Genomic DNA, 72,089 nt, shown 5'->3' on the forward strand with positions numbered 1-72,089 from the left:
AAGGCACTGCAACTCAGTGCAAGAGGTGTCACTACAGTCCTTAGTTCAAATCCAGGCTGTATCACATCTGGACGTGATTGGGAGTCCCATAGCATGGAGCACAATCGGCCCAGCATCATCTGGGGTAGGCCGTCATTCTAAATAAGAGTTTGTTCTTAACTGACTTGACTGGTTAAATATATATATTTTTTAAATAGCGGTCAAACAGGGAAATGGTTCCAATAGTTTTTTCACCATTCATTTTTCTCAGGAGATTTTAGAAACATTTAAAATAAGGGCTGTGTTTCATGTAGGATCACCCTGGTGTGACGTTTTGATAAACATTTAAATCTCTCTCGGACAAGGTGACTTTCATCAGTATATTCAGCTCTATTTACAGTACTCTCAGATTCAAAGTAGACATCATGTAAAACTTTCAATCCCTGCAAGCTCCTGCATGTCATCTCTAGCCGACACCTTTGCTAACAGGTATTGTATCAATTTAAAACTTGCACAGGAAAGTTAACAGAATTGTCCATTCAAATAAATGTAGCCAATTTATTAATTACTACATGTAACTAAAATTAGATAGCTATTCCAGAGATTCTTACTTTCTCGTCCAGATCATCATGGCATTTGTAGTTTTTAGCATTAGCAGTTAATTAGCATTTCATTTTTGAGGGGTAAATACAGCCAACTGACTATATGAATAAAAGTCACCTTGTCCTAGAGAGGTTTACACGGTTATCAAAACGTCACATCAGGGTAAGAGCAGGTGTCCTTAATATTTAGTACACTCAGTGCATATTTAAATATATTACAAAATGGACAATTGTCATATATTTCTACAGACTGTGTATGTTTATATATTTATTCATGCACTCCGTAACAAAGCTATATATACAAAAGTATGTGGACACCCCTTCAAATTAGTGGATTTGGCTATTTCAGCCACACCCGTTGCTGACAGGTGTATAAAATCGAGCACACCGCCATGCAATCTCCATAGACAAACATTGTCAGTAGAATGGCCCATACTGAAGAGTTCAGTGACTTTTAATGTAGGATGGCACCTTTGCAACAAGACAGTTTCTCAAATTTCGTCCTTGCTAGAGCTGCCCGGTCAACTGTACTTGCTGTTATTGTGAAGTGGCCACACAAGCTCACAGAATGGGACAGCCAAGTGCTGAAGCGTGTAGCAGGTAAAAATCGCCTGTCCTCGGTTGCAACACTCACTACCGAATTCCAAACTGCCTCTGGAAGCAACGTCAGCATAATAACTGTTCTTCGGGAGCTTCATGAAATTGGTTTCAATGGCGGGGCAGCAGCACACAAGCCTAAGATCACCATTCACAATGCCAAGCTTCCGCTGGAGTGGTGTTAAGCTCGCTGCCATTTGACTCTGGAGAATTGAAAACTCATTCTCTGGAGTGATGAATCACACTTCAGCATCTGTCAATCCGATGGACAAATCTGGGTTTGGCTGATGCCAGGAGAACCCTACCTGCCCGAATGCATAGTGCCAACTGTAAAGTTTAGTGGATGAGAAATAATGGTCTGGGGCTGTTTTTCATGGTTCATCAGTTCCAGTGAAGGGAAATCTTAACGCTACAGCTTACAATGATATTCTCAAAAATTCTGTGCTTCCAACTTTGTGGAAACAGTTTGGGTAAGGCCCTTTCATGTTTCAGCATGACAATGCCCCTGTGCACAAAGCGAGGTCCATACTGAAATGGTTTGTCGAGATCGGTGTGGAAGATCTTGACTGGCCTGCTCAGAGTCCTGACCTCAACCCCTTAGAATACCTTTGGGATGAGCTGCGAACCAGGCTTAATGGCCAAAAATCTGTGCCCGACCTCACTAACGCTCTTGTGGCCCTCTACTCTTTTCTATTTTTACCAATGACTTGCTACTGTCATTAAATAAAGCTTGTGTCCATGTATGCTGATGATTCAACCATGTACGCATCAGCTAAAGAAGTCACTGAAACCCTTAACAAGGAGTTGCAGTCAGTTTGGAATGTGTGGCCTCCCGTGTGGCACTGTGGTCTTAGGCACCACATTGCAGTGCTAGCTGTGCCATTAGAGGTCCTGGTTCGAGTCCAGGCTCTGTCGCAGCCGGCTGCGACCAGGAGACCCATGGGGCAGCGCACAATTGGCCCAGTGTCATCTGGGTTAGGTGAGGGTTTGGCCAGCAGGGATATTCTTGTCCCATCGTGACTTCTGTGGTGGGCTGGGCGCAATGCATGCTGACACAGTCGACAGGTGTACAGTATTTCCTCTGACACATTGGTGTGGCTGGCTTCCGAGTTAAACAGGCATTGTGTCAAGAAGCAGTGCGGCTTCTCGACCCTCTCCTGAATCCGTACGGGAGTTGCAGCGATGAGACAAGACTGTAACTACCAATTGGATATGATGAAAAAGGGGTAAAAAAATGTGTGGCTAGTAATAAACTGGTCCTGAACATCTCTAAAACTAAGAGCATTGTATTTAGTATAAATTCCCGAAGTTCTAGACCTCAGCTGAATCTGGTAATGAATGGTGTGGTTGTTGAACAAGTTGGGGAGACTAAATGACTTGGTCTTACCTTAGATTGTAAACTGTCATGGTCAAAACATATAGATTCAATGGTGGTTAAGATGGGGAGAGGTCTGTCCGTAATAAAGAGATAATCTGCTTTCTTGACACCACATTCCACAAAGCAACTCCTGCAGACTCTAGTTTTATCTTATCTTGAATATTGTCCAGTCATATGGTCAAGTGCTGTAAAGAAAGACCTAGTTAAGGTGCAGCGGTCCCAGAACAGAGCTGCACAACTATTCAGACCATTTGCTAAGAGACTCGAAATTGAGCTTAGGTGCATCCTGATTCCATTGTTCATCCTTGAGATGTTTCTACAACTTGATTGAAGTCTACTTGTGATAAATTCAATTGATTGGACATGATTTGGAAAGACACACACTTGTCTATGTATGGTTCCACAGTTGACAGTGCATGTCAGAGCAAAAACCAAGCCATGAGGTTGAAGGAATTGTCCTTAGAGCTCCGAGACAGGATTGGGGAAGGGTGCCAAAACATTTCTGCAGCATTGAAGGCCCCAAACAGCACAGTGGCCTCCATCATTCTAAAATGGAAGAAATTTGGAACCACCAAGACTCTTCCTAGAGCTGGCCACCTGGCCAAACTGAGCAATCAGGGGAGAAGGACCTTGGTCATGGAGGTGACCAAGATCCTGATGGTCACTCTGACAGATCTCTAGAGTTCCTCTGTGGAGATGGGAGAACCTTCCAGAAGGACAACCATCTATGCAGCATTCCACCAATCAGGCCTTTATGGTAGAGTGGCCAGACGGAAGCCACTCCACAGTAAAGGGCACACGAGAGCCCACTTGGAGTTTGCCAAAAGGCACCTGTAGCACTCTCAGACCATGACAAACAAGATTCTTGGGTCTGATGAAACCAAGATTGAACTCTTTGACCTGAATGCAAAGCGTCACGTCTGGAGGAAACCTGCCACCATCCCTACGGTGAAGCATTGTGGTGGCAGCATCATGCTGTGGGAATGTTTTTTCAGCAGCAGGGACTGGGAGACTAGTCAGGATTGACGGAAAGATGAACAGAGCAAAGTAATGAGAGATCCTTGATAAACCTGCTCCAGAGCACTCGGGACCTCAGACTGGGGTGAAGGTTCACCTTTTAACAGGACACTGACCCTAAGCACACAGCCAAGACAATGCAGGAGTGGCTTCAGGACAAGTCTCTGAATGTCCTTGAGTGGCCCAGCTAGATACTGGACTTGAACCAGATCGAACATCTCTGGAGAGACCTGCAAATAGCTGTGCAGTGACAATCCCCATCCAACCTGACAGAGCTTGAGAGGATCTGCAGAGAAGAATGGGAGAAACTCCAAATACAGGTGTGCCAAGCTTGTAGCGTCATACCCAAGAACAGCAAAACAGCAAAAAAAAATAGGCTGTAATCGCAAAGGTGCACAAAGGTGCTTCAACAAAGTACTGAGTAAAGGGTCTGAATAGTTATGTAAATGTGATATTTCCAGGGTTTCTTTTCATTATGGGGTATTGTGTGTAGATAGATGAGAAAAATATTTAATTTAATCAATTTTAGAATAAGGCTGTAACGTAACAATGTGGAAAAGGTCAAGGGGTCTGAATACTTTCCAAATAACTTATATGTAAGTATTTTGTCTGTAATGTCTTTTCGTTATGTGTGGGACCCCATTAAGGCTAGCTGTCACCATGGGGGTCCTGATAAATCAAAAATCTAATGTGAAATCATGTGAAAATAAGTGTGTTTGGAATACTTCACGTGTAACATTTCAAATTTTTTACTTGTTTTTTGAACACTTCAAATGTGACATTTTGCATGTGAAATCAGATGAAAATGTGTTTTTGGAACACTTCATGTGACATTTCATATGCGACATTTCACATGTGGAAACGTGTTTTTGGAACACTTCACATGTGATTTTTTTACTTTTTTTTATTTTATTTTTTACTTCATGTGATCACAAACTACAGAAGGACATAAACAGCAATAACATACAAAAAAAACACAAAGAAAAGCAAAGAAAAAGCATGACATCAGGCCCATCTCTATTGACGTGTTATTTGGTCCCACTTATCAATCTTTCTAGTGTATAATAGTGTTTAACAGTTATTTTGAAATAATCCAATACTAACATATTTGTTTTCTGAGTTTTAAAAATGAAAGCCTTCCCCAGCAGAATAAAGAGATTATATATAGTTTTGAATTTGTCCCTTAAGTCTCCCAAAATAACTGTTTGTGTAGTGATTACAAAGTCTTTCTTTGCTGCACCTGACCATATTACAGGACAGTAATCAAGATGGGACAAGATCAGAGCCTGAACAACTGGTACAGTTGATCGTTTATTATTTTTTACTTAACCTTTATTTAACTAGGCAAGTTAGTTAAGAACAAATTCTTATTTACAATCACGGTCTACACCGGCCAAACCCGGATGACGCTGGGCCAATTGTGCGCTGACCTATGGGACTCCCAAACACGGCCGGTGATTGGGAGCCTGGATTCAAACTAGGGTGTCTGTAGTGACACCACTAGCACTGAGATGCAGTGCCTTAGACTGCTGCTCCACCCAGAAGCTCAAGATCCAGATTCAGAGTCTGTGATTCAGTCTGTCCCACGGTTGGGTTAACAAGCCACTTCATAGTCAACAAAGCACGTAGGAGTCGTGAGGCAAATAGCATAAAGCTCATTGTGTGAAATACGCAGAACATCCTATGACAGACATACCTCTCCCCATCTTTGTCAATATGACTTGGCCATGATAACTGACCATCCAATATTCTGCCTAGGAGTTCATCTTCTTCATCTTGTTCAATGGTCACCCTTTATGCACAACTCCAGTGGAGATTTAGGTCTAAGAGAATACTTTTATTATTAATTACCCACTCTGACACTGACTGTAACTCCTTGCTAAGAGTCTCAGTGAGCTCACAGGCTGTAGGTGCTGATGTGTAGTGTGCAATCATCTGCATTCTTAGTAATTTTGGCTTCTTGTAAAACACGTGGCAAATCATTTGTAAAAATAGAGAAGAATAGCTAGCTAACACTGAACCTGGTTGGTGAGCTACCTGCAGATTCATGCAGGATAGTAACGTTATGAGTTGGGATTATGGTTCATTGTTTAGCTAGCTAGCTACATTGCTAAACAAAAGACTACACTATGCAAGTAACCATTTCACTAAACCTTCTGTATACTCTGCATGTGACAGATAAACTTTGATTTTATTTGATATAGTATGTGTTTACCAGAGACGGCAATGTGAAGAACATGACCTGCACCAAAGTCAAATTAGGATATAATGTCACACTCATTCCACAAATGCACTTTTAACAAGGCACAACTGTTCATTGAAATGCATTCCAGGTGACTACCTCATGAAGCTGGTTGACAGAAGGCCGAGTGTGCAAAGCTGTCCTCAAGGCAAAGGGTGGCTACTTTGAAGAATCTCAAATATAAAATATATTTGGATTTGTTTAACACTTTTTTGGTTTCTACATGATTCCATGTGTGTTATTTCATAGTGTTGATGTATTCACTGTTATTACACACTGTAGAAAATAGTAAAATTAAAGAAAAACCCCCGAATGAGTAGGTGTGTGCATTTGACTGGTACTGTGTGTGTATTTTTACCAGATAAAAACAATCTGATTCTACTGCTTGCATCAGTTACCTGATGTGGAATAGAGTTCCATGTAGTCATGGCTATATGTAGTACTGTGCAACCTCCCATATTTTGTTCTGGACTGGTGGCATGTCTTGTGGGATATGCATGGGTGTCTGAGCTGTGTACTAGTTAGTTTAAACAGACAGCTCGACACATTCAGCTTGTCAACACTTCTTACAAAAACAAGTAGTGATGAAGTTAATCTCTCTTCCACTTGGAGCCATGAAAGATTGACATGTATATCATTAATGTTAGCTCCCCATATACTTTTAAGGGCCAGCCGTGCTGCCCTGTTCTGAGCCAATTGTAATTTTCCTAAGTCCGTCTTTGTGGCACCTGACCACACTACTGAACAATATTCCAGGTGTGACAAAACCAGGGTCTCTAGGACCTGCCTTGTTAATAGTGTGGTATAGAAGGCAGAGCAGGGATTTATTATGGATAGACTTCTCCCCATCTTAGCTACTGTTGTATCAATATGCTTTGACCATGACAGTTTGCAATCCAGGGTTACTCCAAGCAGTTTAGTCACCTCAACTTGCTAGATTTCCATATTTTCATTACAAGATTTAGTGAATGATTTGTCCCAAATACAATGTTTTTAGTTTTTGAAATATTTAGGACGAACATATATCTTGCTACTTATTCTGAAACTAACTGCAGCTCTTTGTTAGGTGCTGCAGTCATTTCAGTTGATGTAGTAGTTGACGTGTACACTGTTGAGTCATCCGCATACATAGACACATTGACTTTACTCAAAGCCAGTGACATGTAATTAGTAAAGATTGAAAAAAGTCATGGGCCTAAACCGCTACCCTGGGGAATTCCTGAATCTACCTGGATTAAGTTGGAGAGGCTTTCATTAAATAATACCCTCTGTGTTCTGTTAGACAGGTAACTCTTTATCCACAAAATAGCAGGGGGTGTAAAGCCATAACACATGATATTTTCCAGCAGTAGACTATGATCGATAATGTCTAAAGCCACACTGAAGTCTAACAAAACAACCCCCACAATCTTCTTTATCATCAATCATCAAGGCCAATCATTAGTCATTTGTGTAAGTGCTGTGCTTGTTGAATGTCCTTCCCTATAAGATTGGTCAAACACCATTTTTTCTAAAAGTTTACTAAGGGTTGGTAATAGGCTGATTGGTTGGCTATTTGAGCCAGTAAAGGGAGCTTGACTATTCTTGGGTAGCGGAATGACTTTTGCTTTCCTCCAGGCCTGAGGGCACACACTTTCTAGAAGGGTTAAATTGAAGATTTGGCAAATAGGAGTGGCAATATCGTCCGGTATTATCCTCAATAATTGTCCATCTAGGTTGTCAGACCATGGTGGCTTGTCATTGTTGAAAGACAAAATCCTTTTTTCACCTCTGCTACACTCAAAAATACAATGCTTGTCTTTCATAATTTCGTCAGGTAATCTTGGATGTGTAGTGTCAGTGTTTGTTGCTGGAATGTCATGCCTAAATTTGCTAATCTTGCCAATGAAAAAAATATTAAAATAGTTGCCAATATCAGTGGGTTTTGTGATGAATGAGCTCGCACACGCTTTTCCAGTTCTGCCCACAAATGTTCTATAGGATTGAGGTCAAGGCTTTGTGATGGCCACACCAATACCTTGACTTTGTTGTCCTTAAGCCATTTTGCCACAACTTTGGAAGTATGCTTGGGGTCATTGTCCATTTGGAAGAACCGTTTGCGACCAAGCTTTAACTTCCTGACTGATGTCTTGAGATGTTGCTTCAACATATCCACATAATTTCCCTTCCTCATGATACCATCTATTTTGTGAAGTGCACCAGTCCCTCCTGCAGCAAAGCACCCCCACAACGTAATGCTGCCACCCCCATGCATCATGGTTGGGATGGTGTTCTTCGGCTTGCAAGCCTCCCCCTTTTTCCTCCAAACATAAAGATGGTCATTATTGTAACGGCGTTCGTCTGTTGAAGGAGAGTCGGACCAAAATGCAGCGTGGTGGTTACTCATGTTCTTTAATGAAAAAATAGCGATACATGAAATAACTAAATCAATACAAAAACAACAAACGAAATGTGAAAACCTAATTACAGCCTATCTGGTGAACACTACACAGAGACAGGAACAATCACCCACGAAAACACAGTAAAACCCAGGCTACCTAAATATGGTTCCCAATCAGAGACAACGAGAATCACCTCACTCTGATTGAGAACCGCCTCAGGCAGCCAAGCCTATGCTAGACACACCCCTAATCAGCCACAATCCCAATGCCTACAAAAACCCCAATACGACAACACAATAAACCCATGTCACACCCTGGCCTGAACAAATAATTAAAGAAAACACAAAATACTAAGACCAAGGCGTGACAATTATGGCCAAACAGTTCTATTTTTGTTTCATCAGACCAGAGGACATTTCTCCAATGAGTACGATCTTTGTCCCCATGTGCAGTTGCAAACCTTTTGTACCTGTTTCCTCCAGCATCTTCACAAGGTCCTTTCCTGTTGTTCTGGGATTGATTTGCCCTTTTTGCACCAAAATACGTTCATCTCTAGGAGACAGAACGGGTCTCCTTCCTGAGCGGTATGACGACTGCGTGGTCCCATGGTGTTTATACTTTCATACTATTGTTTGTACAGATGAACGTGGTACCTTCGGGCATTTGGAAATTGCTCCCAAGGATGAACCAGACTTGTGGAGGTCTACAAAATTTTTTCTAAGGTCTTGGCTGATTTCTTTTGATTTTCCCCATGGTGTCAAGCAAAGAGCCACTGATTTTGGTCTCGAAATAAGTAGGTCTTGAAATACATCCTCAGGTACACCTCCAATTGACTCAAATGATGTCAATTAGCCTATCAGAAGCTTCTAAAGTCATGGCATAATTTTCTGGAATTTTCCAAGCTGATTGAAGCTTATTTCTTTCATATTTTGTGAACAAATATGTTTACATCCCTGTTAGTGAGCATTTATCCATTGCCAAGGTAATCCATCTGCCTGACAGGTGTGGCATATCAAAAATATCATTACATAGGTGCACTTTGTGCTGTGGACAATACAAGTCCACTCAGTTTTGTCACACAACACAATGCCACAGATGTCTGAAGTTGAGGGAGAGTGCAATTGGCATGCTGACGGCAGAAATGTCTACTAGAGCTGTTGCCAGAGAGTTCAATGTTAATTTCTCAACTGTCTTTTTAGAGAATTTGGCAGTACATCCAACCAGCCTCACAACCACAGACCACGTGTATGGCGTCGTGTGGGCGAGCGGTTTGCTGATGTCAGCGTTGTAAACAAAGTGTCCCATGGTGACGCTGGGGTTATGGTATGGGCAGTTATAAGCTACAGACACCGAACACAAATGTATTTTATGGATGGCAAATTGAATGCACAGAAATACCTTGATGAGATCCTGAGGCCCATTTTATTTAAGGTATCTGTGACCAACAGATGCATATCTACATTCCCAGTCATGTGAAATTCATAGATTAGGGCCTAATGAATTAATTTTCAATTGACTTATTTCCTTATATGAAATGTAACTCATTAAAATCTTTAAAATTGTTACATGTTGCATTTATATTTTTGTTCAGAAAACAAAAGATGCTGTAATTTCTACGTGTTTCACAAGATATGGATAAAAAATACCCTCAAATGAAAGCTGATAATCTGCACTTCATGGTGCAGATTTATGGTGCAGTCTCCTGTATCAACATTTCCAAGCAAACAAAAACAGGGGGAAGGGAGAATCTGTAGACATGCTGAGATAAATGAACATACTCTTTGCCAGAATTCAGCCAGCCTTCACAAGAGCATAACATATGCAAATATGTCCCCTTTTGTCTTTTACACCTCCAGCAGAGGAATGCCATTTCTGAGTGCATGATATTCAGTTTCACTGGAATAAAGTATGTTCTATGGATGGTCTTAAACTGCAGTAATTTATGTCTGAGATTACATGAACATGACTGGGCATTCAAACATATCCGTATCCATTCAGCATCAATACCAGGTCTTCCTCACATTTTTGTTTGACATGTTTTGTGTCATAGGGAAAAGCTATCAACCCTTGATACAGTTTGAAAATAATTACCTTTAGAATTAATAATTATAATAATAATAATTATTATAATAATAATTAACTGCCTTGAAATATTATAGTTTCAATCTTTGACGCTTCTGGCTTGTCCAGTGTTTACTGCACAGAGAGAATAAAGTGTTGCATCTGTGCATCATGCTTCTTTTATTTCACAATGTACACCATTTAAAACAGCCAAACTCCATTCACAACAGTATTCAGTTGGTAAGACACAGACATTCAGTCAATACTAGGAATTGATTGTCCACAATCTATGTGTTATCCCAGCAGAAAAGAGAAATAAGCAAAATAACATTTAGATTCAGAGTAATAAAGAAATGTAATAATTTATCTGAGCAAACCAGAAACCTTTCAATATACAAATGCAAACAATACTTTAGAACCATTTAAATATAATACATTGGAAGGCTGTGCAGGACTATAGTAGATGAAAGTATCATTCTATCTTTACAGACTGCTAAGAGTATTTATCTTGTCGATATGTCAGTGTATTATGTCTGTTGTTTGTAACAGCACCATGACAGTGAAGCCTGTAGAGTTGTTTATACCTTATACCGTGTCAGTGTGAAAAGTATGGAATTAGCTAGAAAAACTGACAGATCAATAACATTACATTGCTATACTAACTAATAGAAACTCCAATTGAGCTGTCAAAAAACATCAGAATATTGGTCTTCAATCGTTTGGCCGCTGGTTTCATTGTTTGATTCAGGTCTAGTGTGATCGAGGGAAAAATAATAGCTAACGTTAACCAACTGTTGGATAGCGCTAATGGTACATCAACTGGCGAAAATGAGCCAAGTTAATTTACTTCTGTTGAAACGAGACAAAACAAACGCTACAAAACATTTCAATACATACAACAGCTGTTAGATACTCCTACCTCAAATCAAATTTTATTTGTCACATACACATGGTTAGCAGATGTTAATGCGAGTGTAGCGAAATGCTGACAGATAGCTAGAGCTGAACTGGCTGTGGTAGAACTGGCCTCTGACAGAACTTCAGTCGAGAGGGGAGGAAACATTAGGTAACGTTACATGGCAGTTACTACTAGCTCTGCACTGGGAATAAATACATTTTTTCTGTTAAGTCAAACAGCAGTTACCTTGCCAGATACATCAGTCAAATAGCGTAGCCAATTTATGCTCTCCTTGCTTTTACAATTCTCAGAAAAGCAAAACACACAGAGACAACAGTTGCTTCTGTTCGCTGTTGTTGGCGCGGGCCACACAATGCCTCTTTTTATATCACAGTGCAATGATAAAACTGGGGGGGGACAAAAATGCAATTTCAGAATTTCCTCAGTGAATGTTGTGTCCCTGGGCTTGATGTAGTTTACACTTGAAGTTACCTGCTGCAGTATATCTCAGAGTTCTAAAAGGACACTTACATATGCTGTTCCTCGATGTCAAGTTTCAAGTTTTAATGTCACATGTACAAGTACAGTGAAATGCCTTTTTTTCTAACTCACCGGTAACGCTTGCCATGTGGAGGCAGAGATACTAGTCTATGGTCTGCGTGGTTGGAGTCTTTAACAATTTTATGGGACTTCCTTCAACACTGCAAGCCTCCCCCTTTTTCCTCCAAACATAACGATGGTCCTTATGGCCAAACAGTTCTATTTTTGTTTCATCAGACCAGAGGACATTTTTCCAAAAGGTACAATCTTTGTCCCCATATGCAGTTGCAAACTGAGGTCTGGCTTTTTTATGGCGGTTTTGGATTAGTGGCTTCTTCCTTGCTGAGCGGCCTTTCAGGTTATGTCGATATAGGACTCGTTTAACTGAAGATATAGATACTTTTGTACCCTCCAGCATCTTCACAAGGTCCTTTGCTGTTGTTCTGGGATTTTCCAAGTTTTTTAAAGGCACAGTCAATTTAGTGTATGTATACTTCTGACCCACTAGAATTGTGATAGATTACTTGTTTCATGCACAAAGTAGATGTCCTAAACGACTTGCCAAAACTATAGTTTGTTAACAAGAAATTTGTGGAGTGGTTGAAAAACGAGTTTTAATGACGTTAACCTAAGTGTATGTGAACTTCCGAATTCAACTGTACTTCCTGTTTGAGCTTCTGCTTGTAAACAGGAAGCAGGAGTACGGAGTCATAATCTGATTTGCCGAATGGCGGACGAGGGAGGGCCTTGTATGCTTGGTTGTGGGTAGAGTAACAGTGGTCTAGGACTTTATCACCCCTAGTGGCATTGGAGACGTGTTGATGGAAGTTGGGCATATTGTGTTTTAGTGACGCGGAATTAAAATCGCTGTCAACCAGAAAAGCTTGGTTGTAAGTTTTCTTGCTTGTTTATAGATTTGTACAGTTCATTAAGATGCATTAGTTTGTATCCATGAAGCTTCCCATGTTGGATCAAGAAGGAATAGTGCTATTTCAAGGAAGTCAGATTGTTTTTTTCTGTCTGATGTAGAGCTGTAGAGAACTCAGATTTCTCCAAAATGTAGGTAAACTAATGACAACACCATCTATATGGCTCAATAACACTAATATCTCCCAATCCCTCAAACTGAGGAGAAAATAAAAGGTGATCAACTCAAGCAAACCGGCCACAATGCCAACCTGTGCATGAGAAGAAGCCAAGCTTGCCATGTAACCTATGTTAACGTTTCAGCATAATAAAGGCTATTTCTCATAATAACGTGGAAACGGATTATTTTGTAATTGCGACATAACGTTGTAAAAAAAATTATTTAAAAATATATATAAATATAAGGATGAGATAATGAATTATTTTATTATAACGAGTTATTTATTTATTTTGTAATAACGTGATCTTATCTCATAATAGTGATATATTAAAAAATTAATTTGAATGGTAGCAACACACCAATGTCCAGGGTAACATAACCAAAGAATTGCATGCAAAAAGCAAAGCATTTCATCGCAATCGAGCTATCATTGAAAAGGTTGTACTGAAAACTATTTGTTTTTATCAATTTATAATTCATTTGTTCTTGCTTTTGAAAATGATTTCCTTCCTTATTATTTATTTTGTTTTCAATACTTTTGGTTTAATGTTTTGTGATGTGTGCAATACTGTGTGTGCAATACTAAGAACTTTGTTCTTAAATTCAAAATGTTTGCTTGATATTAAAGGCACAAAAGTAATTCCATACCATGTTAGCTAATGGTACTACTGGCAAGACCTTGATACAGCAGGCCAGTGGGAAAGCCTCAGCACCTTGATACGACACCTGTGCACTTGTCACTATGTTAGCTAACGGCGCCTTCGCCTATGGAGGATCAAACCTTCCATAATTAATAAATAAATAAATAAATACACACATAAATGGATAAATAAATAAATACACACATTATTAAATACATGAGCAAGGAAATAAAAAAACACTGACAAATGCATTCATTTTTTCTACATATCTGTATATATTCAATTATTAATTTCTGTATTTCTTCCGCCAATATGATAACGAGGGGGTGTCAATAAAACATCTGTGGGTGGTATCTAACGCAACATTGCTTGATCAATGTCAAGGTGCCCTGCTCGATTGCTTTTGCCTGCTTTTGCACCACCTATGTGAAGCTAGCCACAATAACGATTAGCCACAATAGTGGACTTTGTGGTTCGCCTTCAAAATAAAAGTCCTGCATTAGAACTGATGCAAACAGATACAAATAGTGGAATCATGCCCAAGTTGGAGTAGATAATGCTTAACAAGTTTGGAATGTTGCTATATAAATTCAACAAAAGACAATAATTAGTTAATTTGACACAATAAAAATCTGCTGAAATCGCACTGTGGATGTATTAGACTTCATGATTGCATTGGGGGCATACTGTATGCACTGTACAGTGGCGGTTCTAGCTTGTATGGCTCCCTGGGCGAACCCCCCCTTCAGCCCCCCTCCCCCTGCCAAAAAAAAAAAGCACCATTCTGCACTAACTGTAATTTTCATTCAGACATTTGGAACAACACAAATACATAATCATAACATTGAAAACTACATAAATATACAAATATATACAAAAATAAGACAGTAACATAGACAAATATAAACTAATTGTAATACATAAACACAAATAAAAAAGAGAATCAAATTATTACATTATTACCCTATTGCTAACAAAAAACACACAAAGAAAACTACATTTCACAAATCCTGTATCACATAAATACACAAATAGAATAACACACTTATAAAGAAGAGAACCTGATTATTACACTATTGTACTTCAAACAAAAAACACACAAACTAAATTGCACAACTGCCATCTAAACCCTGACGATTTCGCACAAACCAGAAATAAATGCAACAATGTCTGTGAAGCTATATACACTATTATGAATGAATTGTGGTTTATTTGGTATCATTTTGCAGTATGACTGATTGTACTAATTGCATTAGTACTGTACAAAGTTAGAGGTGCGCTATTTGATAGATTCCCCCGCTCCCACTACCTCGGGCTTCCGGTGGGGAGACCTGAGGTCAACCTACCCCCGCCCCCCTCCCCATCTCGTACTTCTGAGTGGGAGACCTTCCCAGGCAGTAGCCTGCCGAGCTCACAAACTAGAATCACTCCGACAAGGTTAATTAACCCACAGTCCCACACGGTGACATGATGTCTTTGACGTGACGTGCAAGTGAGCTATAGAAAACCGCACAAATGTCACCATTCCAATTTTTTTGGTGCGGGCGCCTGGTTCCGCCCCCGGCAAGATGCTGCCCTGGGCGTCTGCCCATGTCACCTATACCTAAATCCGCCACTGACTGTACATTCTTGCCTATGGATTTTGGGTCCAGGAAATGTTCACAACTGTGAAGAGTTTACATCAATTTTAACATTATTGCAGGACTTTAACTGTGGGAAATCACCTCACTACTATTCAGCCTATTGTGCATATTGAACATTCATATTGCAATGTACAGCCTTACATATGGATCTTGCGTCCATGAAATGTGGTGTCAGCCTACTCAGTGACACCCACAAAACACAACTGTGAAGAGTTTACACACATATTAGTGTTGTAGCTCTTAATGCAGGACTTTGACACCACTGTGAAATAAGCCACATTAGCTCACCGTTGACCTACTATGTGGAACGAACATTCATATTCGAATGTACAGCCTTACCTATGGATCTTGGTAGATTTTTTTTACGACTAGCTAAAATACTGACTGAAGAGCCCTTTTTGTCAAACCTGTATATTGATGTGATGGTGACTGAAAGTCAGCCCAAAAAACTTTCACTGCAAATAGGCTGTGTTTTCATAATTTGGCTGATTAGGCTTGCGCACATTTACATTAGTGTTTCATTAGCTACTGACTGACTAAGCTAATTCTTGTTAATGTTTTTGCTGTTGTTGCATTTCAGGTGGAGTGGCATTGCTGACAGGCCAGGGCCCATATTCACAAAGAACCTCAGAGTAGGAGTACTGATTGTAGGATCAGTTTTTTCTACACATTGAGTACATTTACACTGACAAGGGGGAGGTTATCCTAGATCACTATCCCTACTCTGAGACACTTTGTGAATATGGGCCCTGAAAGAAAGCTGTTGCCCAATAAGCTGTTACCCCTTGCACATAAGACGTTTCACCACAGTACCCTACAGCAGGGGTAGGCAATCCTGTTTCAGGAGTGCCGCAGGTAATGCAGGATTTTGTTCCAAATAGGAACCACACCAGACTTTGAGATATGTTTGCTCCGTTCGGTTGGTGTGCCGTAGTGTGGCTTGACGGGGTGTGGCTTGACGCAATGAGTGACGAATTTAAAGGGCAGCGGTGCATTTTGAACCCACAACCCAACCCCTCCCCGTTTTTTACTGGTCGTTCAGTACAGCACAGTTTCCATTCAATTGAACATTCTATTAAGTTTTTATGTACTGAACGCAGCCCTGACCAACCAAACTAATTGATCAGTTCAGTGATTGCCTGGTCTTCCAGGTCGGTTAAATCAAGGTCGGTTAAATCAAAAACATGATTGTGTTGCCAGGGTTGCCTACCACTGCCCTAGAGGTATTACAGTCAATGTTTATCAACTGAATAGTGTATGTGAATTTCCTTATCAATTACACTAAAAGGTTGAATTGTTCAGCAAAATGCAGTAAATGCTATCATGGCTTTTGTGATGAAAGGTACATAATGCATTGATTGTAATCTCCCTATCAGACCACTGCATGCTGTGACATGGGCCTGGATAGTGACATCTTCTTCAAGCTGCCTGTCTGAACACTGTGGCCTTCAGTGGTACCAGAAGAAGGGGCCTTACCTCGGACTAAAGCAAGTATCTCTGTCTCCCAGCTATTCTGGGAGACAGAGAGACTCACTCAAGATGGCACCGACAGACATGGCGGCTCTGCTTCAAGCTCCTGCTTCTAGCTCCTTCTAGCTCCTAAGCAACTTTGCAGTATTTTGTTTTTATTGTGTGTTATTTCTTATATTATTAGCCCAGAAAGAAGAGGTATTAGGGGTGGACCTCTAACCCGACCCAGGAGGCGTGCACACCATCCACCGCTTCTGAGTATATTACTCGCTAATGTTCAGTCTCTGGATAATTAAGTAGATGAGCTCAGGGTGAGGATCTCCTTCCAGAGAGACATCAGAGACTGTAACATACTCTGTTTCACAGAATCATGGCTCTCTCCGGATATACTGTCCCCGTCCATACATCCAGCTGGGTTCTCAGTAGATTGCACAGACATGAATAAAGAACTCACTGGGAAGAAGAAAGGCAGGGATGTATGTTTTATGATTAACAACTCATGGTGTGACTCAAGTCCTTTTGTTCACCCGACCTCACAATCAAATGTTGACTGTATTACCTCCCAAGAGAATTCTCTTGGGTTATAGTCACAGCTGTGTATATTGCCCCTCAAGCCGATACCATGACAGCCCTCAAGGAACTACACTTTGTGCAAACTGGAAACAACATATCCTGAGGCCGCATTTATTGCAACTGGGAACTTTAACAAAGCAAATTTGAGGAAAACGCTTCCGAAGTTCTATCAACACATTGACTGTAGTACTCGCGCTGCTAACACTCAACCACTGCTACTCCAACTTCCAGGATGCCTACAAGGCCCTCCCCCGCCCTCCCTTTGGCAAATCAGATCATGACTCCATTTTGGTCATCCCTTCCGACAGGCAGAAACTCAAACAGGAAGTACCCATGCTAAGGTCTATTCAACTCTGGTCTGACCAATCAGAATCCATGCTTCAAGATTGTTTTGATCACACGGACTGGGATATGTTCCGAGTAGCCTCCGAGAATAACATTGACGTATACACGGATACGGTGACTGAGCTCATCAGGAAGTGTATAGGAGATGTTGGACCCACTGTGACTGTTAAAACCTACCCAAACCAGAAACCGTGGATAGATGGCAGCATTCGTGCAAAACTGAAAGTGCGAACCATCGCATTTAACCATGGCAAGGTGACTGGGAATATGGCAAAATACAAACAGTGTAGTTACTCCCTCCGCAAGGCAATCAAACAGGCAAAACGTCAGTATACAGACGTTGCAATTCAACGGCTCAGACACGAGACATATGTGGCAGGGTCTACAGACAATCATGAACTACAAAGGGAAAACCAGCCAAGTCGCGGACACCGACGTCTTGCTCCCGGACAAGCTGAACACCTTCTTCCACGGCCTGCTTTGAGGATAACACCGTGCCACCAACGTGGCCCGCGATCAAGGACTGTGGGCTCTCATTCTCTGTGACCAACGTGAGTAAGACATTTAAGTGTGTTAACCCTCGCAAGTGTGCCGGGCCAGACGGCATCCCTAGCCGCATCCCCAGAGCATGTCGCAGACCAGCTGGCTGGAGTGGTTACGGATATATTAAATCTCTCCCTATCCCAGTTCAAGATGTCAAACATTGTTCCTGTACCCAAGAAAGCGAAGGTAACTGAACTAAATGACTATCGCCCCGTAGCACTGACTTCTGTCATCATGAAGTGCTTTGAGAGGCTAGTCAGGGATCATATCACCTCTACCTTATCTGACACACTAGACCCACTTCAATTTGCTTACCGCACCAATAGAGCGATGCAATCGCCATCGCACTGCACACTGCTCTATCCCATCTGGACAAGTGGAATACCTATGTAAGAATGGTGTTCATTGACTGTAGCTCAGCATTCAACACCATAGTACCCTCCAAGCTCATCATTAAACTCAGGGCCCTGTGTCTGAACCAGTGGTGGAAAGAGTACCCAACTGTAATACTTGAGTAAAAGTATAGATACCCTAATAGAAAGTTACTCAAGTAAAAGTGAAAGTCACCCAGTAAAATAGTACTGTAAAATAGTACTTGAGTAAAAGTCTAAAAGTATTTGGTTTTAAATATACTTGTAATTGCTAAAATATACTTAAGTATCAAAAGTGGAAGTAAAAGTATAAATAATTTCAAATTCCTTATATTAAGCAAAGCAGACAGCACCATTTTCTTGTTTTTCAGACATTATTTACAAAAGATGCATTTGTGTTTAGTGAGTCCACCAGACCATGGGCAGTAGGGATGACCACGTGTTCTCTTGATAAGTGTGTCAATTTCACAATTTCCCTGTCCTGCTAGGTATTCAAAATGTAACGAGTACTTTGGGTTGTCAGGGAAAATGTATGATGTAAAAAAAACTATATTTTCTTTAGGAATGTAGTGAAGTAAAAGTTGACAAAAATATAAAAAGTAAGTGCAGATACCCCAAAAAACTACTTAAGTAGTACTTTAAAGTATTTTTACTTAAATACTTTACACCACTGGTCTGAACCCCGCCCTATGCAACTGGGTACTGGACTTCCAGACGGGCCACCCCCAGGTGGTGAAGGCAGGAAACAACACCTCCACTTCGCTGATCCTCAACACAGGGGCCCCTCAAGGGTGCATGCTCAGCCCTCTCCTGTACTCCCTGTTCACCTATGACTGCGTGGCCACGCACGCCTCCAACTCAATCATCAAGTTTGCAGACGACAGTAAGCCTGACGATCAGTAGGCCTGATTACCAATAATGACGAGACAGCCTACAGGGAGGAGGTCAGGACCCTGGGAGAGTGGTGCCAGGAAAATAACCTCTCACTCAATGTCAACAAAAAAAGGGAGATGATCGTGGACTTCAGGAAACAACAGAGGGAGCACGCCCCTATCCACATCGGACTGTATCACCGCCTGGTACGGCAACTGCACCGCCCGCAACCGCAGGCCTCTCCAGAGGGTGGTGCGTTCTGCCCAACGCATAAACAGGGGAGACTACCTGTCCTCCAGCACACCTACAGCACCCGATGTCACAGGAAGGACAAAAAGATCATCAACCACCCGAGCCACAGCCAACCACCGAAGCCATGGCCTGTTCCCCCCCACTATAATCCAGAAGGTGAGGTCAGTACAGGTGCATCAAAGCTGGGACCGAGAGACTTAAAAACAGCTTCTATCTCAAGGCCATCAGACTGTTAAAAAGCCATCACTAGAGGCTGCTGCCCTATATATATAGACTTGGAATCACTGGCCACTTTAATAATGGAAGACTAGTCACTTTAATAATGTTTACATACTGCTTTACTCATCTCATATGTATATACTGTATTCTATTCTACTATATTTTAGTCAATGCTACTCCGACATTGCTCAATCTAATATTTATATACTTCTTAATTCCATTATTTTACTTTTAGATTTGTGTGTATTGTTGTGAATTGTTAGATTCTACTGCACTGTTGGAGCTAGGAACACAAGCATTTTGCTATACCCACAATAACATCTGCTAAATATGTGATTTGATCTATTTAAGTGTGCATTTGTTTATTTATTTATATGCGCCTTTATTTATTCATGTATTTATGTGTACATTTCTTTCTTTCTAATTATGGCAGGTTTATTAGTACACCATATTCACCGTCCCCCATACACTGTGTTCAACAGCTGCCCAGTGGAAAGCAGTTACCCATGATGACTCAGAAGCCAATTGAAAGAGAGGGCAGGCTTTCCCTGGGCAGTTCCTGCCTGGCCCAGGACACAGGTCGCAGAATGTTCATAACCAAGTGGGAAGGAGAAATGTACCACATCTGACTGGTAAGAAAACAGTTGAATGGCCCACCAACTGGTAATTAGGCCTACTAGTGGGAAACTCGTCTATCACTGAACTCCAATTTCTCCCACATGCTGAACTCTGACACCACCTAAGGAAATTACCTCTAACAGCAATTTCGGCAGTTAAATGTAACAAAACATTATTTATAAAAAACAATCTATTCATATGGAGTTTGAACACTATAACAAAGACACTACAGTATGAAGTTAGACAGAGACTGCTTCTCCAATAGAAATCCCAGATCAAGCTTGTAGGCGATGTCATGGCTGGCTAGCTAAACTCATGTGCAGATGTAACAGTTTAACTTCAGTTTGTTCCCTCGCCCCTTTCCGGGCTCGAACCAGGGACCCTCTGTACACATAGACGACTGACACCCACGAAGCATCGTTACCCATCGCTCCACAAAACCCGCGGATCTTGCAGAGCATGGGGAACCACTACTTCATGGTCTGAAACGCTATTAGCGCGCACCACCGCTAACTAGCTAGCCATTTCACATCGGTTACACAGAAACACTTCATCAGATCTAAAGGTCGTCTCGCGCCAAACTGCGCAAGCTGTCAAATCAAAAGCACTCCTTTTATATAAAGTTGTTTTTGATGAAAATTCAAATGCGTCAGTTTGTCACTTGCACGAGGTTGGAATAATAACATGTTCAACTACTTAAAAGACAGTGGCTCGAATCTAGGTTGTGCCTTTAGATTTGACAAAAATGAACAACTAAGGAAGAATTTGTCCCTTCTCTCAGACTTCTCAAATCTGAGCCTGTTTCTGCTTGGTCTGTTTCGCAAGAGTTCCCAGAAGTCTTGCTATGTTGCACCTCTGGGTTTAGAGACTCTGTGACTATAATTAGTTTACAAGCATGATAGCTGTACTTATGGTTTATGATTGACACAGTTTGTTTGCCATTAGTCAATCAACGTTTCAATGAGTCAAAAACACATGAATGCATCTAACTCGTATTTACGACTTTACAACTGGTCATTACCACCATCCCACTTGGTTATGAAAGCAGCATGAGACCCACTAGAGACAAGGTCAAGTTGTATGTTGGCGCAACACGCGGAGAATTGTCAGTGGCGCTTAGCTAAACTTCGAAAGGTGTAACGTTATGCCACCATGAGAACGATTTGGTTTGTAACGGATAAATACTAGACGATTGATTATTCTATTTCCTTTTTATTGTGCCATTTGCTCCATTGATTGCAATCCGCTACAAAACATCGCAAGTTGAGCTGCGAGTGATAGCTTTCACTTGGGGGGTGGGGTGGGATTGAATTGTCAGGAGCGGTCCGGATGAGTTCGGAACTGTGTCTGGCGCTACAGCAGAAGGAGGTCAAGTCGGGATCGGACGAACGTGTTCAAGGGGAGATAATATCGAAAGATCAAGGCGGAATGGTAAGTTTGGGCCTTGTGCTAACTTGTCCCCCCCCCCAAAAAATCTTTCAAGTTCCTCATTGATTACTGCATTGTTGATTTTTAGAGCTTGCAAGAAAGACATTTCACTGTACTTGTCGTGACATTAACTTGAAGCTAAGCATGTTGCGCTAACATTACTGCAATTCCATTAAACAGTCTGCGGTTGACTGACACTTGCGTTGGCAGGTTCTGCCGCGTGTTTCTTAGTTGCCAGTCTGGCGTGTAACCTCTAAGTACACTTTACGGTAACTAACGTTAGCTAACTGTTTTTTTTTGTCGACACGTTAGCAAGCCTAGTAGGTCGACTAGTTCAACTTTAACTAACGTGTTAGATCCAATGATGTATCTCGCTTAGCCGCGTTACTAGTACCTAGTTTTGTAGCTAACGTTAGTCGAGCTAGCAAACACCTGGCGGTATCGTTAGCCTTAGCTTAGTCGTTCCATGTACCTACATTTTATCCAATTAAACGCTACTGTAACGTCGTTGTGTAACCAAAGACCGAGTGTAACGTCTTTGGTTTAACCCATCTAACGTTTAATTTAGCTAGGTACAGTAGCTTGCTTAGTTGATTGTCGCTAGCTAACATGGCTAGCAAACGTTAGCTAATTCATGCTAGCTCGTTGGTGGTGTCTGGGTTGGATGCAGTAGGCAAGGTCTTCAAACTTGACAGTAGGTACAGCCAAAGACGATGGTACAACTAATTGAGTTCGGTAACGTTAGCTTGCGACTGTTGGTTTACGTTAATTTACAACATGTTTCATGCAAACAGTAACGTTAGTTACACATGCAACTGGTTGGTTTCTTCGAATTTGCATAATCGTTTCATGACGGTAGTATCTTGTTACTCTAACTAATGTACATTTTCGGTGGTGGTTGAAGGTCCAATGATACCCTCACCCATGGGGTGGGGGGGTGAAACTGATTCTTGATTGGTGTAATGTTTAGTTTACAAAACCTACTAGGCCTAAACCTACTAGAAAGTTGCCAGAAGAAGCTTTGGGAATGTTGGCGAGGAAGAAACCTTAAAAGGAACAAGCTCCTATGTATAAAATAATGTAAATTACAGTATATGTGTATATAGGCTGAGATGTTCTCCTACCCTGTAAAGCTTTATTGCCTATACTGTTTTGCATTTCACATCTATTCACCGAACCTCATTGAGGTAGATTGATAGTCATGCATTCAGTAGTCAGGCCCTAGGCTAATCGTCCACTTCCTAAGGCTAGACAGCTCTTTCTGACAGTACGCCTCTGGGCTGTTAAATAACTAAGTCCAAGTAATCATACTTACTCCAAAAAACCCAGTAGGTTGAAGTTTTTTCACTATGGCACTGGGATATTTCACTTCTCTGTAAAAATAATCAAATAATAATAAGGATGTTTGACAATATCATGGACCAGGAGTGAGAACAATTTCAGTACTTGTGTAAGGTATCACCAACCCAAAACAAAGGGGTTCAACAGGTGCCGATTACTTGGATTTTGATTAAGGCAGCCCCCCCCACCTCTCTGATTCAGAGGGGTTGGGTTAAATGCAGAAGACACATTTCAGTTTAATGCATTCAGTTGAACAACTGAGGTATCCCCCTTTTCAATGTCACCCATTGTCTGAATTGCTTGCAAAAATCTACTCATTGTATTTTGAATTTGTCTTAGGCAGGTCGTGTAATGGACGGGAAAAGTTTGGCGGAAATAACCTGGCAACCAGAGGGTTGTTGATATCAAATCCTAGATGTACTTACCTGCTGCTGTTCCCTTGAAAGGCACTTCACCCACCACACAACTCCACAGGTGCCCAGTGTGGCAGCATCCCACACATCTCCAAAACCTGTCTTTTGGAAGTACAATTTCATTTGGAACTATTTGTTTTCATATATTAAAATTGAAGTGATTTGGTGAACCTCACTCGTGGTGATTAACTTTGCCTGAGACCTAAAAGAGTTGTTGGCTCCCTGAGCTGAAAGTCTTGTGACATGCAGGAGACCCAGGTAAAAAAAAAAAAAAAGTGTCTCATTGGTACTGTGACTCTGCGAGAGGGTCATATGCGAGTGTGGTGATTGAGGTTGTTCAGTGAACCTCATTCCTGTGTTGAGTAACCTTGTCTAAGACCTGAAGACTTGTGTTGGCTCTCCGCAGGCTAAGAATTGTGGCTCACAGTCAGACGTTGGCCTACTTTCTCAGACCAGGATTCTGTTTAACCCAATGGCGTATAAATCATTGGTTCAACCCTTTCACTCAATCATGTTTTGATGCCCTCTGACATAACTGATGCTATTTATGTGGCATTTTTGCTTTCCTGACCACCTCTGTAGCCTGGTCTCAGAGCAAAACATTGTTACTAAAATCTGTTACACTTCATTTAGTATGTTACATTATTTGACCCGTTTAGTATTATATATTACGTTCAATAAGATGATAGGTTACTTAAGGAAAAAACTAAAGCTAGGTGGGTGAATAACGCTAACGTCTAGCAACCCCAAGGTTGCTTTCCTAGCCACCATGCTTCTACATCTGCATTGCTTGCTGTTTGGTGTCTGGGTTTCTGTATAGCACTTTGTGACATTGGCTGATTTTCAAAAGGGCTTTATAAATACATTTTGATAATTTGATCGAGTGTTATGGACAACTTCAGCATTTTAGCTAATTTGCAACTCCAACCAATTTATAACATTTTTGATGTGTTTTTCTAGATTTTTTTGTTATTCTGTCTCTCACTGTTAAAATAAACCTACCATTAAAATGATAGACAAATAATTTCTTTGTCAGTGGGAAAATGTACAAAATCAGCAGGGGGTCAAATACTTTTTTCCCCTCACTGTTTCATACTAAATGGAGTGGCATGGATCTTAGTATCATAAAATACATTTTTACTCAGACTAGATAGCCGTCAATGCTGTAAAATAAGTACTTATGTTATTCCTGGTTGCTCTACAGTGATTGCTATTTTATGTTCTTTGGAATTCAAATCTGCAGCGTATACTAGAGGTCGACCGATTTAATTATGGCCGATTTTTTTAAATTTTTTTCCAATTTTTCATAACGATTGCAGCAAGGAGCCAAGGTAAGTTGCTAGCTAGTATTAAACTCATCTAATTAAAAAAAAACAATCAATCTTCACATAACTTGTGATTAACTACACATGGTTGATATTACTAGGTTAACTAGCTTGTCCTGCGTTGCATATAATCAATGCAGTGCCTGTTAATTTATCATCGAATCTCAGCCTACTTCGCCAAACGGGGGATGATTTAACATTAATGTTATAGAGAGGAATAGTCGACGCGTCATAATTCCTATAACTACAACCTAAAACTTCTTAACTGGGAATATTGAAGAACTGGGAATATTGAACCACCAGCTTTCATATGTTCTGAGCAAGGAACTTAAACTTCAGCTTTTTTACATGGCACATATTGCACTTTTACTTTCTTCTCTATCACTGTTTTTGCATTCTTTAAACCAAATTGAGCATGTTTCATTATTTGAGACTAAATAGATTTTATTGATGTATTAAGTTAAAATAACTGTTCATTCAGTATTGTTATGTATAAAAAAAAAATTATATCGGTGTTGAAAAATAATAATCGGTCAACCTCCAGCATGTTGCTGGAACGGCATGTATGCCTGTCAACATGTGTTAATTCGTTGTTCTATCGGCAGAGGGTAGGTAGCGGAAGAGTTGAACGAGGGTTTTGATTTAAGCGACGCTCCAACCAATTGCGAGACTATCTTTGGTGGAGACGAATGTGTGAACAAGAGGTGATGCACAAAGTCAAAGATGGTGGCTAAATGAGTTCACTCACGCAGTTTACCATCGGTGGGGTGGTCGGTTTTAAGGGAGTGACTCGCCTAGACACCAATGCGATAGCAGCTGGGTCTGATCTGCTTAATTTATTGAACCAGGGGGAAAAAAACTGCGAGTTGGGGGTCTCCCTTGCTCTTCAGTCTCTGACAAAGTGTGTCGGTACTTGTGGAGAGGTTGGAGTCTAACAGTACCATAACCAAAGAAAAATCCATTGAGTACTCATGAAAGCTCCTTCACTGTAGCATGCGTTTGCAGTTTTGGTATTCGTCCTCATGTGACTTGAACTATGTTGTCGAGTTCCACCCATTGTACGTTTTTTTCTATTTAAGTGAGGACCATCTTGGATTAGCTGGCTACATTAAATTAAATCAGTTAGCTAGCGAGTCAGTACAACATTGGGAGGAAATGTTTGGTCTGTATAGGGTTCTAGTCTAAAGTTCGTCTGAAACTACATTTTATGGCGCTATAGGAAGCCGGCGTAGCATTCCTGTCAATACACTACCGTTAATCAATAGTTGCAATTGGGGAATACCGTTATGCTTTAGATCATTGGTGAGCGTGCAAAGTATCAAACTTGTTAAGAAATGGAGTTGTAGCTAGTAGGCTACATGTCGTAATTGATTTCAGAATCTTAAAAGACAAGAACTTGTGTAGTCCTCCTGCCTGGCAGGACATATAATGCCTCCTTTAAATTTAGTCCATTCATTAGCTGGGCAATTTATTTCATTTCCCCCCCCCATTTTTTTTTTCTCAATTCATTCCCCTTTTCTGATTAGTAAAATGATTACCTATAAACCTTGGAATGTGTTTTTATGTGGAACATTGAACATTTGAAAATTACGTATTCATAACGCATCACTCCAAATGGACTTGCATAGCCTATGGTTGATTTATGTTTGTTGATGGTATATGTGTTTGACAGACATCATTGGCTGTCTTGAAAATGATGCAACTTTGGAATCTGAATGTATGTGCTCTAAATGGATGTTTTGACTTTGCCAGACATCTACAGCAGCCTTAAGGAGTTTGTGCTTTTCATCACACAGGTAACCACAAAGGGAGCAGGTCTGAACCCCAATGCCAAAGTCTGGCAGGAGATCTCTGCGCCCCAGAGCCAAGTCCCAGATGAGGGCATAGAGGGCCCCTACTTGCTCCAGATGACCCCTAACTCTGCTGATGTCACTGAGGGTGTGGGCCAATTTAAATGCACCCTGGAGTTTTTATTTCACCACTACATGCATACACAGGCCTTCATAGATCTGTCACCAGACGAGCAATAGCTTGAACAGATTTCTCTCAAATTCTGTACACGTCGTGTTAAGCACGTGGTTTTAGGCTTTTGATTTGCAGAGTTCAGAGGGTACAATGGCCCTTTTTGGAAGGACTATTAATCAAGGCCTGAGATCATCCTAACCCTGCTCTGTGGAGGCACTGAAAACCAAGCTCTGTTATGAGACTGGATTACATAGCCTCCCTGGTTCAACCTTGACAGTCTCTGTCTCCATTCAGACTCTTATTGACCACATGACTCTCCCCTCTTCCTCCCAGGTTACTCAGAGATCCCTCCTACTGGGGCTAAGGGGTATGGCATGGGATACTCGTACCCCTCCTTGGACAGCAGTGCCCCTGCACCCACAGAGGGGATAGTGAACGGCATGGACTCCCCTGAGCTGGGATACCCTCTCTATGACCCTGTGACTGGTTCAGCAGGTCAGTAGCAGTCCTTTGGTCAGCTCCCTCTGGGTCAGATGCTTTTGAGATGCCATGCTCTGATCTGGCATTGAAGGGAATTGGATATATTACATTTCTCAGTTTTGCCTTTCACCAAGTATTGTCATTGAGTGTTACATCAATTAATTTCATAATGATTACCAATAGTAACGATCTGAGATGTAAGGCTTTGGCCAACTTTTCCTATGCACAAGGGCTGGTACTTGTAGCATTGCAGCCTAGAGTCAAACATGAATTTTGATCTGAAATTGTTTGTGCAGTGGAGGAAAAGCAGCCGCTCTTAGAGGTGAGCATCAGAGAGTGTCTGAAGAAACAGCTGGAGTTCTGCTTCTCCAGGTGAGTATGTAACTGCTTTTGAGAGCCTATTTCAGATGGTTGTTATAACTTAAATACAGTCAGAATTGAAATGTCTATCGTTGAACTAAGAAATTCTACATGGTGTTGTAGTGTATTGACTAGACCTTGGATTTGTACCCCCGGTGATCAGCATCGTGCTTGGAAGGACCCAGGAGCGCTTTGACTGGAGGGCTATCCTCTTCATATCTCTCAATCTATTCGCTCTAACTTTCCTACTCCTTCTACACCTCTTTCCCCCTAGCTCCGCCAGCACAGTGTGACTGACCTAATGACCGTGAGATTATGAGATCTGAGGGGAACAAGGAAAAGAAACATGGACATATGAGTGTGATTTTCATATCTTCGCGTAACAGACATGGCGTGTTGGTTTCTCATGCCGTGTTACTATCTCTTCAGAGAGAATCTGTCCAAGGACTTGTACCTGATGTCCCAGATGGACAGTGACCAGTTTGTCCCCATCTGGACCATTGCCAGCATGGAGGGCGTCAAGGTTCTCACCACTGACATGGACCTGATTCTGGAGGTGCTACGAGGTACAAACCCATGTCTTTAACCCATGTCTTTAACCCTGTGGGAGTGGGGAGAACTGAGGAAATAGCCTGTCTGGATAGGCTTATAGCTGTAGCCTGCTACAAGAATGGTCTGAAACCAGCTCAGATGGCTGGCTAAAAATCCTGCATAAGAACACTTAGCATACAAGTTGTAAAGGCTCTTACCAGATGTTGTTGATACACGGCTGGGAACGAGATTAGTGGTGGAAGTAACAATGCGATGGCTGTAACGCCACCAGGAGATGCATTTATAATTGTATAGAGGAATAATAATGCCAATTGTGGTAGTCATACATAAAACAAGGTACCAATACCGAGAATACCAATGTTTTTCATTGGCACTGGGAAACTGGTCAGAATTGAAGGAATGATGGATGGCGCTAAATACAGGGAAATTCTTGAGGGGAAACCTGTTTCAGTCTTCCAGAGATTTGAGATTGGGCCGGAGGTTCACCTTCCAGCAGGACAATGACCCTAAGCTTACTGCTAAAGCAACAATTGAGTGGTTTAAGGGGCAATATTTAAATGTCTTGGAATGGCCTAGTGAAAGCCCAGACCTCAATCCAATTGAGAATCTGTGGTATGACTTAATGGTTGCTGTACACCAGTAGAACCCATCCAACTTAAAGGAGCTGGACCATTTTTGCCTTGAATGGGCAACAATTCCAGTGGCTAGATGTGCCAAGCTTACAGAGACATACCCCAAGATACTTGCAGCTGTAATTGCTGCAAAAGGTGGCTCTACAAAGTATTGACTTTGGGGGGGAGAATAGTTATGCACCCTCAAGTCCCCCCCTTGTTAAATAAACATATTTTGCATCTTCAAAGTGGTAGGCATGTTGTGTAAATCAAATTATAGAACCCCCCCCCAAAAAAATAATCTATTTTAATTCCAGGTTGTAAGGCAACAAAATAGGAAAAATGCAGGTAGGTGAGGAAATTGCATTTGGAACTTCTTGATCTAGTTGAAAGTTAACCTTAAATGATGGATTTTCAAGCACTTTGGGTAGGTATGCCATGAACCTGGCTTTGGGAGCAAACTCACTCAAAGGCGAGAAAATAGTCCTCAGTGTCATTATTGGAAAAGGCTCTAGTAAATCCTAGTGGGTGATATTTCTGACACGTTCAGGGGTCGCATTAGCTTTCAGAAGTCTGCTGCCAAATTGTCTTAGAATGAAAAGCTTTTTTTTTGCAAAAAAAACAAATAAAACAAATTATGCATGGCTAGCTACATGCATGGCTAGCTACAGCCAGCTACATTTCCTAAATTCAAGCAAAACATTAATCTTGCATTTTAACTGGCTACCTAAGAAAAACTGTACCGGAGAAAAATAGCCTTCACATCAGTCAGAGTGCTGGTGATCCAATGGCGAGAGCAAAGATATTTCATCCAGGTGGAGACGTGCAACTGTATGAAGTGTGAAATTAGTCGCTTTACATTCATGATTTGGCGTGAACCATAACTATTTTATTTTTCTGCGTTTTGACTTTTTCCTTTCCGGCTAGAAAGAAATGCAAAATCCTGTGTTAATGAGACCCCCTGGTTGATGTGTGTGGTTTCAGCCTCGCCCATGGTGCAAGTTGATGAGAGTGGGAAAAAGGTTCGGCCCAACCACAAGCGCTGCATCATCATTCTGAGGGAGGTGCCCGAGACCACACCGGTTGAGGTAACCAAATGGGAGAATTCATGTTTTTACAATTTACCTTAACCATATTTGTCACATGTAATGAGCTATTTTGTTGAACTGTAAACCCTCATCTTCCCTCTATTTCCTTTTCCTTCAGGAAGTGGAGACCCTCTTTAAGAATGAAAACTGCCCTGAAGTGCTTAGTGTTGAATTTGCGGCCAATAACAACTGGTACATCACGTTCCGGTCAGACACTGATGCACAGCAGGTAGTTTCACATTCTTAACTAGCGATGGGGGAAAATCGATAGTTACACATCCCAGTATCGTTGTTGCTAGGTAGTGTTAGCTAGTGCTAGTGTCATGGGAATTCAGTACTGAGTGAGATTTGCTAATATCTTCAAACAATTATCTGTATTTAATCTAAGTTAATTACTGCAATAATGAGGCAGAACCTTTACACAAATGCAGAGTATTTATCTAGATATATCTATCGATCAGCAATAAAAGAAACGTCGCCTTTTTCAAGACCCTGTCTTTCAAAGATAATTTGTAAAAATCTAACTTCACAGCTCTTCATTGTAAAGGGTTTAAACATTGTTTCCCATGCTTGTTCTGTTCAATGAACCATAAACAATTAATGAACATGCACCTGTGGAATGGTCGTTAAGACACTAAGAGCTTACAGACGGTAGGCAATTAAGGTCACAGTTATGAAACCTTCAGACACTAAAGAGGCCTTTCTACTGACTCTGAAAAACACCAAAAGAAAGATGCCCAGGGTCCCTGCTCATCTGTGTGAATGTGCCTTAGGCATGCTGCAAGGAGGCATGAGGACTGCAGATGGGGCCAGGGCAATAAATTGCAATGTCCGTACTGTGAGATGCCTAAGACAGCGCTACAGGACAGACGGCTGATTGTCCTCGCAGTGGCAGACCATGTGTAACAACGCCTGCACAGGATCGGTACATCCGAACACACCTGCGGAACAGGTAGAGGATGGCAACAACTGCCTGAGTATCACCAGGAACGCACAATACCTCCATCAGTGCTCAGACTGTCCGCAATCGGCTGAGACGCTGGACTGGAGGTTTGTAGGCCTGTTAGGCAGGTACTCACCAGACATCACCGGCAACAATGTCGGCTATGGGCATAAACCCACCGTTGCTGGACCAGACAGGACTGGCAAAAAGTTCTCTTCACTGACGAGTCGCGGTTTTGTCTCACCAGGGGTGATGGTCGGATTTGCGTTTATCGTCAAAGGAATGAACGTTACACTGAGGCCTGTGCTCTGGAGCGGGATCGATTTTTGGAGGTGGAGGGTCTGTCATGGTCTGGGGCGGTGTGTCACAGCATCATCGGACTGAGCTTGTTGTCATTGCAGGCAATCTCAACGCTGTGCGTTACAGGGAAGACCTCCTCCCTCATGTGTTTCCTTTCCTGCAGGCTCATCCTGACATGACCCTCCAGCATGACAATGCACCAGCCATACTGCTCGTTCTGTGCGTGTTTTCCTGCAAGACAGGAATGTCGGTGTTCTGCCTTGGTCAGTGAAGAGCCCGGATCTCAATCCCAATTCCCCCCCCCCAGAAATGTCCGGCAACTTGCAGGTGCCTTGATGGAAGTGTGCAAAGAAGTGTCTCACAGCAAAGAACGGGCAAATCTGGTGCAGTCCATGAGGAGATGCACTGCAGTACTTACTGACTGTTACTTTTGACCCCCCTTTGTTCAGGGACACATTATTACATTTCTGTTTGTCACATGTCTGAATCTTGTGTTCATAAAAATATTTACAAATGTTAAGTTTGCTGAAAGTAAACGCAGTTGACAGTGAGAGGATGTTTTTTTTGCTGAATTTATATCTGACATATCAATGTTCAGTCATGGTTGGTTCACCCCCCCCCCCCTCATGCAGACCAGGGAGCATTATAAGCCACTCTGGGTTCATTCTGTTATCTGCACGTGGGTTGTTTTCTTAACCCCACCCTGGCTTAGTTTCCCAGATGCAAGAGTGATTTGGAGACCATGAGGAATTGCTCTAAACTCCTCCTGGCTATCTCTCGGTTACACCCACCACATCTTGTCTATGCAATGCAGTCTTCAACTCATTTGTCAGCTCAAGCCATCTCTAGTGACCATACATCTAGATTAGCTGCAGGGAACTAGAGTGGAAAAACAGACTAACAGGACAGAAATATCCTCCTATTTGGTAAGTATTAATTGCTAACTATTAATATAAAAAAAATCAGGTAAATGTGTAATTTTCTATCACACCTGTCAGCACTACCTGTGCTGAAACACTGGTGTTTTTCATCCTATAGCTTGTTCTTCTAGTTTTGAAATAGTGTGCCAACATGTTTTCAGCACTTTATTTCCATGAGTGATCAAAACAAATTTTCTCACGCTCTCGATTGTCTCCCTGCATCAGACCATAGTGAGAAATGATTGGAACATCATCGCAATATAGAATCACAGTGCATATAGAATTGATACATAGCGTATCGACACCCAGGTATCGTGATGTCCCTGGCCATTCCCAGCCATATTCAGAACTATCTGTAGTCAGTGAAAATGAATTGCAAATTCCAAGTCCTCATTCAATGTTCACATTGTTTTTTTGCGATTTGCGGGGAGAGAATGTATGCACTCATTAGTTAAGTCTCTCTAGATAAGAGCGTCTGCTAAATTACTCAAATGTAAATGTACTTTTATTTATTCTCGCTTCTCATTCCTCAGGCCCACAGATATCTAAGGGAAGAAGTGAAAACATTTCAGGGAAAACCCATCATGGTTAGTACATTTTACATTTCTTTTCTCACGTAAGACGTGCTTTTCTTTGATCAGATTTAATTTAGTCAAGGGGAGGCAATGCGTAACATAAGTCAACTGTACAGCTCTATCAGCTGATAGGAGTTGGGGAAATGCGGTGCTGTACCTCCCTCACTGTTCTGCAGTCAGCTTTTATGAGGTCAAGTCACTGAGTTTTAGAGGGGGTTGCTGTCTCATTGCCGGGAGCTTGTGGCTGAGCTGTGGCTACACGACGGCAAGGTCACCTTGAGTTTGTGCCTGCATAAGGATCTGATAAGGAAGGCGAGGCCAGCCAGGCTGCAAGCAATTTCTCTCTCCCTCTGTTATATTAGTCTGAATTCCATCTCCCACATTCAAGAAGATATGACATTGTCCACATTTCATTCAACCACTCTTTAGCAGTAGTTATTTTTGATCCTACTTAATTTAAGAGCGACTGACAATGTGAATTTCAAAGTCATTCATTGACCTTCGACAACTTCAATTTGATTTGGTGCGCTAGATCAAGTAGCTTAATGCATTAAACTCCGGCAAAAGCGAAGCCCGCCGTGTTGATCATTGTGCTTGCAAGGACCCAGGAGCACTGTGACTGTGGAGGACTCCTCTTCGGCTCTCTAAATCTCTCTCGTCTCCTCTCTGACCTTTCTCCCTTTTTTTTCATCCCCCCTCTACACCTCCCTCTGTCAGCACAGTGTGACTGACCTAATGACTGAGATTGAGTTCTGAGGGGAACAAGGAGCATAGCCTCCATTTCCTTCTCTTTGTAAATGGCAGAGTGGGGACACAATCATGTGAAGCATATTTTAATCTTGAATTTGTTTATTCAATGGACTGCATGTTGTACTGAGTATTAATGTGTGCTGTCATGTGTTCGTACTTCATTCCCACCCTCTTTGCATTCCTACACACACACACACACACACACACACACATCTCCCTGCCCCACCTGTCTGTCTTGCTCTCTTTTCCTCTGTCCAGGCTCGTATCAAGGCCATCAACACATTCTTTGCAAAGAATGGCTACCGTAGCGTACTGGACTCCAGTGTGTACAGCCAGCAGGGCCAGTCTCAGTCCCAGTACACCTCTACACACCACTACATGCAGCAGGTGTTCAGCCCCCAGCAGCAGTACCCTCTCTACCCCCTGGTGCCCCCCACCTGGAACCCATCGCCTGCCCCTTATTTCGAGACCCCACTGGTAAGGCCCAGATGAATGTGGTTGCCTGTTCAAATCAAATTTTATTTGTCCCATGTGCCGAATACAACAGATGTAGTAGACATTACAGTGAAATGCTTATGAGTTCTTAGCCAATAATGCATTTCAAGAAAGGGAGTTAAGAAAATGTTTTCCTAACACAAAAAATAAAAATGAACACGATAGAATTACATAAGAATAACGAGGCTATATACAGGGGGTACGGAGGTAATTTGTACATGGGGGTAAAGTGACAAACTCATATTGTATTACACTTGGTTATACGATCTGTTCATTCCTAGGCTGACCAGCCCATCCAGATCATGTAATGGAGAGTGTGGCGGTTGCTTATCATGGGAACAATGGTGTTGGTTTACCTGTGGCTACTCGGTTCTGAACAAAGAGATCAAATTGAGTCCAGTTTTCAGCAAATGGCTCCTTTCTAAAATAAAGACATGTGACCCAGTGATGACAGGTCAAAGTGCATAGAGCTGTTTCAGGCTGGAAGACAAGCCACTTGTCCTGTTCAGACTCGTATGAATATACCATGTGTCAGCTGTAACACACACCCTTAACCTTGCAATCGGAGGTGCGAGTGGTCATGACATTTAGTAATGTAGCACTGTCAGGATCAGCTGTTCCTGTAAGAGCTGTGTCGTAACTGAGGTGATTAACCTTTGTCATTGACTGGCTACACTGAGTGATTTTTTTTTTCTTCTCCTCTTTCATCCAGGCCCCGTTCCCCAACAGTGGCTTTGTGAATGGCTTCAGCACCCCTGGGAACTACAAGACTGGCACTTGTCCCCTGAGCCTCGGACGATTGCCCTTCAACAGCAACCGGTAGGTGTTTTCGCTCAGGTCAAGAACCCCCATCCGGCTTCAACTTGATCCTTTATCAAATGGCTTTGACCCAATGATGACACATTGATGCGCATAGAGGTGCTTCAAGCTGTGAGATGAAGGCTTTTGGGTTTCTTTCTCCTCCCTCCCTCCTACTTTTCTTATCAACTCTCTCTTGTGCCCCAAAGTCACTAGTCTCCACACTTGACCCGATGAGCGTTAAGATTATGAGATCTGAGGGTTCAAACAGGTGTTTGGCCATACAAAGTGGACCATTTTTGAATTCCGACACAGCCTTACAAAATGAGATGCATTCTAACATTTTGGTTAAATAAAATAAAACTGCTGGGTTGACTAGCACTAAGGTGGTTGTTGTAATTGAGCAGACAATGTGATTTAGTACATATATGATTCATTTTTATGTTCGGTAACAAAATAAGACAAATTATATTTGTTAGTTGTTTTTTTGGGGTCTGCTGTCATGAATAACTTGTTGCCTTTTACTTCCCCCTGTCCCACAGTGTCCCCCTCTATTCCAGAAAGAATGTAATCAATGCCTTCAGGTATAAACAGTTCTCAATCATGTTATCAGTTGATGCTCCCCCCACCTCCATTTCATCCATTCTCATTCTAAAACATGCACATTAGCAAGATAGATACTGCAACTTAACTATCAATTTTAATGCTACAGTGTAGTGTCCTTGAACTGTGGCAACCCTCAACTGATATTTGAGAAAGCTAGCGTAACTCACAAATGACGGTATATGAAACCGAGAGCTCAGGGATTAAATTCAAGTTTGCACTTTGACTACAAGATGCAGAAAGTTCATTTACCATCAGCGTGTGCTTAGCAAACAAAAACCCTTCCCTTAGTATTCTATACAGTAGCATAGTTACAATATTCACCATCTTAATGTTTAATGTCCTTATCCTCTCCATATCTGTATGAATCTTACAGGAACAGCTCTAGCTGTTTTGTGATCAAGTTATTGTATCTTTAGACTGAATGATGGCTAGCAGTTATGCCTGGTGAGAATGAGATCCAGTTATGACTGATTTCCTTCCTCAGGAACCATGTGAAGAGCCAGCCCCAGCCATGTGATGAAACCCTACCTTCATCTGTGACCCCCGTACCCCCCCTGGTGGATGGCCTGTCTGGCCCCTCCAGCCCTCAGCCACCCCGCATGACTGGGGCTCCCCTGGTTAGCACCCATGAACCTGGCCCTGCTCTCACCTCTTACTGCCTCAGGGACACCCTCCCACTGGCTTCAGAGGGGATATCTAACGGAGACCTGGGAATTGCTGGCAGAAGCAGGTCAGTCTCCACAGACAACAAACAGACACACCCACAACCTGCTCATACATGAAATGCCATCATCACATTTGGCCTTTACCAGATGGCTTTGACCCTATGATGACAACTCAATGCGCATAGAGGTGCTTCCAAGTTGTAGGATGAAGACTTTTGGGTTTTACTCTCCTCTCTTTCTTTCTTTCGCTCAAACTCTCTTCTATCCCCCCCAATGTCACTAGTCTATACACTTGACCCGATGAGCTGTAAGATTATGAGATCTGAGGGTTCAAACATGTATTTTTTGGCCATACAAATCCTTCTCAGAACTGCAACCATGCCTTTTACTCTTGGGCTTCTTATGCTCATCTTGGTGATAATGTAGGAGAGGCAGCTACCGAGGGATGCGCAGAAGGAGAGAGGATGAGCGGCTCATGGTCAGTTACGTTTTTCATAATTTCCACTTCTGTCACTTGTATTCTACACCCTATCTGACCCCAAGCGCAGTTGGATTGAAGCTAAAAACATGTTTCTTGTGTGTGGGTTTACAGAGGCCCATCCCTCTGAGCGAGGTTAAGGTTCCACAGCCCAAGTTTGACTTGGCAACCTCCAACTTCCCTCCGTTGCCTGGGTGTACGGTCAACATGCAGGGAGAAGAGCCCGTGCTGGAGACGCGCATGTCTGACGTGGTGCGGGGTGTTAAGGTGGTGACCAGTGACAAAGTAAGGAGAAACTCTTAACGCTATTGCACTTTTTTTTTTTTTTCTTGACACAAACAAATAGGCTTACTAACTGGTTATAATTGTTTTTCCTGGTCAGGCCACTTAACCCCAACTCTTACATCTGGCAGGTAGCCTAGTGGTTAAGAGCGTTGGGTCAGTAATGGAAGGTTGCTGGTTTTAATCTTGAGCCGACTAGATGAAACTGCCTATGCTCTTGAGCAAGGCACTTATCCGGTACCAGAGTGCCTACCCCCCCCCAAGCCATCCTGAACATCTAATCAAATAGCTACCCAGACTATTTGCATTGCCCCCCTTATGCTGATGGTACTCTGTTATCTGTGCATAGTCGCTTTAACTCTAGCTACATGTACATATTACCTCAACTCACCGGTGCCCCCGCACATTGACTCTGTACCAACTGGTACCCCTGTATATAGCCTTGCTACTGTTATTTTACTGCTGCTCTTTTTTAAAATAAAATGTTTTCTTAACTGGATTGTTGGTTAAGGGCTTGTAACTTAAGAATTTTACTAAGGTCTACACCTGTTTTATTCAGTGCATGTGACATACAATTTGATTTGAACCCTAATGTGCTCCTGTGGTGTTGCTCTGTATAAGCATGTCACCTAAATGACTAAAATGTAATCACTCTCTCATTGTGGTCTCAACCAAATGCCATGTTTTTTTCCTCCAAATCAACTGTCCCATCTCATTTCTAGCCTGAGGTGAATAAGGAGTCTGTGGCCCCTCCTGTTAGTACCCAGGAGGGAACTGGGAGCGCGGCCAGTCCTGTCATGCCAGCCCTCAAACCCCCCACCCCTCTAGTTGTGCAGCCCCCTGTTCCAAGGTATAGTCATCCTCTGGTTTATGGTCACAAAGATGTGCTGTAGGGATTTCTAAGATATTTAAATGTTGGAAATAAACCTTTAATAGAAATCTTTTCTTCTGTCTGCAGTGTTACTCACCCGGTAGAGAAGCCTGAGCCTCATGTCCAAAGGGAGGCTGCTGGAACCCCCACACCACCCTCTTCTTTGCCAACCCCACCACAGCCCGCTGCTGCTACCAAACTCACCCCTATCCCCACCAGCAGTCAGTCCATCTCCACGACAACACCAGTCCCCGCTGCCCCCACTACCATACCGGTAAGACTTCACTCACTACCTGGCTGATTTCACTGGATAGATAATGCATTGGATATGTCAGTTAACACATGTGGTTAAAAAGAGTTAAACAAAAATATGTTCTACCTATTATTTTTCTCCTCCCCCTATTCTGTTTCCTGTCTGTATTTCACCATCCAACCAGGAGCCAAGGAAGCTGAGCTATGCTGAGATGTGCAAGCGGCCAGCCACCCAGCTCCCAGCCCCCAGCACCTACCCCAACCCTCCCATCACCTCTGCCAGCCAACCCCTGCAGGAGCTTCGGGTCAACAAGGCCGACGAGCCTGCCGCCTCCAGCAGCAGCAATGGCGATAGGCCAGAGAAACCTGAGGGGTCTGGAGAAGGCCTGCCCCTTCGTGACCCCCTGGGCACATACCGTTCGGGTAACGGCCCTGCCCGATCCGGAGGGATGGGCCTAAAGTACCGGGATCAGCAGCGTGGTGCCTCTATGAGACGACGGATCTCCCCCCACGGCTGGGCTAGAGGGAGTGGGAAGGAACAGAACATTCCACCCCGGTCGCCGAAGTAGTTTAAACCACAACCAACAGACTAACAGGAAAACAAACATCTATACATGTTAAGACAGAAATATATGAATATATATTATTGGATGAAAGAACATGTGCGTTCTTAATCTAGAAGACCCTCCTGGAGCTCAGTCGGACACACACTGACCTTTGTTTGGGAAAACACTGAAAGCGGTAATCATTTTAAGTGGGGGTGAACATGAGTGTCACAAAACACAAACTGAAGGACTTGTTTGAAAGAACAGTGAGATGCTGACATGTGGCCTCACCTTGGTTAGCTTGAAGAATGGGCCCTCCGCTAAATCGATGAATTTGATTTTTATGTGAAAGTGGGGTTTGAGAGAGGGGGGACAAAATGTATGGTAAGTAAAGCCTTGTATCTCAAATACCAGTAGTTGCAAAATAAGAAACAACAGTTGAGCTGTTAGCAAATCTAGTTTATATGCAACAAAGCAAAAGATGTGGATATCCACCGATATGACAACTGAGTTGATATTACTTCCTTATAAAAAATTATATTGAGGGAGGGGTTAGTAGGGTATTGGTCATTAACTGTGTGGAAATGTGCTTTTATGAAGGTTGGAAGCAAGAGATTGCCACATGGTTCAGGAGTTGTTCTGAAGGTTGGGAAGCCTGTCAAGTCAAGCTGCACATTCATTTAGGTGAAGAAACCGTCTTCGACATGTCTGCTTTTAGTCTGGAATTTAAAAAGTTTTAACCAGTGGGGAAATGTGAATTAAAATTGATGCATTTCTTTTCATGGTTGATGAAGTTTTGGTACACCCTTGCATAAGTACAACATTGAAAACGTTACAATAGTGCATGAATACTTGAGCAGTGCAAATTTGGGGAAGTGTTTGTATAGTCAGACTGATGTAACTGAATTGTTATATTTTTATCTTCATTTACTCTTTCTTCCATACACAGCCAAACATTTAACCATCTGTATGTCATGGGTAAAGGCTCAGAGGGAGTAGTCTTCCCTTAGTTTAGGCATTCAGTTATTGAGACACTCATCCTAGACACTAATGGTGTATGTAAACTGGCTGGCTTTTCATGAATTCTACAGTGTTGTACATAGCCATTCAAGAAGAGCAGTTAAAAAGAAAATTGTGGCTTGCGTAGAAGCTGTACCTATTGTATTAATCTTTACAATTGTATTTCCCAACCTATGTGGTCAAATGCAGGTTCAGCATTGATATTTACTTTTATTTTATGTCTTAAGTCAAATAGTAACCCTTCCACCCCCGATATCTGTTCAGTTCAACATGTTCTATTACCATATCTGTGCAACAGGGTCCCGGGTAGTCTTTCATGCATTTTGGTTGGTTGTATCATGTAGAGTAGGCTAGATGGTATTTCAGAGTAGTAATGGCAGATTTAGTGCAATGGTATCCCAAGCACGAAACTGGTCTCTGGAATTCGATGTATTCCAACTTGCTCATTTAAAATTGCCAAAATAGGCCTGAATTCTGAAGCAAGTGAACACTCAATTCTCATAAGGCCGTGTCTAGACTTAATAGTTAATTCTGTTTTAGTATTCTGATCATAGTCCTAATCATGGATTTCCGAACGCGTCATGCATCTACGTGTAAAATGTCTGGTGTCCGTATGCCCTTTTCCCGCGCTATATTAAAATGCTAGTATGCGTTCTACGAACGGTGGAATAGGTAAAGTATGACAACACAATTGATGGCTGTAGCTACCAAGCAACGCTAAAGGGATTGCAAACGTGTTAACAACACTAGCCAAACATTGTTTTCCAAAATATTAGCTAGCTGGCTAGCATTTGAGTCCAGGTGGAGGGCTAATGACGTCGATCACTGTATGCGCTTTCGGTAGGCTGATTGCGTCAGGATTAGATGGTTATTTTTCCTCGTACATTTCATGTTTTGATTTTCTCATTAGATTTGAATATTTGAATGCATATCCAATTATGTTTGAGGTCTGTACATGTCCATTGATTGCTAAAAGGAAACTTGAGAGCATTTGTCGTTCACATGTCACTTATTTGTATTTTATTTTGTAAAACATTTTAGGAACTCAGGTGGTCTCAATGTACTGTTTTAGAGTTAGAATAGTGATTACAAAAGGTACAATTTAGACATTTGGTTGGGCATAAGCAGTTTTCCCCTTGTCAGTCACTCTTAGCCTGCTAGACTAATTTACCAATCTAAAAAGTATTTGCAGACATGGCTATCTAAACTTGTATTAGCACTGACGAAACCCACCAGGCATGCAGGGCACTGATTTTGTTAATCACTCTCACTTGGATCTCATGTTAACATGGCATAAGTCATTGCACAATGCAGAATTAGTCTAGCAGGAAATTGGCTTTAACACTGCACAGATTCCTCTCCATCCCATGGCAGTATATGTTTTATACATTTGCAAAACTCTCTCTGCCCCATGGCAAAAGGTGTATAATTTAGGAAATGTAACTTTAAAACTAAATTATTTCTCTCTGCTGTCAAGAGGGGGTGCATCATTCTCACCTAACCAAATTATGCCCAGGGGCCCCAAAAGGGTGCATCTTTTTCATGAGTGTGGGTCCCAGAAAAACATGATCTAAGTTGGGTCCCAGGCTGAAAAAGTTTAAGAACCCCTGCTTTAGAGTGATGTCTTCAAATATAAATGTTAGAGTTGACTAGATGTGGTGGGCATCAATCTTAATACCTGTTCTCTCTATGCTCTTAACTCATAATTCATCATTTTGTATGTGAATGGATTGAACATCTGGACCAAAGTCAAGCAAGCAAAAATACAATTTTGGGAACTTGCTCAAATCTGTGTGGGAAGTGGCGATCAAATGTTGCTGAAATGGCATTGGCCAGTCATGGCTTGATGAATGTAGTCCTGTTTGAGAGAAGCCACTTCATAAGTGGTCTGAATGTTCTTGTACCGATTTTTGCGCCTAGCAGGCTAGTCTTTAGTCTGTTTGTGTTAGATGACTGTTGCAATTTTATTTTTTCTCTTTCTGGTCTGCTGTATTAGTGAGCACATTTAGATTAAATGTTTTGAGAGTTCTGCAGTTTGACATTTTTAAATGTATTGTAACTAATGTACCTCTTTTTTTTGTGGCTTTTTTTCCCCCCTAAAATGTTTGATGTAATAGTTGAGTATTCAATGTCTGATTTGAGACTTGGCTAAAGTGAGAATTCAGTGCATTGCCTGGGTGCTAGCAGTGCAGTAACATGTTATCTATGTAATCACTGGGCCTGTTCTGATTTTTATATTTTACATCCATGTAATGGCTAAACTACAAGCAGGTAGTGGTGTTGTGGAATGAAATGCACCAACTTTTGTTTTTTAAAATCTCCCATGTTGTGTAAAATCATTTTAGATGTCTAAAGAAAAGGTGTTTTTAGCAGGCTTCCTGAAGTTATTACAGGAGTAGGGGTTTATTTCTATTTTACTGTTGATTGTTCTAGCATTTCTCTACTGGGACATGTGTTTTTAGGGGGTGCAGGTGGGACATAGTAACAGAAGTGGGGTGTGAGACACTGAATTACTGATTTAGTAGAGGTCTGATCAAAAGTTCAAATAAAGTACATGTTTTGGCCTTTCTGATAATGTTTCTGGGTCCTGTGCTTGCAATGATTTTTGCTGTCTGTGTATTTTAAATGTTTGTGCCATGCTCAGTAGTTCTGTGATCTTGTACCAGATGGCTGTATTAAGATGTTTCAGGGTGCTTGTATGACTCTTCACCAGTCCTACTTTTACTGTCCCCTTCATGTCCCAAAATATATTTTTCAGGCCTAACTAAAATTCCAGTGCCTTCTCCAGTGTTGAGGTTTTCCTTCTCTGCAAAGTAAAAGTAACATGAACACTAATTTGGAACACGGCAGGTTTTGTTGGTTTAGTGGACAGACAAAAATACATGGCTTCACACTCAGAATTTATACATTAAACTTTTGTGTGTAGGCTGTGTCACAAATGTATGCGCCTCGCATGACAATGCTGAAAATGTAATACGCTGCTTCAACATAACAGCTCTTTTGAAAACCAGTGAAAAGGTGAAGCAAGTCGGTTGGTGTGAGCAGGAATATATACATACCGGTTTACTGTCGTGAATGTATCATTGCAAACATGTACGAGAATAAACATTTTAAACACCATTGTATTTCCTGAATCAAACTAGTGTGGCAATATTGTTTTTGTCATTGTATGAGTGAAGTCCAGAAATATATATTTGCTTGGTGTTTGTCCCAAATGTCACCCTGTTCCCTAGAGCCCTACTCTCAGACTGTCATCAGGTTACAGCCTCCGGTCTTAACCTTTTTGAAAATCAAGAGACGAGAGAAAGATACCTTAAGCACAACATTCACACAACAGCTACAAATACTATGCAAGGTAATGTGTATATAGAAGATAAACATGTCACCTATTAATTTAAATAAATGCACTGATGCCGGTACAAAATTTATCGGACTTGCCACAATTGAATTTCCCTCTGGGGAGAAATTAAGTAATTCTATAGTTTTCCATTTCGGACACATCCTTGGACTCCTTTAGCACTGAGACCTAAAGCTGAAGGTCACACTGGTTCAATCAACAAATGCCAAGGCAGTGAGTTGACCTCCCATTCTTTGGATCTTGAATTCCATATAGGTGAGACAGACTGGCTTGTTGTCATATTATACTCTTGAATGGCTGCTGTGGAAATAAGATTGTAGAGTACAAATACAGCAGAGAAAATAGATGAGTTTGTGACAGATTTGGTACCATCTGTTGGATAGCTACAGGGCCAGCTCCAGGCATAACTGACAAGCGGTTGCTTAGGGGGCCCCGGACCAATTCATAAAAAAATGTAGTTGTCACTCAGGGTCTCAATTTACTGTTGAGAGTTAGAGTCGTAGAATAAACCATTTGTAATTTGGTTGTGCATCAGCAGTTTCTCTTATGTCAGTCACTGATAGTGCGAAGCGATTAGTGCTTTTTGAGATTGGTTTGGATTTGGTTTGATTCTTAAAATGATCATGGTTTTCAATGTTTTATTTTACATTAAATGTGTTATCACATTACAATTATTTTAGAACTTAATGGAAATTTCACAGCCAAAAATATTGAACATTCAACTGCCAAAACATTGAAAATATTCCATTGTCTCTGCAGGTCCACATTGGGTATACATCAATAGGAAATGACTATGAATAAAAATATTTGTATATTACTTAGTTTTTATTATATTACTATATTTTTTATTCTCTTAAAACATCTTTTCATTACTACTCAGGCAGTTGCAGCCAGCCAGTCAGACAGACCATCCCAATGTTATCTACACTGAACAAAAATATAAATTCAACATGTACAGTGTTGGTCCCATGTTTCATGATATAAAATAAAAGATCCCAGCAATTTTCAAAACACACAAAAATATTATTTCTCTAAAATTTTGGCTACAAATTTGTTTACATCCCTGTTAGTGAGCATTTCTCCTTTGCCAAGATAATCCATCCACCTAACAGGTGTGGCATATCAAGAAGCTGATTCAACAGCATGATCATTACAGAGGTGAACCTTGTGCTGGGGACAATAATAGGCCATTCTAAAATGTGCAGTTTTGTCACACAACACAATGCCACGGATGTATCAAGCTTTGAGGGAAAATGCAATTGGCATGCTGACTGCAGGAATGTTCACCTGAGCTGTTGCCAGAGAAGTGAATGTCCATTTCTCTATCATAAGCCTCCTCCAACATCGTTTTAGAGAATTTGGCAGTACGTGCAACCGGAGTCACAACCGCAGACCACGTGTAACCACACCACCCCAGGACCTCTACATTCGGCTTCTTCACCTGCGGGATCATCTGAGACCAGCCACCGGGACAGTTGAAACTGAGGAGTATTTCAGTCTGTAATAAAGCCCTTTTGTGGGGAAAAACATTCTGGTTGGCTGGGCCTGGTTCCCCAGTAGGTGGGCCTGGCTCCCATGTGGGTGGGTGTATGCCTTCCCAGGTCCACCCATGACTGCCCTGTAATGTGAAATCCATAGATTAGGGCCTAACAAATTCATTTTTTATTGATTGATTTCCTTATATGAACTGTATCTCAGTAAAATTGTTGAAATTGTTGCATATTGCGTTTATATTTTTGTTCATTATATGTGCTTGCCACACTGTACTGCCATTAGTCATCCTGTTTCACTAGCCTGCCTAAGTATGCTGCAGAGCTGTCTTACAAAATAATTTTACTAGTTCTTCCAAGTAGATACGACATACTTTCACAAACTGTCTCTGTCCCTCTCGTCATTGTGTTGTGTACAATCATCTCATGCGGTCTAAACTAATGTAGCAGGTATAAGTGTATCCGTCCAGAGATCTGTATATAATGATGAGATGATCATGTCTCCGCCCTAACAATGGGAGTTGTTGTCCCAAAGAAAAGCACTGAGTTTATATTGGACAGATTTGGGTGAAAGTGCCTTTTCTTTTCTTTGTTTAATAATCAGCACTGCTAAAACTAAAATGCTTTGCTTACAAGGTGGGGGGGTCCCCCAACCAAATCTCCTTTAGGGCCCCCAAAAGGTTACGGCCGGCCCTGAAAGGATTACCATACATAGGGACTGCAATTTTCCACAAATATAAAATATTCTGCCATTATACATATGTGTAGGCTTGCATTTACATCAAGCATACAACATACAATGTATCATATTATGATGAAAATGTTATGAAAAACACCGTGATTTGTAAATTGCAGGGCTCTCATCATATTTATTTTTTGCCATTTGACGACACATGCAAACCGCCTCATGTTTACATAATCTCGGATTTTTCACCCCTGTAATCCTGTTACGTAAAAAATGGAACACTTTCACCTCTCGCGCGATTTCAACCCAACGCAGGCAGCGCAGTGTAGGAGTTCCAGCAGCAGAGAAGGGGAGAGGTAGGGACGTTGGGTGAGTTTGTAAACATTTGACTTGCTCGTGTTCAGATATCAAGATTTTACCAAATAGCCTTTGTCGGGGAACAGGTGTATTGACCGTCTGTCACATTTATCTTCCCCATCCTGAAATACTTATTTGACGCGCCTCGAATTGTGTCAGTGCTTTAACGTTAGCCTAGCCAGCTAACATAACGTTAGCTAGCCTGTGTGTTCTGTACAATACCATCTGGCAAGGCGTTAGCTAGCAAGTTTTTAGCTGAAAAAAGGGGAAGGTAAATAAAGCTAGCTAATTTAGCAAAGAGACCACCAAGAAGCCCTTTTAATTCGCTCGGCCGTTATTGCCAATGTGGTTGGTCTGCTGTAACCTTACTGCCTGTACCAAAACATCTCATGTGATGATGATGATGATGATGGCCTGTCAGATATTGCATAGTGAGGTCCATTCTTCGTCCTGTCTGACATTATGTTGCTAGCTAGCTATATCTAACTTGACGTGCTGTTGTGATCATTGGCCCATAGTTAGCCATCGTGCCCCTTGTTAGCTAACTAACTAGTTAGCAGAATCTGTTAGGTAGTTTCTGTCTTAGTTGAGACTATATACACATTAAAACCAGGGTTGAGACAGTCGACAACGGCATGGTGCGTTAATTACGCTGATTCTGTTGCAAACCATTTTGCAACAGAAACCGTTTACTCCAAACGGAAAACGTTTTGCAACGAAAACAAGTTTATATTGGAAAATAATCAGCTTGGTTCCTCCCGGTTTAGTTCCGTTTGCTCCATTTGGTTCTTAAACGGTTTCCGTTGCAAGACGTAATGAATTCACCCCATGTGAACTGCGCTGTTTGTTGACAGTCAGCAGAGAGGAGGCCATTTAGCTAGGACAATAACGTTAGTAATTAAAATACGTATTTTACTATTCAAAAACACTAGCTAGTTAAGACTATCACATTTTGACTTGCCAGCTGGGACATATGTTTAATAACGTTTTGTCACCAAGAAAATTGTTCATGTCAGCATTAATATATTTGTTTGATTACTAACGTTAGCATTTTTTCGTTTTTCTTCATTGTAGTGTTAACAAGGTGCTTTAGTTGGAAATACTGAACATGTAGGCAGTAGGAAATCCTTATGAATATCTATTTGTTAACCCTAATGTATTAGCCAATACAGCCTATTTTTATTTTTTAATCTACCAAGATTTTAGAGGCAGAGACAAAATAACACTTTCATTCTCTTCCTCTCCCATACCTTTTCATTGCAGGCTCTTTGTGTGAGATGGGGGACGATCGACCTTTTGTGTGCACCGCCCCAGGCTGTGGACAGGTAGGGTCTAATTTACCCTCCTTTTCTCTTCATCCTTCACTCTCTTTTCCCACTCTCCCTCCTGTCTTTACAGATCTCGGATTTTAGGAGCCATCAGATTACTTTCACCAGTGTCTTGCATTTTCTTTGTGTACAGAGATTTACCAATGAAGACCATCTGTCAGTCCACAAACATAAGCATGAGATGACCCTAAAATTTGGTCCTGCCAGAACTGACTCCGTCATCATCGCAGGTGCTTACCTTTACTATTCCTAGAATTTCTCAATTTGACTGTATGAGAAAATTATGAGAGAAACATTTTTGTCTAGCTATCAAACCAACACCACCCTGTGTGGACAGATGAGCAATCTCTGTTGTTGACAGAGGGGATTTACCTGTACTATGAAGCCTCTAAACCAGTGTCTCCTCTTTCTCTCTACCACCAGACCAGACCCCCACGCCCACCCGCTTCCTGAAGAACTGTGAGGAGGTGGGTCTGTTCAATGAGCTGGCCAGCTCCTTCGAACAGGAGTTCCGGAAGGCCCATGAGGACGACCAGAGGAACAAAAACCCGGTGAGGGTGAGGACGGTGGAGGGGATAGGATGGGTTTGGTTTTTAAACATGGGTAGTTTGACCAATTTATTAATGTTGTGTCTGATTGTTGGTCCCCACACAGCTCCCCACCCCTCATCTTCTGGCCCCACCCCTACAGACCCTGTCTGGGGTGAAGGAGGAGGATGAGGGGCCTCTGGAGGTTGACTCCTCCCCCCCAGGCAGTCCTGACTCCACCTCCAGCATGTCGGACAGTAGCAAGGAGCCAATGGGGAGAGGAAAGGTATGTCCTGGGGGCGGGGCGATCAGGTTGTATGGTTGAACAGACGAATCGATGTGTGTTCTTTCCTCTTGTCAAGTTTGCATGGTAACTTGGGTGAGAGAGAGAGAGAGTAAGGAACAGTGGTGGCCAGAGAGTAAAGTAATCACTTAACTATGAGGCAAGTAAAGAAGATGTCAGCAAAAAGTAGACAATTAGTGGGTGTCTTAGTGGGTTCAGCTCAGCGGCCTGTAGTGTTCAACTCCCACCTGGGTTTCTCTGACTGGATGTGATGTGTGTTGACAGGAGACTCTTCCTCCTCCACGGCCAGTGTTGAGCTCCACCCCCACGCCAACCATTGTACGGCCTGGGTCCCTTCCCATTCACCTTGGTTACGACCCCCTGCACCCGACACTGCCGTCGCCGACTTCTGTCATCACACAAACCCCACCCTCCAACAGACAACTGGGGTGAGTCTAATCTACCAACATCTGTCTATATTTGTATTCTCTCTTGTCTATTTCATTTATACCAATCTCCTGTTCTCAGCTCTCCGACAGGCTCCTTCCCACTGGTAATGCATCTCCCCAACGGACAGACGGTTCCTCTCCTCCCCAGCCCAAATATGACCTCAGTCATATCTGTGAGAATCAATCACATTTATTTACAATGGCCTTTTTACATCGGCAGTTTTAGTGAAAGTAGTAGATGTCTAATTAACAATAACAGACTTGATAATGGCAGATATTGGTAAGTGTTATTTTGTCCTCATATTTAGTCTCTTCTTGTGTAATGTGTAGCTGGCGAGGCCATTTAATATGGTGCCCAACATCCCTGGGATTCCAGGCCCTCCGATTGGTGGGACCAGCAGCGGCTCCTCCTCCCCATCTGGGTATAGTCTACACTCGGAGGCCAAGATGGTGAGAGGCGCATGCACTGGCGGACACACACTACACACCACACACAAAGTTAAGGACCAAATAGCAGTGGGCCTACCCGTGGCAGTGGTAGGCACAGGGTTGCAAAGGGAGGCAATGTTACCAGTAACTGTTAATTACCAAAATAACTTGTAGTTTTGCAACCCTAGGAAGGCATGTTATTGACATCTGTATGTCATTTCTGTGTGTCCATCCCTCTCTGTAGAGGCTGAAGGCGGCGCTGACCCAGCAACAGCATGGCCCGGGGGCTCAGAACGGGGCTGGAGGGGGCACAGGGGGTGGGAGAGGGCACAGGGGGGGCGGGAGGGGGGCCAGGGTCCAGCCCAGCTGTCCCCCAGAGACATGAGCAGAGCCAGCAGCCCTCGCAGCATTCTGACACCCCCTCACCTGCACAGCCACAGGTAAAACACATACATACTGATACAATACCTAAGGGTCAGGTGGAATCTGCTAGAGGCAGGGTGGCCTTTATCTCCAGAAATGATAAAAATGCTAGAAAGAACACTGAACAAACTAAAAGCTGCTACAAACCATGTTTTGTAGATGAAATATGCTGGCAACTCTATAAAGGTATTGATAAGAGAACTTCTCTGCAGATTCCGTCTGACCCTATATATTTGGTAATGCATTATCTCATGTCGCTTGCATGTATTTGCGTACATTTTGTGCACAAACAGTGAATACAAAAATGCACAGGCACACTCATGCATATATGATTTACATATACTCACACAGCAAACCAGCAGTGGCTCCTCCTCTCCATTTGGGTATAGTCTACATTCAGAGGACATGATGGTGAGAGGCGTATACACGGGCACACTTTGAAATACACATTCAAATGCACTTTTACACTCACAAGCTCACACTCTTGCATTTTCTTTCTCTCTCTCTCATACACACACTCATGCACACACACCTAGTCCAAGGTGTATAACACTCTCCCCGTCCTCCCCAGGTATCCCCGGCCCAGCCCACCGGGGGTAGGAGGCGGCGGGGTGCGGAGGCCGACCCAGATGAGAGAAGGCAGCGCTTCCTGGAGAGGAACAGGGCGGCGGCGTCTCGCTGCCGACAGAAACGCAAGGTTTGGGTTGGCTCACTGGAAAGGAAGGCAGAGGACCTGGCTACCATGAACGTCTCTTTGACCGTGAGTCTACTACACTATGACTGTAACTGGACCTAGACTGTAACTGTCTATTAGAGTCAGTTACAATAGACCATAAAGGGCAAAGGAAATATGTAACTTTTTGGGTGACCTGACCAAATTCACATTGACATATCTATAACTCACATTTCTTTCTTGTTGAAAGCAAGTCTAAGAAGCGGCAGATCTGTTCTATGTGGTTTATTTCTATGCTTCCCATTCTTAAATTCTGTTTTTGTCTTCCTTTTGGTTTTGTACACCAGTTGAAAATACAATATTTTTGGTTATGGAAAAGATATTTCACAGTGGTTTTAGATGGTACAATGATTCTCTACACTATACTTCCTTGTTTTGGTAACTATTAGAATTTTAGCAACCAGGAAATGGCAGAGTGATTTCTGCATAGTACATCTTTAAAACCATGAACCCGTCTAAGCCCTAATATGATTCTTGTGCCTATGGGGTTTTGGTGTATGATTGTCAGTGGTTGAGAAGACAAATGTTGTGTGTACATTGTCTTGTGTGTTCATGCCTATATGTGGTGTTCTGTTTCTATCAGAATGAAGTGGGTCTGCTGAGGAACGAGGTGACACAACTGAAACAGCTGCTACTGGCCCACAAAGACTGCCCTGTCACCGCCATGCAGAAGGCGGCTGCCTACTTAGGTAAATAAGACAACATACACTACATGACCAAAGGTATGTGGACACCAACTCGCCGAGCATCTCATTCCAAAATCATGGGCACTAATATTGACTTGGTCCACCTTTTGCTGCTATAACAGCCTCCACTCTTCTGGGAAGGCATTTTACTAGATGTTGGAATATTGCTGTGGGGACTTGCTTCCATTCAGCCTCGAGCATTAGTGAGGTCAGGCACTGATGTTGGGCGATTAGGCTTGGCTCGCAGTTGGTGTTCCAATTCACCCCAAAGGTGTTTGATGAAGTTGAGGTCAGGCCAGTCAAGTTCTTACACACCAATCTCGACAAATCATTTCTGTATGGACTCGCTTTGTTGACTTTGGGCGTTGTCATGCTGAAACAGGAAAGGGTCTTCCCCAAACTGTTGCTAGCTGGAAGCACAGAATCGTCTAGAATGTCATTGAATGCTGTAGCGTTAAGATTTCCCTTCATTGTAGCTAAGGGGCCTAGCCAAAACCATGAAAACAGCCCTAGACCATTATTCTTCTTTCACCAAACTTTACAGTTAGCACTATGCATTGGGGCACGTTCTCCTGGCATCCGCCAAAACCAGATTTGTCTGTCGTACTGCCAGATGGTGAAGTGTGATTCATCACTCCAGAGAATGCGTTTCCACTGCTCCAGAGTCCAATGGTGGCGAGCTTTACACGACTCCAGCCGACGCTTGGCATTGCACATGGTGATCTTAGGCTTGTGTGCGGCTGCTTGGCTATGGAAACCTATTTCATGAAGCTCCCGACGAACAGTTATTGTGCTGATACTTTTGTGTATATATAGTATACATGAATCAACTATCAATCACACAAGTCTGTCATTCACTCCATCTGTTTGATTTTTAATTTAGCCTCATTTATCTGTTCCCAATCAACTTGTACATCCATTCACCTACCTACCGATCCAACTCATCCATCTAATCTATTGCTTGCCTGTCACCTCTCTTTAAGGGTGAATGTTTCTCTCTCTCTCTGTAGCTGCAGGAGGAGAGGAGAGCTCCAGGGATCCCCCCTCCGAGCCTACGGGCTCCACAGCCTTGGCCATCCAGCACGGGCCTTCGGCCCCTGTCCCCAGCCCTGGTGCCATCACCGTCAACGGGCTGAGCGTATGCGCGGCTGAGGCAGTGGCCATGTCGGTCCTGGCCGGGATGGGGGCGGCCCACCAGGGAGGGGTCCTCATGGCGCCACAGCCTCAGCCCGCCCCCAGATGATGCGCAGGGAGCCAATAAGAACATTAGGAGGCCGGACTGGTACAATTATGTGAGCGATTGAAAGGGACCTGATTTGAAATCTGAAATCCCACCAGTTGTTAATAGAAGGGGGGGTGAGAAGTACTGTCTCCAACCTATGCTCAGACCTTGGATACAGTGGCAGCCAGGAAAGGATGTTGGGAGTTGACATCCTGTCAAAGCCACACAAACCCCCCACCCTACCCCCCCAAACACACACACACACACTCGCTCACAGCCAATGATAATCACTGAACATACCGAGTCGTCCCGCCCCTTTTGCCCCTTTTCTGATGGATCCCTGCTTGGAAGCACTGTCATTGCGTATGTACATACTCACACCCCGTGACATACACACACTCAATCACTGAATGTAGTGTGTTTTTGTCTATTTGCAACTCTCCCCTGTCTACAGTGTAAATCTCTCCTTACATATTTATCTTCTTCATGCAGCTATTAATCCATGGGGAAACTTTTTTTAGGGCTGAATAAGCGTGAGATATTGTTTTCCCTTTGTCATGGAGTGAGCCAAAGTATGAGTATATTCAATGTCTGGCCTTTTTAAAAATTTGTATTATTATTATTATTATTTTTTTAATAGGAATTCTGCATTCTGACAATGTGTATGAAACCCTTATTGACTGCATGGATATTAGAGGAGATTGATGAAGACCACTGTCTGTGCTGGTGCCTGCTCATATTATTGCTGGTTTTTATCATACTGCTTTTCTCTCCCACATTTTAAAGTGATATCAAATGACTGATGCAAACAATGACAATGTCCTAATATAACACTTGAAATGGTTAGGTTTTAGATTATACTTTATGGAGTAATCAACAAACTTTTCATTAGATTTATAAATCATTTACCCAGGCTAGGTTGAGGAAAAAGTAGTGCAATATATTTTTATATTCAAAACAAATATTAATGTTCCTGCATTTAGCTAAAACGTGTGTAGTGAATACAGTGGTAGAATGGTTTGTTCTAATTCAATGAAAACCAATTACATTCTAAATGATAAGAGAAAATGTAAATCTACGACATATTCTTGAATGCAAATCTCGATTAGGGGACGTCTATTAAGAGAAAATGTAAACCTACGACATATTCTTGAATGCAAATCTCCATTAGGGGACGTCTATATGACGATCATGTCCTACTCTCGGGTGCTTTCCAACATTTAAAAAACTATACTGTCTTTTGGAGTATATCACTTTTGTAAGACACGCCACTGAAATATTTGTTATAAAATGTCATTGAGTGATGTCTTTTTTTCTTCACATTTTGTGTTGAGGAATACCTTGTTTGTTTAATCTTTTTTTAACATGTCAATGCTCTATTCATCATTTTGTTATTGCTGTAACTGAACCCTGTGTCACGTTACCTTTCCCCTTGTGTTCTGTCAAGAGGATGGATATATCTGTCTTCAACAGTGAACCCAGGATGTAACCTCCCACAAACTATTATGGAATTTGTCTCCAATCCGTCGAGAGGGTGTTTTTGCCCAAAATAATTACACCTCAAGGCGGGGGAAATTTAACTTGTGTATAGTCTCAACTAATAAAAGATCTCCGGCAAAATAAATAAGTTACTGGCAACAAGGGGTTTAGGTTAATCTTTTTCATGCTTAGTATCTAAGTGCCTATCCCCTTGGTATAGAGCTCCATGACGGTAGGAACAGAAGCTGTCTGATGTGCTCAGGGATTAGGATGGGCTGGTGGCATACGTGTACACAACAAGCACAGGAAAAGAGAAGGCTTCTGTATGTCAGAGAGCGAGCTAGACCCTGCGTGTGACTGTGTATAGAGCGTAAGGGGAGAATCCTAACTTCCACTAAATTGATTTTTCACTAAGTCTCCCACTGACATGAATGCATGACTAAGTGAAAATTGACTTGTGGAATTTAGAATTAGCCTCTAAAATTGTGTTCCAGACATTTGTGTGATGTTAGTATGTTCATCTTGTCATGAAATTGCAATAGTTGACTGACCGATATTATGGACCATAGTTTCATAAACAATAGCCCAGTGTGTGTTCGGTCAGTGATGTGTGAAATGGTGGGCCGAATTTGAAATGTGGGTGGTTTTATTTGGCCCCCAAGGTTTTTTTGATTGTTCATAGTCTGACATAAAAGACTGTAAAAACACCAGGAAATCAGCTCCAGTGATTTTAATTTAAGAAATCTGTTCCCACGCATAATAGAGAGACACGTGATTGTATACAAATGTAAGCAATGTTTGAAATGATTGTCAAACATCTATTTGGGTTTATTGCTGGCAATTTGCAGTCTACAAATGATTTGTAATTATGTTCCGGCCCCTCACCAACCGCTCAAGAAAATATAGTTGATGGCTGAATCTAGTTGATGATCCCTGCCATACAGTAACGCCAGGGGGAGCAAGCAGTCTATTGATTGATTTCATGCTCCAGTCACAACCATTAACATCAGACATGGTCATGTGACAGATTCCTTTGGTGAGTTGTTCATTGCTCACAGTTATGGCGGTGTTAGGGAGTCGAAAGGATGGAGTACTGTCTTGAGTTTTGCTTTTCTCGTTGATTCAGGAATTTGTCACCACTTTTCATTTCTTAACATTCTACGTTTTATTCCTGCAACGATGGCGGACCGAGGCGTGGATATGTTGGCACTACCGAAAGAGGTCAAGGACCAATTGGCGGAGTTGGATTTGGAACTGTCCGAAGGTAAGGATTTTAGACGGGGGAAAGAGAAATAGGTGTTGTGTCCCGTAAACGCTCCTACGTGTGTGTCCCAGATAAAAACAACAACAATCACCCGTCCGCTGTCAGTGGTGAGAACTGCAGTCTATAACCGGGCAAGCACGACTCCCTCCCCCAGCTATGTTGCCGCGGAGGATAAAAACACTGACCTATTTTCATTTGATTAGCTACTATAGTTAATGTAATCAAAATACCATCGTTATTATTTTTCGCCTAGTGTTGGCATAGTGTTTTTGAGAAATGAGGATATAGAGAGATTACTATTTTATTGGATAAGGCTTTTGATGTATGATACTATGATACTATGTATAACTTATGACTGGATTTTTTAAAATAAGGTTTTTTGTTTTTATACTTTACATAATTACTTACCATCAGAAGTAACCATAGCTCTCAACATTAACACAATCTTCCAATTTGCTTTGCAGAGTCAGTGCATTTTTCTCTAGTAGCTAGGATAAAAATTGCCTTCATGTAATTTACAGTGTAAAAAAGGATATCATAGAGGTTTTCCTCTTGTCAGAAATTAGGTCAAGGCTCTCTTCCTCATCACATAGTTATTGTGTCTGTTTCTCAAGCGATAGTCCTGTTGAAATGATGCTGCACGTTCTATAGACAACAAGGCTGTCGACTGCTAAACGCTCTTGTTAATGTGGGAATTCAGCATTTGCCTTGTGTTGACTAAAAATAAAAAAATAAATAATATGGTGTTATGCAAGTATCCTCCTTGGTGGGTGAATCACAGTATTGCTGGATCTGTGCCATGCGGTTCAAAGCACCCCGGGGTGCATGAGTAATGTAATGTTTCAGTTTTGCAGAGGAAGGAGAGAGAACGTATGTGATGGAAAAGTAGAGTTACCATTGGTGACTGACTTACTGAAGTCAATTCTCTCCCCGAATCTGCTCCCCTGTCCCCACTGTGTGAACATTAAATAATAGTACAGTTTCACACTGTGCCTATTGAGCTTTTCACAGCTTACCGCTGAAACGCATGACTCCATGGAGTCATCATGGATTCCGACTGTCCAGGTCTCACCCAGACACAGTTGGATGATTGAAACTGAAACAGGAGACCAGGTGTGGAGAAACATTTTCAGTCATTTTCCAAGGCCTCCATACTATTCTGCCACCACCAGACCTTTGGCCGTGGGTCCTGGCACTTGGGATTTTCCATCAAATCTGCTGAGTATAATTTCAAAATGTGTTTTATTTGATACTAAAAAAGTTACTTTTGTCACTACTCACCTGTAATAATCATTCAAGAGTTGCTTTCTGAAACGTCTCAATGTAAGGACATTAGCCTAACAAGAGAATCATAGTAGAATCAAATAGCCTGTGCACATCATCAAACACAGCCCCCCTGGGATACAGCCACAAAGATGGCCTCTCAGTGGTTACAAACTAATCAAAACAACTCCCTCAAAACAACATGGTCTCAGAGCATTTCGTATTAGTCTGTATGTAAATCCGAGACACTCCATTTGGTATATGTTACGTTTCGTATGGTATCTATTCATTTGTGGATGTCCATCATCCATTTCGTACGATGTGTTCCGAAAGGCAATTTGCACGATATGTTAAGAATTACAAAATGTACAATATGTTACTAATTCCAATTTGTTGTGACTAACGTTAGCTAGGTAGCTAACATTAATGTTAGCTAGCTCTAGGGGTTAGGGTTAACTAACATGCTAAGTAGTTGCAAAGTAGCTAAAAAATAGTAAGTCGTTTCTAATTATCTAAAATGCTAAAGTTCTCCGTGATGAGATCCAAACACGCAACCTTTTGGTTGCTAGACGTCCATGTTATAGGCCAACCCATTCACCCCGAACAACCACCCTCCTTCTGTTTTTGCCTTAAGTAACCTATCTTATGTAACCAAACCAAACGTAACATATCATACTAATTTGAGTGTCCCAGATTTACGTTTACTATGTTGCGTCTAGCTGTTACTGAGACCAGTCTGCTCAAAAAGATGTGTGAAATCTATTTTACATTGATCAAATCAATTAGATTGGGCTGTTTAATATGTCACAGGGCACTTCTGAAAAAGTCTGAGTGATGGAGAAGCCTTAATTCACTGTTACAAATGGTGGGTGAACTCACTTCTACTTGTGGTCTCGTTTAATAATAGACAACAATTAACAGTTTGGTTAGTGACAGTTCGGAGTAGTGCTGCTCTCCTTAGGATCACACACACAGATGGAGAGAGAGAAAAAACAGACAGGAGTACCTATCTATTAATAATAATGGCATGCTATATAAACAGATGTACTGCATAAACAGACTGTCTCTAGTTTTCTGCTGTGTGTGCAAATCGAGTGTAAATGTTTGAGAGTGTCCTTGTGTGGCATACACTGGTTTTTATTTTTTTTATTGCTAGGTTTTTTTTTGCTTTGGTGACTGAAGAGCTCAGCAGTAGTAGGCCTATACAACTCTACTACTCAACTGTAAATGCCAGCTTGCTGTATGCTTATTTGTCTGTTGTCCTCTGACATTTAGAGCAGTAGTTAACTACCCCTGTTAAGACCTACCAGCTCCTCGTGTAGGCCTATCACTTGACAATCTCTGTAGTTACATTAACAGACAGTGTAGGCTTATTAAAATGTAGCCTAGATACATGTTTATTAGGATACATTGTACTTTGAGTGATGAGTGTTGAAATGGCCTGTTGTTGTGGTGTTATGGCTCACGTTTGAGGTGTTTGTTTATTCCCGCCCATCAGCCCTGTAGCTCTCAGTTAGTCCACTGACTCCTCACACACATAATCCATTTTGAGCCCCAGCAGCACTTAACACCCAACGATTGATTCACCACAAAGAGAAGCCTGTCTCATTATTCCAGCCACACTGAGCTATGACCAGATGGCCAGACCAGAGTAGCCATGTTTGTAGTTCCATCAGCCTGCTGGTGGTTGTAGTTTAACTGTAGCTAGTATCATACAGTACATGAATTGGATCAGTTGAGACTGGACTCAGTAAAGGCTTCAGTAGCACAACAACTCAATAGAAACTCAAAACCCCCAGTGCGGCCATCATTCAACTGAACGTCTCTGTCACAGTGGCGAACAACAGTCTTTTTATTTTATTTTTCCTCCACCTCCTTTATTTAACCAGGTAGGTCAGTTGAGAACAAGTTCTCATTTACAACTGTGACCTGGCCAAGATAAAGCAAAGCAGTGCAACACAAACAACACAGTTACACATGGGATAAACAAACGTACAGTCAATAACACAATAGAAAAAAAAATATCAAAGCTGTTGCTGTAAACACATAGCCTACTCTCTACTATCTATCTTTTGGGAAGTACTTTATCAGTATTATGCACCAAAACACATCATCTATTTTAATGGACTGCCAGTACATTTCCATTTATATGGAGTAGTAGCAGTCTACCCGGAGTCTTCTTAATGTTTCTCATGCATATCCTTTACATTTCTAACAATCAGCCCATTGTTGTCACTTTGTCCCAAAGACGGGACTCCCATGGCAACAAATATAGGAAATATGCACCATTGCAGTGGTGGTGGATTATGTGTGTGTGTGTATTAAAGGGATACTTCGCAGATACCTATAGACTTCCAGTTATTGCTCTAACGCTAGTTAGCATTGGCTTGCGAAACTACATCTTACTTCCTTTACACGGGACACAGAGACATGAAAATGCCATTCATCTGACACTGGGAAGTGGATAAAGGGCCTCATTGCCAAAATCCTGAATTATCCCTTTAAGGTCTCCCCTACACCCAGCTCTAACCCGGTGACTGTGGGGACACAATGGTAGCCATTGAGAGGATCAAAGCCATGCTGGCTGGAAGCTCGGCTGGAATTCAAAATGCTCAACCACAACCCTTTATGTGTTTTAAGCTGCTAAAATGAACTGTGTGTGTGTGAAAGTAAGCTAGCTGTACAGCTACTGTAAATATGACTACTTCACACACACACACACACACACACACACACACACACACACACACACACACACATAATGTGTGCCCCTGTGCCTGGTTTTTGTGTCTCCTGCCTTGTCTCCAAGGTCTGTGTGTATAGTGTGGTGTAATGCTCTGATAAGAGCTGAGTGAATGGGATTCCCTTTGCTTTGCTCTGAGCCCTGTCTCAGTGTGGACTATAGTGACTTGTGAGTGTTTGTCCAGTTGTGTGTTTGTGTGTGTACTGTCTGTTGATGTGGGGAGGAGAGGCAGGTTTTTCAGCACAGCAGCCTGTTCAGTGCTGAGTGGAGAAGGGGAGAAAAAGAGAGAGAGACAGTTGTGGGAGAGAGAAAGAGAGATTACGGTCGTGTCTGCGTCTCCCAATCTAGGTCACAGAGCATCAGGAGGCAACACGCCTGGCTCATTTAGCCCTCGGAGTCACAGTGGGCCAGTACTGCTGCTGGGGATCTCTCTATCTCGCTCACTCTCTCACTCTCTCTCGTGTTCTCTGTTGCTTACATTCTCGGACACTCATTCTTCTATCCCTCACTCATCCTCTCTCTCTCTGACGCTCGGTCGCTTGTTTTCTATCTCGCTTAACCCTCTCTCTCGCACTGTCTATCCATGGCTCTGTCACTCATTCCCTTTCTGTCTGTCTATCTCTACATCTGATATGCTTTCTCTATGGCTCTCTCCTTTCTCAGCCTTTCTCTCCTTCCTACCCTTGCACTTCATCACCATAAACAAGGCAGTGTAGAATGGGGACTATGTGTATGTGTATGTTGGGGATTGTAGCCAAAATGTAGCTTCTGCGTCAGTGTCCTCACAGTGTGTTGGCCACAGATACACACAGGGCAGGAAGATGCTTCAGCCTATCCATTGAAAAGCTCATTAACTGTAACTGAGGGGTTGTGCACTGATCTCCGACCATAGTTAAAGGTCAGTAATGACCAATAGAGAAGGAAGCACAGATTCAGTGTGTGGCACATATTGTAGAAAAACAGTCTGATATTGGCAGAGAGATCTGCAGAAATGTCCAGAGAAGTTCTCCATTTTGGAAATTAAGCATTTGTGTTACATAATAGAATGCACCTCACGCTCATCTCTCTCTCTTCTCTCTCTTCTCTTCTCTCTCTTCTCTCTCTTCTCTCTCTTCTCTTCTCTTCTCTTCTCTTCTTCTCTCTCTTCTCTCTCTCTCTCTCTCTCTCTCTCTCTCTCTCTCTATCTCTATCTCTATCTCTATCTCTATCTCTATCTCTATCTCTATCTCTATCTCTATCTCTCTCTATCTCTATCTCTATCTCTATCTCTTTCTCTTTCTCTCTCTCTTTTCTCTTTTTAATTTTTTTTTTTTTTTGGCCAGTCTGAGATATGACACATTTATATAATAGATGGTATAAATAAGTAATGGGATGAAATATATGGATGAGCAATGACCGAGCGGAAGAGGCGCTGTTGCGCTTTCTTCACCACTCTCTGTGTGGGTGGACCATTTCAGTTTGTCCGTGATGTGTACTCCAAGACGGAGAGAAAGAGATGTTAGCCATGAGCCCAGTTCACTGATGTACTCTGAATTATGGAGCTGAGTCGATTCTGCCGCAGTACACGGAGTTAATCTGCAGATCCCTTACCCTCATGTCAACGAGCCTACTGTGCCTGTTAGCGTTAGCTAATGTTTATACCGCACTAGTTGTCTTTACATTATACAGTCTTTTCAGTACTTTACAGTGTGAATTATAGGCCAACATGGCATTAGTTTAGTGTTGTAGGCCTATAGCATGACTTCGCAGTCTTAGACAGTGCATGGCATGGAGAATGCTACATGTATGGCGCACACAGTGGGGAGAACAAGTATTTGATACACTGCCGATTTTGCAGGTTTTCCTACTTACAAAGCATGTAGAGGTCTGTCATTTTTATTATTTTTATTTATTCTGTACCAAATATTAAGTTCTGCTTTTCTGCTGTATCAATACTTATGTCATGCAATAAAATGCAAATTAATTACTTAAAAATCATACAATGTGATTTTCTGGATTTTGTTTTAGATTCCGTCTCTCACAGTTGAATTGTACCTATGATAAACATTACAGATCTCTACATGCTTTGTAAGTAGGAAAACATGCAAAATCGGCAGTGTATCAAATACTTGTTCTCCCCACTGTATAATAATACAGGTATTCCCAAACTGGGGTTCACATTTAATTTATTTTTCTTCACATTTTCAAACAGTCCATTTATATTTTCCAACGGGGCTATACATTCGGGTGAGGTTTTTTTCTCGCCTGAGTAGCCTCATATCACTGCCAAAAATACAATTTGAGAGTGCCCTGACCCTAGTGCTAGAGGGGGTACACAGCTGGAGGTTGAATGTTTTAAGGGGTATGGGACTATAAAAAGTTTGGGAACCACTGTAATAATAGATGAAGAGACCTGCTTCCCCCTCCTCCACCCCCAGACAGACAGATCAACCGCTGGCACGGCCCATTGGGGATTATAGTCAGACAGTCTTGCCTGAGGAGTGGGCACTGATGACACACACACACACACACACACACTACAGCTCTGGGGTGGTGGGAGGCTTGGACACCACATGCGCAGGGTTGCTATGGACACAGAGGATCCCCCCTCTATCTTGGATATGGATGTTTTATTATAAAGCTTAAACCCTGGAAGATTACAACGCCCGTAAGCCACATTGACAGCCAAAACCACAGTAACACAATCCAAAGGGCTGCTAAGCTTTTAAAGCTATTATTATTATTATTATTATTATTATTATAGAAGAAGCATATGACAATCACAGTAGGGAGAGAAAGTGTTATCTTAAGAACAGATACACAATCAGCTCTTCTCACCCTCGAACTCAACCTAAACTATTATGAGATACAGAGCTAAAACAAAATTCTTTGAGGCCTAAACTAAGGAGCCTATCTACTCCACACACCCACATGATCACAAGGAAATGGAAATCATTTAACTTCATTTGAGCTGGATGCCATGGAAGTAGGCGGGAGGGGGCCGAAAAAAACACTCCCGGGTTCCCTAAGGATGTAAAGGGCCAGACACACCGAGAAATCTGATTGCCGATAGGTACTGAGCGCCTCTGCCCAGAGTGTTAGCAGTTAACTTTTTGTTGTTCACATATAACAGTTTTACCTCTGATTTTCTACGTTTAAATACTCCAGGCCACAAGGTGGCAGTAGCTTGTTGGGCTTGTGCCTGCTGTAGCTAATGTAAGCTAACTGGCAAGCTGCGCTAATGTTGTTGCTAGATGGAATTTGTAATAAGCTCTTGTTGATACTAACCAGTTGGCCACAGCTAGATAACTAGCATAGCTAGCAAAATTAGAATTGTATCAATTGGTGAGGGAGACTTTTATCTCCCTCCCTTATCTCCCTCACCAACTTCAAACATCTGCTATCTGAGCAGCTAACCGATCGCTGCAGCTGTACATAGTCTATCGGTAAATAGCCCACCCATTTTTACCTACCTCATCCCCATACTGTTTTTATTTATTTACTTTTCTGCTCTTTTGCACACCAATATCTCTACCTGTACATGACCATCTGATCATTTATCACTCCAGTGTTAATCTGCAAAATTGTAATTATTCGCCTACCTCCTCATGCCTTTTGCACACAATGTATATAGACTCCACTTTTTTCTACTGTGTTATTGACTTGTTAATTGTTTACTCTATGTGTAACTCTGTGTTGTCTGTTCACACTGCTATGCTTTATCTTGGCCAGGTCGCAGTTGCAAATGAGAACTTGTTCTCAACTAGCCTACCTGGTTAAATAAAGGTGAAATAAAATAAATAAATAAAAGTATTCATTTTTGAATGAAGCAGCTGTCTGTTAGCTGTGGAGTAGCTAGTTAGTAGCTATGGTGTGCTAACATTAGCTAGCCAGCTAACAGGCACTGACAGTATGGGCTAAAGGGAATTAAATGATTTCTTCATGATATTGCTAGATAGCTAGCTTGGTAAAGCAGTGTTATGTAGTGTTATGTGCTTTGTGCTTCACTTACATCCCATTCTTTTCATATGAAGTGTTTGTGACTGCCTGGCTCAGTCAATAAGCTAACGTTAGCTAGTGATACTTCCGGCGCCGACAGAGATGGCCGCCTCGCTTCGCGTTCCTAGGAAACTATGCAGTTTTTAGTTTTTTTACGTGTTATTTCTTACATTGGTACCCCAGGTCATCTTAGGTTTCATTACATACAGTCGAGAAGAACTACTGAATATAAGAGCAGCGTCAATTCACCATCAGTACGACCAAGAATATGACTTTCGCGAAGCGGATCCTGTGTTCTGCCTTTCACCCAGGACAACGGAATGGATTCCAGCCGGCGACCCAAAAAAACGACTTCGTAAAAGGGGGAAACGAAGTAGTCTTCTGGTCAGACTCCGGAGACAGGCACATCGTGCACCACTCCCTAGCATTATTCTCGCCAATGTCCAGTCTCTTGACAACAAGGTTGATGAAATCTGAGCAAGGGTAGCATTCCAGAGGGACATCAGTGACTGTAACGTTCTTTGCTTCACGGAAACATGGCTCACTGGAGAGACGCTATCGGAATCGGTGCAGCCAGCTGGTTTCTCCACGCATCGCACCAACAGAAACAATCATCTTTCTGGTAAGAAGAGGGGCGGGGGCGTATGCTTCATGGTTAACGAGACGTGGTGTGGCCACAACAACATACAGGAACTCAAGTCCTTCTGTTCACCTGATTTAGAATTCCTCACAATCAAATGTCGACCGCATTATCTACCAAGGGAATTCTCTTCGATTATAATCACAGCCGTAAATATTCCCCCCCAAGCAGACACATCGATGGCTCTGAACAAACTTTATTTGACTCTTTGCAAACTGGAATCCATATATCCTGATGCTGCATTCATTGTAGCTGGGGATTTTAACAAGGCTAATCTGAAAACAAGACTCCCTAAATTGTATCAGCATATCGACTGCGGTAACCAGGGCTGGAAAAACCTTGGATCATTGCTATTCTAACTTCCGCGACGCATATAAGGCCCTGCCCCGCTCTCCTTTCGGAAAAGCTGACCACGACTCCATTTTGTTGATCCCTGCCTACAGACAGAATCTAAAACAAGAAGCTCCCGCGCTGAGGTCTGTTCAACGCTGGTCCGACCAATCTGATTCCACACTCCAAGACTGCTTCCATCACATGGACTGGGATATGTTTCGTATTGCATCAAACAACAACATTGACGAATACGCTGATTCGGTGAGCGAGTTCAATAGAACGTGCGTTGAAGATGTCGTTCCCATAGCAACGATTAAAACATTCCCAAACCAGAAACCGTGGATTGATGGCAGCATTTGCGTGAAACTGAAATTGACTATGGGATGCGCACAGTACTTCACAGAGCCATGACTACATGGAACTCTAGTCCACATCAAGTAACTCATGCCAGCAGTAAAATCAGATAAAAATGCACCTTATGGAATAGTGGGGACTGTGAAGATACACATTAAAGGCACAGACACACACATGCATACGCACATGATAACATACACACAGAATAACAATAACTAACAAACTTCCGTACTTGACAGTGTTCTGTAGACATGACTGCATTTTAGCAGCCAAAAAAAATCATACTTCCAGGTGAACTGTAATATCAATACCATTTTAAAGCACAATTTCTCAGCTTTCCAGCAAAATCAATGATGTGATCTTCATGCTGCCCGTCTCTGCATGATTGAAGAAGGTAACTAAGCTCCGCCTGGTCTTTTTGCGGAGGCTGTGCCACCTCTGGTAGAAGGACGCTGTATGGCACAATGTGTTGCATAATAAACTTTTCTAGAATACTATTGGTCTATTACCATGTCAATCAACACTTGAATAGAACTGTAATTTACACCCCGGATTTGATGCCAACACAGTTGCAACAGTCCCATTAGTTTTCATCGCAGCCTAGCGTACCGTAGCCTAATGCCACGGTACGCAAAATCTATACGGAAGCCAGCCACACCAATGTGTCAGAGGCAACACCGTACACCTGGCAACCGTGTCAGCATGCATGTGCCCGACCCACCATAGGAGTCGCTAGAGCGCGATGGGACAAGGACATCCCTGCCGGCCAAACCCTCCCCTAACCCGGACGACGCTGGGTCAATTGTGTGCCGCCCCATGGGTCTTCCGGTCGCGGCCGGCTTCGACAGATCATGGACTCAAACCCTTAGACGACTGTGCCTTAGACCACTGCACTACTCGGGAGGCCCTGTGAAATGTAATGTAACATTTTTTATTGTATATAGCCGTAATTTAGCTGGACCCCAGGAATAGTGCTAATAGCGATCCATAATAAATACAAAATATGTGGAGGTCTGTGCTCTCTGATTGGCTCAAAGTCAAGTTCTTGGCCTCTGACGAGCATTGCAATTCTACATGTAGAAAATGTCAGGTTCGTCGGTACCTGGTCGGTTTATGGGACATTTTTTGTTCTTGCATGAGAAGGAACGGCCTTCTACTGTAGTAGGTACCTATAGGCAGTCAGATTTCTTTGTGTGTCTGCACCATAACAGGATAGTTATTTTGGCACTGAGAATATCCTGTCCAAAACCAGTCATTAGTGGATTGTGTGTGTGCAGTGTGCACACTCCACAGCCATCCTCTGTGGAGGAGGTGGTTGTTGGGCTGGGAGTGTGAGTGTGTTTGTGATAACAGAGCAGAGCACGGGGGTGGGTGTAGTGTGTAATGTGGCAGCCTGTCATTGTGATAAGGTATTTGAGTAGGAGGAGCAGGACAGGAGCTTCTGTTGTAAGACAGGTGTGGTATGATTCAGTTGGGCCTTGCCTAACACTGTTGTCTTGCCCTGAGAGGAGAGGGGGAGGAGAGAGAGGGAGAGAGAGAGCGTGACTGGCTGAGTCAAGGTTTCACCTTTCTTAGTGCAGTATCACTCTGCTCCCACTCCCCTTCGGTGTCCCCCTCACCACGCACACATACGCACACATACACAGCAGGTACTAACTTCCTTGTCTACACCTTTCTTGCTGTTAAGCCAATGACAGCATGAAGGTGTTTCTTTGTTCTTGATCTCCCCAACAGAAAGAATGAGTGTGTGAACAGCTTTTCCCCACCCAGGAGTAGTGTCATTAGTGCATAGTGGGTAACATGAGTCACCTGTCTTTACCTGTGTGTGGACACACCCTGCTGTTTAAGTTACTGAGAGGGAAGCAGTTCCTCTAGAGACAGCAATCCCAAATGGAAAAAGGAGGGGTGAATGGAAAGACTCACCCGTTTCTGTTTGTTTGTCTTTATGTGTTTTCTCTAGAGTCTTTGTTGTTGAGAGTTGTTATTTGTCAATAAGTACTTGTGCGTAGCCTATGTTTGCTTCTGACAGGGCTTGATTTCAACTGAATTAGGTAATTTTGCGTACCGGTACTTTTTACATTTATGTGCAGGAGCTCCACAATACTTTTAAGCTAATATTCTAATAAGAGGAACAGGGTTGCCGGTGAGCTCCTGCCCAGGTCGAGAACTGGCTTCTGAGTGTGTGTGCGTGTCTGCATGCTTGGGTTAGGGCTGTTCTCACTGTGCTGCAAGAAAACTATGTCAAAGGACAGACGATTTAGCACTGGAGAACATGACATCACCCTCAGAGACAGGAAACCAGTGTGGAGAGAAAGTGAGTGAGAGAATTATTGTTCTCTTTTTTTCCAACATTAAAGAAGGCCTTTCAATGAAAAATGTTTTATTGTCACGTGTGTGTGTGTGTGTGTGTGTGTGTGTGTGTGTGTGATAGAGGGACTTACAGCAAAAAGGAAATGTAATACCTTCAAAAGAACAGTTGAGAGTGAGTCATAGCAGGCTAGGGCTTCAGAACAGACAGATAGAGGCCTGTTGGGAGAGAGGGTTGAGGAGCAGGAGGACAGACAGGGGGGTGGTGTGTGTGGGGGAAATCTTTTGGCATAGTAGAGGGAATTAGATTTAGAATAGGATAAGATGGAACAGTGGGGATGTAGTTGGGTAAGTGCTTGCTAAACAGGCTATATGACTGTTGGTTAGCCTAACTACATGGTATCAATGGGAAGCTGTAAGTTAGTGGGATGGGTGGCGATACTGTGTGGGTCCACGTACTTGCGTGCATGTGATGTAACGGCGTTATCTTTTGGCAGGAGTGGGCTGGTTGGCTGCTGGTAGAGGAAACCCTGGGGGAGGGTTTAATAGGATGTTTGTTACACATATAGAAACATGCTGGTTCATTGGGAAAGGCTGTTTGGCTGTTTCACACACGATCCCTCTAGGGATGCACGATATATCGGTGAGCATATCGGAATCGGACGATATTAGCTAAAAATGCCAACATCGGCATCGGCCCGATGTCTAGTTCAACGCCGATGTGCAAAACCGATGTCAAAGCTGACGTGCACATCTATATAATAAGTAGATGACGTAATGACGCCACGAAAAATACAGCGCTACACAGAACAAAAGCAGGAAAATACTAAGCGCACAATTCCAACAACTAAACAAGTTCAAGTTGAGCAGTCATTTGAAAGAGTAAGAAAATTTCAGCGAGACAACTGAAAGGCGAAATCCATTAACGCCAACATAACGGAATTCATTGCCTTTGACAATCAACCGTTCTCTGTCTGGATGATGTTGGCTTTCACCGACTGGTCGAGCCCCGGTACACACAATTTTTTCCAGATATTTTTCAGATGTTGCCCTACTGGAGTTGACATTTGGACCGGCAATATCAGCCCCATGAGCATTATGAGTCTGACAGCACAGTGGGTCGACAAGGATTTCCTACTGAGGAAAGCCATATTGCATGCTCAAGAATGTGCTGGTTCTCATACTGCTGCTGCCATTTCAATGGCATTTGAGAACATGTTTGAAGCTTGGAAACATGAATACACATAGAACAACACTGTATTCAAAGTGCCCACTATTATTTACAGTACCAGTCAAAAGTTTGGACACCTACTCATTCCAGGGTTTTGTTTTATTTTTACAATTTTCTACATTGTAGAATAATAGTGAAGACATCAAAACTATGAAATAACACATTGAATCATGCAGTAACGAAAAAGTGTTAAACAAATCAAAATATATTTTAGATTTTAGATTCTTCAAAGGAGCATCCCTTTGCCTTGATGACAGTTTTGCACACTCTTTGCATTCTCTCAACCAGCTTCATGAGGTAGTTACCTGGAATGCATTTCAATTAACAGGTGTGCCTTGTGACTATCATTAATGTGATGACATGCTATTTATCAAATAATTACCTAATGTTTAATTATTACCAGGTTTTAAATTAATCATGTAACAATTAAATCATTAGGAATCTGGGGCACCATGGAAAAAGTTTGTTTAATGAGTTACCGTTTCCAGAATAACCTCAAGAATATTTGAGAATATATCGATATCGTACTAATCATCAACCAATCATTTCCTCATATCAGTCTCATTCTGAATGTCGTTGACCTCGTAAATCTGCACGAACCCTAGCCTAAGTGATAAATCAGCGATACACAAATTGGCTTAATTATTTATTTACTAACTAAATAATCACACATAAATACATAAACACACAAGGTATAGTCCCTAGTGGACTAACAAAAACATGACAGTTTGGTTACACAATGGAAAGGGAGGGGCATGTAAGGAGAAGGAGAGACAGTCAATTTATCGTACATACATGTAAAAGCTATGCTCATGGGAATATGAATACTTTGCACATGAACTTTACGCGTTGTCTTCCTCTGTCATCTCTCTGTTGAACTTGATGTTCTATGGGAAGTTATCAAGGGGTGTAAGACTGGTTTGTCATCCAGATGTCACAAAGTCCTTTGTGGTTGTATGCTTCTTTGTCTCGGAGTGTTTGTTAGATTGGATAGTCCAGAGGTGTACCACGCAGTGATCAAATGGACTTGTTCTTCCCTCTGTTCGTTAAACTGGATCCTTCAAATGTTACACATCGTGGTCTTTGGTTAAGTTTACTAGACTACCCGTATTTAAACAGCTGCAGACTGAATGTTCCGGTGTAGCCTTTATCTTCTTCACTCGATAGTTTCAGAGGGTCTTACCATCTTCCGGTCTGGTAGTTCCGCTAGCGGAACCCCCGCAACAGCAAGTGAAAGTGCAGGGCGCCAAATTCAAAACAACAACAATCTCATAATTAACATTCCTCAAGCATACAAGTATTTCACACCATTTTAAAGATAAAATTCTCGTTAATCCAGCCACATTGTCTGATTTCAAAAAGGATTTACAGCGAAAGCACTACAAACGATTGTTAGGTCACCACCAAGCCACAGAAAAACACAGTCATTTTTTCCAGCCAAAAAAAGCAGAAATGGAGATAAAATTGATCACTAACCTTTGATGATCTTCATCAGATGACACTCATAGGACTTCATGTTACACAATACATATATGTTTTGTTTGATAAAGTTCATATTTATATAAAGAATCTGAGTTTACATTGACGCGTTACGTTCAGTAGTTCTAAAACATGTGGTGATATTGCAGAGAGCCACATCAATTTACAGAAATACTCATAATAAACATTGATAAAGATACGGCTATTATACATGGAACTTTAATGCAAACGCTGTGTCAGATTTCCCAAAAACTTTACGTAGAAAGCAAACCATGCAATAATCTGAGTACAGACTTTAGACAACAAAGCAGCCAAAAAGATACCTGCCATATTGGGTCGTCAACATTACTCAGAAATAGCATTTAAAATATTCACTTACCTTTGATCTTCATTAGAATGCACTCCCAGGAATCCCAGTTCCACCATAAATGTTTGATTTGTTCGATAATGTCCATCAGTTATGTCCAAATATCTTCTTTTGTTAGGGCGTTTGGTAAACAAATCCAAAAGCCGCGCCGAACGTCGGACGAAAAGTTGAAAAAGTTCCGTTACAGCCCGTAGAAACACGCCAACCTAAGTATGGAATCAATCTTTAGGATGTTTTTAACATAAAACTTCATTAATGTTCCAACCGGACAATTCCTTTGTCTGTACAAATGAAGTGGAACGTAGCTACCTTTCACGCGAGAGCGCCAGACTGAGGCTGTGGCACTCTTGCCAGACCACTCACTCAAGAGCCCTTATGAGCCCTCCTTTAGAGTAGAATCCTCAAAACAGGTTCTAAATACTGTTGACATCTAGTGGAAGCCTTGGGAAGTGAAACATAACTAATATCACCCTGTATCTTCAATGGGGGGGGGGGGCTGAGTTGAAAAACTACAAACCTCAGATGTCCCACTTCCTGGTTGAATTTTTTCTCAGGTTTTTGCCTGCCATGTGAGTTCTGTTATACTCACAGACATCATTCAAACAGTTTTAGAAACTTCAGAGTGTTTTCTATCAAATACTAATCATAATATGCATACATTAGCATCTGGGACAGAGTAGGAGGCAGTTCACTCTGGGCATGCAATTCATCCAAAAATGAAAATGCTGCCCCCTATCCCAAAAAGGTTAAACCATTTGTGGACTGGTCCTCATGTTCTCTGGTCTGATATGTTAATTATTCAGCAAGTCCTTTTAAACACACACGTTGGTGGGCAGTTCCATCACAATGTCTGTGCCCACTTGGGCGTGGTTACCGACTGAGCAAAAGTCTATATCTCATTTAGAGGGATAAAGTCACATTTATCTTTTCAAAATTATTCTTATGCGTAATAATTTATTTCGTACAACATTTAGATGCAAACCTGATAACTGTAAAGTGTACACCCTCAGAGATACAGTTATTTAGTTATACCATCCTTAACTTCTCTAGGGTAGGGGGCAGCATTTGGAATTTTGGATGAAAAGCATGCCCAAATTAAACTGCCTGCTACTCGAGCCCAGAAGATATGATATGCATATAACTGGTAGATTTGGATAGAAAACACTCAAGTTTCCAAAACTGTTAAGATAGTGTCTGTGAGTATAAGAGAACTGATTTAGCAGGTGAAAACCTGAAATCCATTCAGGAAGTAGTTTTTATTTTCTAGTTTTCTATTCAATGCCATTACAGTATCCATTGACTTAGGACTCCATTTGCAGTTCCTATGCCTTCCACTAGATGTCAACAGTCTTTAGAAATCGTTTCAGGCTTGTATTCTTATAAATGAGGGAGTAAGACCAGTCTGAACGAGTGGACCCTACTGTGTCGCAGAGCTTTTTCATGCACATTTCTTGTTTAATCTTTTATATTGACGACGTTATTGTCCGGTTGAAAGATTATAGATCATTTAGGCTAAAAAACAACCTGAGGATTGAATATAAACATCGTTTGACATGTTTCTATGAACTTTACGGATACAATTTGGATTTTTTTGTCTGATAGTTTTGACTGCGTTTGAGCCTCTGTGGATTACTGAAGACAACGTGCTAACAAAACTGAGGTTTTTGGATATAAAGAGACTTCATCGAACAAAAGGAACATTTATTGAGTAAATGAATGTCTTCTGATTGCCACCATATGAAGATCATCAAAGGTAAGGGATTACTTTTATCTCTATTTCTGAGTTTTGTAACAATTTGTCAACTGGGCTATGTTCTGGGCTAGGTATATTCTGGGCTAGGTATGCTTTTGCCGAAAAGCGTTTTATAAATATGACACTGAGGTTTAAAGATGAATTTATTGTTAAACCAACCAATGTAAAATATTGTTTTTTTCCTGAATTTTTATCATGAGCATTTCTGTATTTGAATTGGGCGCTCTACAATCTCACTGGATGTTGGCCAGATGGGACGCTAGCATCCCACGTACCCTGGAGAGGTTAATGACATCACAAAATAATAAATATTTGACCTTTAAATACCCCCCGAGCATTCCAAATTGTTTGGATTTCAAAACTAATGTTCCAATGTCCAATCTTTTGATGTTAGAGTTTTTAGCAATAGTTCATTTGAGGAATTTCTTTCCTTAATGCGTTTGAGCCAATCAGTTGTGTTTTGACAAGGTAGGGGTGGTATACAGAAAATAGCCCTATTTGGCAAAAGACCAAGTCCATATTATGGCAAGAACAGCTCAAATAAGCAAAGAAAAACGACAGTCCATCATTCCTTTAAGAGATGAAGGTCAGTCAATGCGGAAAATTGTGCAGTCGCAAAAACCATCAAGCCCAAAGATGAAACTGGCTCTCATGAGTAACCGCCACAGGAAAGGAAGACCCAGAGGTACCTCTGCTGCAGAGGATACGTTCATTAGAGTTACCAGCCTCAGAAATTGCAGCCCAAATAAATGCTTCACAGAGTTCAAGTAACAGACACATCTCAACATCATCTGTTCAGGGGAGACTGCGTGAATCAGGCCTTCATGGTTGAATTGCTACAAAGAAACCACTACTATAGGACACCAATAATAAGAAGAGACTTGCTTGGGACAAGAAACACAAGCAAAGGACATTAGACCAATGAAAATCTGTCCTTTGGTCTGATGAGTCCAAATTTGAGATTTTTGGTTTCAACTGCTGTGTCTTTGTGAGAGGCAGAGTAGGTCAACGGATGATCTCCGCATGTGTGGTTCCCACCGCAAAGCATGGAGGAGGTGTGATAGTGTGGAATACTGTGATAGGATTTTTTTGGCCATATCGTCCAACCCTAACACACATGCGCTACACGCAAACCATCATCGCTCAGATGTTGCACAAAATACCAAACAGTTAGCCAACCAACCATAGCCAAATTTCAGGTAAAGAAAATCCCGTAAAAGTCATTAGGTCTTGGAACGATATGAAACATTGTAATCTTGAACGTGCTCCCTCTGATCGCATTATGGAGTGTTTCCATCAGCCTTAAATATCATGGCTGAGCACACACACTCACAGACAGAATACACATCAGTGCATGTAGGGTGCTGCAGAGGAAGAGTGGGAGGGACCATATGTCATCCTGTTTCCTGGTTCCAACTCATCATCACTTCTATCATATGTCATGAACCGGCTCAAAGTTCGTAACAAAAGGGGAGACAAAGCGGAGATAAGGAATAACAAAATATATTTATTAACTGAAGTCAACTAAAAACAAT

At 42.0% G+C, this 72,089-nt stretch overlaps 3 protein-coding genes across 7 annotated transcripts in view; all 3 read left to right on the forward strand.

Annotated features, from left to right (window-relative positions):
- The first annotated feature begins 21,345 nt into the window (after positions 1–21,345).
- LOC112216975 (la-related protein 4) lies at positions 21,346–42,518 on the forward strand. Of its 2 annotated transcripts, XM_024377155.2 has the most exons (17): positions 21,346–21,761; positions 26,634–26,775; positions 27,136–27,297; positions 27,579–27,654; positions 28,072–28,208; positions 29,790–29,893; positions 30,012–30,122; positions 32,590–32,643; positions 33,640–33,858; positions 34,589–34,695; positions 35,217–35,258; positions 35,765–36,010; positions 36,372–36,423; positions 36,538–36,708; positions 37,428–37,555; positions 37,664–37,850; positions 38,014–42,518. In XM_024377155.2, exons 1-17 carry the CDS (start codon positions 21,660–21,662, stop codon positions 38,395–38,397), a joined length of 2,424 nt encoding a protein of 807 aa, XP_024232923.2. In that variant the 5' UTR covers positions 21,346–21,659; the 3' UTR covers positions 38,398–42,518. The 2 variants fall into 2 exon arrangements, with proteins under 2 accessions (XP_024232923.2, XP_024232931.2); XM_024377163.2 differs by lacking the exon at positions 35,217–35,258.
- A 2,741-nt stretch (positions 42,519–45,259) lies between these two features.
- LOC112216968 (cyclic AMP-dependent transcription factor ATF-7) lies at positions 45,260–53,006 on the forward strand. The gene is made up of 13 exons (XM_024377142.1): positions 45,260–45,282; positions 46,547–46,608; positions 46,745–46,841; positions 47,035–47,168; positions 47,266–47,424; positions 47,707–47,870; positions 47,950–48,043; positions 48,201–48,320; positions 48,544–48,585; positions 48,689–48,739; positions 49,294–49,482; positions 50,039–50,144; positions 51,152–53,006. The coding sequence occupies exons 2-13, from the start codon at positions 46,561–46,563 to the stop codon at positions 51,382–51,384; spliced, it is 1,437 nt and encodes a 478-aa protein (XP_024232910.1). The 5' UTR covers positions 45,260–45,282; positions 46,547–46,560; the 3' UTR covers positions 51,385–53,006.
- An 885-nt stretch (positions 53,007–53,891) lies between these two features.
- The window catches only part of LOC112216959 (disco-interacting protein 2 homolog B-A-like), a 90,834-nt gene continuing 72,636 nt past the window's right edge, over positions 53,892–72,089 (forward strand). For all 4 annotated transcript variants that reach the window (XM_042297391.1, XM_042297392.1, XM_042297394.1 and 1 more), the window contains exon 1: positions 53,892–54,106. In XM_042297391.1, coding sequence (XP_042153325.1) covers positions 54,022–54,106 — 85 coding nt within the window. In that variant the 5' untranslated portion in view covers positions 53,892–54,021. The remainder of the gene's footprint in view (positions 54,107–72,089) is intronic.

This window comes from Oncorhynchus tshawytscha, linkage group LG02 (assembly GCF_018296145.1).
Source record: "Oncorhynchus tshawytscha isolate Ot180627B linkage group LG02, Otsh_v2.0, whole genome shotgun sequence".
Lineage (NCBI taxonomy): Eukaryota > Metazoa > Chordata > Actinopteri > Salmoniformes > Salmonidae > Oncorhynchus > Oncorhynchus tshawytscha.

What these genes read in the sequence shown, in the direction of transcription:
- LOC112216968 (XM_024377142.1), top strand. Translation starts at nt 46,561, where the DNA reads ATGGGGGACGATCGACCTTTTGTGTGCACCGCCCCAGGCTGTGGACAG. An exon ending in AGCAACAGCATGGCCCGGGG is followed by an intron (nt 48,586 to 48,688) that starts GCTCAGAACGGG and finishes AGACATGAGCAG; the next exon opens with AGCCAGCAGCCCTCGCAGCA. An exon ending in CCATGAACGTCTCTTTGACC is followed by an intron (nt 49,483 to 50,038) that starts GTGAGTCTACTA and finishes TGTTTCTATCAG; the next exon opens with AATGAAGTGGGTCTGCTGAG.
- LOC112216975 (XM_024377155.2), top strand. Translation starts at nt 21,660, where the DNA reads ATGAGTTCGGAACTGTGTCTGGCGCTACAGCAGAAGGAGGTCAAGTCG. An exon ending in AATGTAATCAATGCCTTCAG is followed by an intron (nt 35,259 to 35,764) that starts GTATAAACAGTT and finishes TTCCTTCCTCAG; the next exon opens with GAACCATGTGAAGAGCCAGC. An exon ending in AGGTGGTGACCAGTGACAAA is followed by an intron (nt 36,709 to 37,427) that starts GTAAGGAGAAAC and finishes TCTCATTTCTAG; the next exon opens with CCTGAGGTGAATAAGGAGTC.